This window comes from Channa argus, chromosome 1, assembly GCF_033026475.1.
Source record: "Channa argus isolate prfri chromosome 1, Channa argus male v1.0, whole genome shotgun sequence".
Lineage (NCBI taxonomy): Eukaryota > Metazoa > Chordata > Actinopteri > Anabantiformes > Channidae > Channa > Channa argus.
Window position 1 is genome coordinate 23,065,943 of NC_090197.1, and position 72,089 is coordinate 23,138,031.

General features: G+C 38.5%; 2 protein-coding genes across 10 annotated transcripts in view; one reads left to right on the plus strand and one right to left on the minus strand.

The window, feature by feature from the left end:
* Positions 1–9,140: 9,140 nt before the first annotated feature.
* On the minus strand, positions 9,141–54,997 carry fam135b (family with sequence similarity 135 member B). Of its 7 annotated transcripts, XM_067508095.1 has the most exons (21): positions 54,580–54,997; positions 47,515–47,594; positions 47,314–47,410; positions 45,300–45,379; positions 36,956–37,095; positions 34,316–34,386; positions 33,446–33,619; positions 31,976–32,102; positions 26,798–26,957; positions 26,273–26,322; positions 24,603–24,758; positions 20,424–20,497; positions 20,192–20,346; positions 18,076–20,077; positions 16,646–16,812; positions 16,272–16,363; positions 16,063–16,160; positions 15,040–15,191; positions 14,718–14,828; positions 14,080–14,193; positions 9,141–13,124 (listed from the first exon to the last, which is right to left on the minus strand). In XM_067508095.1, exons 2-21 carry the CDS (start codon positions 47,567–47,569, stop codon positions 12,919–12,921), a joined length of 4,281 nt encoding a protein of 1,426 aa, XP_067364196.1. In that variant the 5' UTR covers positions 47,570–47,594; positions 54,580–54,997; the 3' UTR covers positions 9,141–12,918. The 7 variants fall into 7 exon arrangements, with proteins under 7 accessions (XP_067364196.1, XP_067364204.1, XP_067364212.1 ...); XM_067508103.1 differs by lacking the exon at positions 47,515–47,594; XM_067508111.1 differs by lacking the exons at positions 47,515–47,594; positions 54,580–54,997 and adding an exon at positions 45,480–45,535.
* A 6,143-nt stretch (positions 54,998–61,140) lies between these two features.
* The window catches only part of LOC137129232 (collagen alpha-3(IX) chain-like), a 25,852-nt gene continuing 14,903 nt past the window's right edge, over positions 61,141–72,089 (plus strand). For all 3 annotated transcript variants that reach the window (XM_067508179.1, XM_067508193.1, XM_067508187.1), the window contains exons 1-6: positions 61,141–61,493; positions 65,505–65,590; positions 67,253–67,324; positions 68,193–68,322; positions 70,022–70,418; positions 70,803–70,883. In XM_067508179.1, the coding sequence (XP_067364280.1) occupies positions 61,465–61,493; positions 65,505–65,590; positions 67,253–67,324; positions 68,193–68,322; positions 70,022–70,418; positions 70,803–70,883 (795 nt within the window). In that variant the 5' untranslated portion in view covers positions 61,141–61,464. The remainder of the gene's footprint in view (positions 61,494–65,504; positions 65,591–67,252; positions 67,325–68,192; positions 68,323–70,021; positions 70,419–70,802; positions 70,884–72,089) is intronic.

Genomic DNA, 72,089 nt, shown 5'->3' on the forward strand with positions numbered 1-72,089 from the left:
TTTATTTTCCTGTCTTACTTTTGCATGATGGAGTGGACCTTTGTAAGGATCATCTATCATTACATGGGATTATCATTTCTTTGCATGCTGGGATCTTTTAGGATTACAGGGAGATTACTTCATAGTTTTAAAACCCCAATGCCAGATCTGCCTTTATCTTTTCCATTCGACAGTTTTTGGTAAGACTCTTCACCATCCTGAATGCTCCTCAGAGAATTCATTCTAAAACTTACTTGTCAATGGCTAAATACATTTATTTTTTTAAGACAATAAACTAAACACATATTAAAACTAGAGTAAGACTTATACTGTGGCTTGTTTCATGTGCCAAAGTCTTCTACATGGATATGATAGTTTTGCTCTGTAGGAACACAGGTTTTACAATGCAGCAAGCTTCAACAGGATGATAAATTTTTTAAAGATCTTATTACCAAACAGGCAAATGAGTAAATAATTAAAATATAAGATAATCCATTAGATGCTACTTAAATATTTTGGTAGATGAGCTTACTTTTTCTAAAGATAAGATCAAATCAAATTAATATTCAAGGATAGGTTCACAATTTTTCATGTATCCCTGAAAACAACAGTCAGGTGTCCATATGAATACTGAAAGGGGTGTTTCATGCCATAATCATTCCCCCTGGCCATGCAGAGATTCTCTTCTAAAGCTTTTACAATGGAGGTCAATTAAATCCACAGTTGTTCTGTGAAGAAATGTATTCAGATACAGCAGTCTGAGTCAATCAAATCAAGTGGATGTCTCCCAAAGCTAAAATCTTTTTGTATAAAATATTTGTTTTAGGATAAAATCACGTCTTGATGTCACTGCTATAGACTGTCTTCAGAATTTTATTTAACCTCAAACTCTTCAAAGGATCTCTTGAGGGGGGACTGATTATAGCAAGTACAACCCGTTTGAGTGTTAATATAGGTACCTGACTATTGTTTGGAGAAAGACTTGAAAAATTGTGAACCTATCCTTAAGAAACGAAGTGGATTTGCTAAAGGTTACAGTTCCCAGCTCTGTAGTTAGCTAAAACAAGAGGTTTTCACTTTAGCATTTCTGTTTTTGTAAAAAGGTTCATTTGTGTGAATGTTGGTTAGTATCTTTTAGTCACATCAAAGGCAAACTTTGCTATTTCCCAGAGCCTCAGCTTTACAGTAGGCTAATGTGTACTCAGCTGGAGGCAAGGCAATGTAGATAAAATGAATACCTCTGAAATCCCAAATAGCTGTTTATTATGTGTGTTTTGTACATGCTTGACAATTAGTTTCTGAATTTTAGAGGTATGGCAAGGTGGGTTTCTGTCACACTAAAATTGCTAACTATGGACTGACTCCAGTTTTATTATTTCCACACAAACATGAAATCAATATTTTCTTCTATTCTCTCTACTGAAGAGAAAGCAAATAAGCATTTCTCTCAACAATTCCTTTAAACCGTATCTTTCAAACAATCTATTCTTTCTCTTAGGGTCCCTCCCTGACAGCCTGTCATCCCCCACAGATATATCTGGTGTCTGGATTCACTGACCTACAGTTACAGCTCACCCCAGCTGCGAAATGATATGGATGTAACTGTTGAAAGTGTGTTCACAAGCAATGCTTCAAAATTGGTGGGTATAGTGGAAATCACTTTGAGAAGTTGACTTCCTATTATCCTTCACCTAAAAAGGTTGGTCACCTTCAGGAAAAGTGAAATCAGAAGTTCATTTAACGCTCTCTCACTGTCTTCTGAAATGCTAAGAGATATGGGTTTTGTGTTTTTTTGCCTGTCTACTTTACTTTTGTTAATCAGACTATGTTTTGTGGTCTCTAACCACTTACTGGATAGACAAGGAGGCATCTAGACAATTCATTGCCAGTAGAGATGCTGCAGTAAATGTTAAATGTCTCTGGATCAATGTCCTTGCCCATAGCTCCCCACTGTAGCACGTCTCTCACACTGCTCTGCTCATTAGAGATGTTTCTGACCCAGGGGCTTACATCAACTTACCAGTGTAACCCAGTGATAAATTTCAATATATTAAATATATAAATAAGTGATTTATTTAAATAAGGTTTGTTAAATTAATAAATAAATAAATATATACAAATGCACAGATAAGTAGGCAAAACCGGGTCAAATTATATATTTTATGTCGTAAAATGTTTCAAATGTAAAATGTTAAATTCATGGATTAAAATGTTTTATGTATGTGATATCTTTTTGAGGCGATAATGTAGGATTTTATTTTGTTAAAGGAAGTGGAAGCTGAACATGCTCTGAGAACGTGATCAGGAGAGAACGAGAGGATGTGAACGAGCTAAAGAGTTAATTGTGAAAAAAAAGTTCGAAGCTGTGTATTTACTAACCTCTAGTAACAGTTTTAGATCGTCAACTCGATAATCTACAAGCGTACAGTTGTTTCTGATGGACTAAGAATTTCACATAGAAACACGAAGGGTTTATCAGTAGAAGACCTGCTCGTCAATCCGACGAGGGGTAGTGAGAGAGTCAACCGAGAGAGGCATCTAGCTAACCCCGCTTAACGCGCCATTTTGAACTGTTGCTGATCTGGAGATCAGAGACACCTTTGAACATGTTCTACAGCTCTACAGACTTCTGACTGGGAGACGGAGACAGAGGGAGTAGCAGGATTGATTGGACATATTGCTCACATGTGAGAAAAACTATCACATTTTTATTTTGTTTCTGGCACTTGTTGGAGTTAAAACGGACACTGAGTTTTTGGTCACAACGCCCCCGAGCACCGAATCAGGCCTGCAACTACTTTTTGGTTTTATTAAGGACAGTTAAAGCAGTTGTGACTCAGGTTAAACAGCCCTGAAGGTTAAATGTGTATTTGTTTTGATACCATGCAATATATTTGAAAATATTTTATTTTGGAATAACGAATGTAAACAAAACAAATATAAATTTACTTTTCAATTAAATAGTTATAGTTTAAACTTAAATCCCTGTTTTGTGAAGTTATTGCTTTAATAATTTAAGATACATCACAGTTCTAATAAGTGTTTAAAGGGGGAGTAAAATAGTGTATTTTAAGTTAATATTAATCTGCTTTTACAGGTGTAATAAAATACCCAGCGAAACCAAAGGCTAAAAAATATTCAAGTAATCAAAATTGTGTTTAGAGCTTAGCAAAAGAACTCAGGGCCCCCCATACACCTAAAAGAGAGTAGACGGGCTACACCTGCAATATACACAGGAGTAGCAGTAGCCTACCTGTATTCCCGGTTTCACCACACACACACACACACACACACACAATTATTCTGCAGCTCATCAACCCAGCTCTAAAATTGTGAAAACAGGATCTATCAGTATTTACCAGACATTGTGTTTTTTTTTCCTTTCTCATATTACTGACAAACTCCATATTATTGAGAAAATAGCTTAATCGCTGAACCTTTTAACAACCACAGCTTGTGTCATATAACAGGCAAGAACAGAGAGCAGTAGCACCATCTACTGGAGAGACACATCACTGCCATAGGTGGTGAAGTAATGGGACAAATAATAGAAATCAGAGGAACGTGAGTATATATGGACAACAAGTCTCACAGAATTTGGTCTGAGTCTGACATTTGAAGTAGGATCTTTTCTATTAAATAATTTATAGAAGGAATTTACTTTTTACTTCTCTGCGACAACATTGCTGCTCATTTTTGATGTAAACTAGGCATTAATAGTTGAACATAACCCAACTTCTATTTGTAGGGATAACCCGTGAATAAAAGTAAACTTTTTATTTTAAGCAGCACCAAGGACAGGTTTCAGAACTCTGTCAGATGAAGGACTGAAAGGTATTTTGTGAAATGTGAAAATAAAATTTAATAAAAAATCAAATTACAGTAGTTTATTGTATCATCTAACATCAGCACAAGAAGGACTTGTGAATTAGCATTTCCAGATTTTTAAAAATCAGAATATATTTGCTTAGGCTTTATTGACTATTGTAGCAAAAAAGAAAACTGGATGTTAAGATTTCCATTAATTGTCATATCCTTATAAGTTATTGGAAAACATAATCTAGTTGTAAATACCTTTACTATGAAAACAATTTGAGTTTGCAATTTAAATATAAAGTAAATATTAGTAATATGTAGTAGAACAGGGGAAGGGTACTTCAGATGAAGTCAGCTTTCTTTACTGAGCTCCACCTTCTCCTTCCCACACATCCGACTGCTGTCTCATGATGACCAATCACAAAGTAGCTCGGTCCAGGCTAATTTGCATAGTATTTCCTCTTTTGTGTCATGGAAAAGCTAAAATGGAAAGATTAGAATAAACAGCAAATATAAAGTAGGGAATGCAGCAAGCAAATGCATTTACAAATGGAATAAAAAGTTGCCCAGCCTGTGTTGTTTATCCATGTCAGGGATTAATTAATACTCAACGGCTTTCAGCTTGTCCCTTCAGGGGTCACCACAATGGAGCATTTTTCCCACATTGATTTGGCATGAGTTTTTATGGCAGATGCCCTTCGTCCCACAACCCTCCCATTTCTTTTTTTAATCCGTGCTTGTGACCGGCACCAAGCCCTCCATGGCCCTTGGTGGCTGAATGGGACCACAACTGGTGGGGTGGGATTCAAACCTGCCCTGTGCATCCCAACCCAATGCTCTATCACTGATCCACCAGGGCCCCTATCAGTGAATAATTAATATAATTGAAATATACTGAATCATTTGTTTTTAGACATCACTTTTTGAATGTAACTTTTTATTTTATTGAGTTTTTAATGTTTGTCTTATTTATGTAATTGCTTAATGTTAATTATTAAATCCTTTTGGAATTTAGCCAATTTATTTAGGAATGAAATAAATATTAAGTAAAATAATAAAATAACTGTTGATAGTAAAATTATTCTTTCAAATCTGTTTTTATTGAATAATTATGAATCAGTTAATGAAATCTTGCATTATTATTTCTGTGACCCTTGTGGTTCTCCATAAGATTTGCAACCTTCAAAGTGTATAACTTTCCTGAAGAAGGAAATATTCAGTCTGCTACCCAACAAAAGGGCTTTCTACCCCATTTCTCAGGTTGATGACTGTACTTTACTCCAAATGACATACAATGACATGTCCTTGCTCTTTTTGTAAAATACAGCAAAAATATTAACACATTCTTTTTTGCCAGTTACGTTAGTAGATACTAGTACTGATAATTTTTATCCATGTAACACGTCTCTAGAAATAGTAATGTCAGTCAGTCTGCCAGACCTAACTTTTGGAAGGATTCACACGAAGCTTTGTGCAGACATTCGTGTTTCCCAGAAGATGAATCCTGCTGATTGTGGTGACATCTGTGGTTTTGGGTGAAATAATTGCACTACTATTGAATTGATTCCTGTCAAATCAAATATACACATCTGCGCACATCAAATCAAAACTAAAGATGTTAGTCTACTCCTCTCTGTCTCACACACTTGTTTATGAAATCAAAAGCTTCTCTGCCGGAGTCCTACTGTTCTTAGCTTGACCATCCATTCAAGTTCTCTGAACCAACTGCACTAACATGCAGGAGGATCTGTAGCAATTTGTATTCTTCCACATTTAGAGACAACATTAGACATAGCATTCAAAGTCATCAAAGTCCAGTTCTGCTCCTGCTTTATCTTCCTGATATTTAGGTGTGAAATCTTGCTCATCAGTGTCACAGGAGATAATGAGAACATGTGAGATCTTATTACCTTCCAGCACTGACAGTTTCATGCAGCAATAATTACTCCCAGTGGCGGCTTCCTTATTGATGATGCCTGCCCAAAGTATTACTCTGGGACTAATGGTTCCCCTCCTTCACAAGGCAAACAATGGAATGAAAACCATTTCAATCAACTCCGAGTGATGGATTTAATGACAAAATCATTTTTCCTCCACTTTATGGCTGAGGAGGAGCGACGCATGTAGAATCAGATAGGTCTCTGAGGGGATGTGATTGTGTGAGAGCCAAGCTGTAAACAAGACCGTGACTCTCATTTGCTGTGATTTCATTGCATTCGATGATAAGTGAATGTGACCAACCAATTGCTTTTAACTTGCAGCAAATGAAATGTGCTACTATGTGTTAGCGTGGTTCCCTCATCACTTTTCGGTGACGGAGTGATGTCTTTAGGGTCGGTGTGGAAAAATGAGCATTATTGATTTTAGGAAGTGAAGAGAGAGGACAAAAAAGTAGGCAGAGGGACTCCAACTAGCCTCAGTTGGATCATGAGTTCAGCATGCAGTGACAAATGAACAGTGGAATGAAAAAGAACACCCTGAAATCAAATTGAGTATAGATTGTTTTGGCCTGGATTTATAGCCCTGGGGTATCCCTGACCTGGAAGTCATAAATTGATGCAGTTGAAATGGGGCGTCAGTTGGGGATTGCTGCTATGATTCGTTTACTGCGCGTGTCACCGACGGACAATACAAATGGCGAGTCATTGTTGTCCCACAACAGGGCTCGTTAATAGAATATACACAGACAGAAGTTAAAGGCCGTGACTAATCTGCCTCAGTGGACTGTGTGGGTCGGGAGGCAGGAAACAGCCACATATCTGCACACAGCACAAGCACCACTCAGGGACAGTGACAGGGTGACAGCCAGTGTGAGACCAGTATATTGGTCTACAGGTAAAATATACTGAGCCTGTATTGGTCTTTAAGGGGGGAAATATTAAAATAACTCGGCAAAGAAACAAAACACACAAAACATAAAGAAACAAAGGTAACACAGTAAAAAGAAGATATCTCAATCAGGTATCAAACCATTGGATATAACATTATCTTTTAGTGTTGTTACTACCGTAATGTTCCTAGTTTTGGAACTGTTACCATGAGTAAAAAGTCCCATCTGAGCTCCAGTCTATTCCTCAGAGTACCTGCAGTGGTGCTTGGTACTTGGTTGGGCTTTTAAAATTTCTCTCATTCACTCTATATCATAAATGGGACGAAAAATGTATTAACAAAAACGATTCAGTGTTTTTGAGTGACAAAGGTCTGTAAACCTCTAGGAACATTAGTTCATTTTTAGGTGAAGTTGGAGTCAGACATTTCAATCTATGGGGATGAGAAGGTGCGGGTATGGGAGGCCTTTCTGTATTAGAAGAAAGAAAAAGTTTGATGCAGGGAGCACAGATTTGTCGGAAGTGTTTCATGGCTCCAACAACTGAGTATGGACTTATCCAGTTAACTGTTAGGCAGATCATGTATAAATGGAGAACATTCACCACCACTGTTAAGACTCTCCTAGAAGTAATTAACCAACAGAGATCACACCTAGAGCAAGGTATCTAGAAGGTCAAGGGCTCCCAATCAACCCCAGGGTAACATCTAGGATGCTAGACCACCGTCAGAACACTGGACAGCGATGTGCATGGCGGAGCTGCAAGAAGGAATGTGCTCTTTCCCAAAGCAACATTACACACTTTCTACAACTCAAGGCCATGTGTATAAACCATAAGGCTGTTTGAAGAATGTTCAATGTGGCCAAAGTACAATCAATTCTATAGCAAACCAGAATCTAAGGTATAGTACAGGGGGATGTGTTCCTGCTAATGCAATAGTGTTTTGGACCAGCTGCAGACTAACTGATTCCTGTGTGTAACACAGTGCGGTAATCCAACTGCAGTGAATCAAAGGCATGGGTTATACTTCAGTAAAAGAGAGAAAGTGCAGCCTAAAGATTTTCAGATTTGATATCTGAATTTTGTTAGTTATCATATGGCACACCCAGGTTCTTTGTGTTTGATTCTCAGTAGGGAGCTAGTGGGGAAATGAAGCCCTCAGGACAGCTAGTCAACAGGAATTCAAATAGTCCAATAACGAAAATCAGCTTTCCTTTGATTTAAATTATAAAAAAATCAAGACATTGAGAAGACATTTGAGGTCCTGCAGGCAGTACAATAAGGACTCTATGTAGGGTATCCATCCTAATGTGCCTCTACATCAAAGATAGTCTATGTTACATACTGTGTTTTGCACCTATAAATTGTACTCAAAAATTCACTATGATATACTAACTGAAGCCCTACATGTTCTCCTGTTTGAATAATATTAGTTAATAACTAAAAAGTTTCCAGCTGTTGTCAAAACTGCCTTTTTTTTTTTTTTTTTTAGAAAATGTAACTATATATTTAGAAGCTGCCTTTAAAGCTTTAAGTATTCAGTTAGAACTAATGGCCTTGAATCCATTAACAACAGACAGCCTGAAAAAGCTGTATAACTAATACATTGTTGGTTATGATTTGTGAAAAAAGAAATCAGCCTTTAAAAGTTGATTTCTTTTGAAGCTCTTCTACACTGACAAAACCTTAGAATAACTTTAATATTTAAACCAAACAGAATATTCTATTTGCTTTGTACAATATTTATTATGCCTTCTAATGTCCTTTGTGCCAAAATGTTTCATTGTACTATGTGTACAACTCAATAGTTATTTGATTTACACAAAGTTTATTATACTTTCTACCAAAAGTACGACTGCAAACTCTTACACAATGTCTTCTTTAGCTCTGGGAGGTACTATCAAAAGTTGATGTACGCAATATGAATGGTTAGGATTTAAACTATATATTGAAGAAGCTTTTATTAGCTTATTAACTTTGTCCGTTACCGTAGATGTGAAATAACTTTAGATTAAAATTGCATTAGGAAATTTCATAATTGACATTAATAGTAGCTAATAAAAACTATTTTAGCATGTTGTGAAGCTAACAGGAGAAACACAGTTAACTAAATAATTATGCAAGAGAATCATTTTATTGTAATATCTGTTATAATACTATGTTTTATTTATATATATATATATATATATATATATATGTGTGTGTGTGTGTATATGTGTATATATATATATATATATATATATATGTGTGTGTGTATATATATATATATATATATATATACACACACACATATATATATATATACATATATATATATATATATATATATATATATATATATATACACATATACACACACACACACACACATATATATATATATATATATATATATATATATATATATATATATAATGTGTGTGTGTATTGGTATTTATATTTCTACAGAGAGCACAAGCTACTAAGGAATACATACAGTACAGTGAGCAACATAGAAAAATATTATAGTAGTATTGGCACAGAGTAAGTAATATTTACTGTACTTTACATGTTTTACATTCAGCAAAAGAACTGCAGAATCAAATAAATACATGTTTCTCACAGTGATGTTAAACACTTTTTTACATTCAGTTCAAACACATGAAGAATGTTCCAGAGACAAGAAGACACTGATTACACACCTCCTTTTCATTACACTCCTTTACCTTCCACACACACACTACAGAGTAAAGGGCAATTAAATACAAAAAGTTCAAGTCAGCTAGTTTTGAAGATTGACAGCACTTGCAAGGATCTATTGGGTTTATGAATCACCTCTGAATTTATTCTGGTATGCCAGCAGCATTACCACACACTTTCATTTTAAGTCATAAAAAAACACACACACACACACACACACACATATATATATGTGTGTGTGTGTGTGTGTGTGTGTGTATATATACATATATGATGGTACTGTAATGCAAAAACAGTCTTTCTGATCTTATATACCACACTTTCATGTGAAACATTTAGTTGCCCTTGAAGCTGCCAATATACCAATATAACAAACACCTTTTCCCTCCATTTATTCACATTGACCCTTTTGGATAAACACACACAGTCTTAAACACACATGTGGAGTAAAGCAAACAAGCTAAGACCTCATCCATATACAGCATGTGTTCCAATGTGTGTCTTGAGGGGGAATTGAGAAATGATGCATGATGCATGGCAGTGCCTGCAGATTGCTTACGCGGCTTTGCACAGGGGCTTTTTCGGAACGATCCTTGTGTCCTAAAGGAACCTGTTTGATTAGAGTCAATCACGGTGACACTCTGCTTACCATGCAGTGCCTCAGCAATCGCTTTTGCTCAGAAAAGAGCACTTTCCAATGTCACTGCTTGTGCTCAGAGACAGAACACTTTGAAGACAATACAATGCATGAATGGATGGGATGGACAGCGAAGGTCAGTTTTCGCAACAAAGGCAGGACACGGTCTTCAGGTCTAAAGAAGCAGTGCATGGGTAAACAACAAAAACGAGTAAAAAGTAGCTGTTTAGATTTGTTAAGCTAGTGGAGGATTTGAGGCTGTCAATAAATGTGCTTACCATCAAACCAGTGCAAAGCTTCAACATAATTCTGTGTATGTACATAAGTACATATGCAACAGATGCACATCCATTACGGACAACACTTGTCTAATGTCAGAATGTACACAATATTTGATGGACAGCACAGTAAGAAAGAAGCAGTCCTCACCCATATCCTGGAAAATTACGCCTCTTTGTGTCACACTTGAATGTGACAGGAAAGGGTGTAGAGAAAACTAAAAATAATTTCCAACGCAGAATTCAGCTTTAGCTGATGAGATGAAGAACACATTGCAATAAACAGACAGTGCCTGCTACTATGGTGCTTCCCTGCTGTCATGCATCATATTCAACTTGGTTAATATAAAATGACAGTGTGAGGAAGAATTTTGGCATTGGGTCAGTAGTATGCAAAATCATCCAGTTTTCCAGAAAATAAAAGCGACCCTGATTTTTTTGCTATTTTAAAAATTGTTTAAAATTGCCTTATGGAATCCATCTGTGTAGACGATTTGAATGTACAATTTAAAACATTAAGCAAATGACCATTATAACAAAGGATTGTTGATCATTTGTCACTTCATATGTTTATGTATTTGCTGTTGATTGTATCAACCCACGTCTGTCTCTACCTCAATATTGTTAGACAGCTTTGTCAAAACAATTTACCAATCACAAACCCCTTCGCACATGGAAGGAATTAAATACTCTGTTCATCTGCTCTAATGTAAGCTACAATTGTTAGCATGTTTGGCTAACTACTACTTACAGTAGTAACTAAGCATTACAGTACTGGACGTTCAAGGACAAGTAATGAACTAGGTTACAATTGTGTGTGAGGTTGCGGCCTTACTTTGTAAAAAACATATTCACGACTAGCATATCTTCAGTGTAATGAAGCTGTTGACTCCTTTTGGCTGAAGCTAGTTACAGGTGCTAGAGTAGAGTTTTGGCTAATGTTAGCACCTCCGACTTGCTCCATCATTTTAGTCAATAATGCGAAATACCATTAACATTTGCCTTTTGTAATGTTAAGGTGTAAATATGCTGCTTTAAAATCTGAATGCATACTATACATAAGCGAAGCAGCGCAATATTCAAACTAAATTAGTCGATTTCCATGTATACTGTTGTTAACCACAGATTCAGTTGAGATTTCAATTATCACATTAACCTAAACAACTAGCTAGGTTGTTCACTTTGAAGTTTAATATTTGACTGGTACTGTTCAATTGCAGTGCTGTAGAAATGAATCCTAAAACCTGGACTATACGTAGCATTTTAGCATTCCCTTATTCTAAAGTCTATGGGTTTATTTAATGATGTCTGGTATAAGGGTATAACTCGTGATCACAAGCTTCATTCGGTCCCTAATAGAAGAAAACCTTCTATGGCAAAGATGTTATGCCATTCATGCCACCGCCATGTAGTTAGTTTATAACCTATTATTAGCCTTTTACCTTTGGCAATTCTGTTTAAGCTGGTAACATCATTAAAGTGGTGTTTGTGAAGATTATCTTGCTTGTAAGTATCATAAACTTTTGTTTATCACTGGGTCTATTACTACAAATGGAAAAAAAATCCCATTGATTTTTAGTCGAGGAAACCAGGAATATGCTACTGTAACTTCCTGGTTGACCTATAAAAACATTTCTATTTATTCTATTATGTTAGCTTATTGGTATTAAACCATTTACTGTCGGTACAATGAATTTGCACCGTGTTTGATGATGCAACTTTGACATAACAGTAATTTATGAGGGTGGAGCTTGATGAACAATCAATGTATATATCTGTAGATTATGACTTTAGTAAAGCAACCTTTCAATCAATCAGCAGAATCAATTAGTTAAACAATAAAAGCTAATCTAGATTGTAGGGCCAGTTTGTATTAAAGAAGATTAAATACTCATTGTGTTGTTGACTAATACTTTAAAAAATCAGGGTCAATATGTGCTATATGCTCAAATTATGTGCTATTAAAAATAAATAAATTTATGGGAAGCAGACTATTTAGAGATGGTTAGAATTATTCTAAGTAAGAGGCTACATAACACTTTCACCTGCATTGTATACTTAAACACTTTGATTTTCATTGGATAGTTTTTATGATAATAACACACAAAAGATCGTTTAGGTGGACAACTTACACTGGTAATACACAAGCAGATAAAAAATTAATTGTAAACAATATATTCATTTCTGTATAAAGAAACATCTATCTTTTGTACAACAAAATACTTAATGTACAATCAAGGGGATAAATGCTGCGCATATATTGCCTCAGTTCCAAGGATAGTTTATAATCAGTCTACTCCTTAAGAATTTTATCAAATGGTGCTGAAGGCTTTAAACCAACTCTAAAGGAAAAGTAGATAAATGCTTTAGACCACAATTAGCATCGGTTAGTGTTCTGGCTTAGAGGTTATTCATAAGGCCAACAAAACATCTACAATCAATGCCATTAAAGATGTAAGAAGTTTTGTTTTGAATGGCTACACGTCAAACTCAGAATTCTGAGTCAGCAATTTCAACAGTCACAATATACTGATCAGCTAACAATCCTAAACAAATGGAAAGGTAGAAACTTGCCTCTTGGATTCCAGGGGATATATATATATTACATAATGTACAAAGTGACGGTTAGGGTCTTATCATCCATGTCAGCTCCACCTGCCCCTAACAGGTTCTGTCCCGTAGGCTTGCTGTACTAGCACCTTTATTTAAAATAGTTGAGCCCTGTCACCAAGAAGAACTTCTCCAGAAAAAGCTCAGAGTCCAAGACAGCGATGTGGGCGGCGCGGCCAATCAAGGTGTTGGCTGTGTTGGGCAGAGCATGGAACACATTCTGCCGGATGAGGCGGCACTCTTCAGCTTCCACAACTGGCTGCAGGAGGTTGTTGATCATCTCAGTGTACACAGGTCCTTGAGAACAAAAAGTGAGAAAAAGGAGAGCGAGTTGGACAAATGAGTCATAGCTGTCATATTTTCAAGGGTCATTTTTCTTTGTTCTCTAACTTTTTTGTCTGAATCTTTTAATATTGCAGCAGCTGAAAATGAAATAAGCACAAATATAGGATGACACAGCCAACTTTAATTTACACACTAGGTAAAAGATTTGCAAGAAATGTGTCAATTTCACTCCAAAACTTGTCCAGTGGACTGGATTGACTTGTCCCCCTAACATCAAACTAGTTCGAACAGACACTGTGCATGCTGTGGCACCAACTGGGGACAGCAGTGCTCATCTGTCATGAATTGTTCAACCACAGCTCATGTTAACACCACTGTAGTAGTACCAGCCTTGGCAACTGTGATGTAGTTCCCAATTAACTCTGGCCTGGTACAGAAGGTTTGTGCAAAAGGTACTTAGTACTGCACATCTATCATATTGTTCACTTTGATGTTCTTAGTGCGTGTAGTAACATTTCAGTCACTCAGAATTTGTATATGTACATTATCATAACATATTTTGTCAAATGTTACATAGTTTGCTGAGTGTCTACATAGAACTTGACAAAGTTGTTTTAGTGATGTCAATTACAGCGAAACCTTTGCTAACCCTGGTCATACCAGCAAACATACAATGAAAAGGCACCAGCAAAATCATGACTGTACTAAATAAAGATAGTGTTTTATTATTTATGCATTAGCTTTTAATATGTAAGAGGAACGCTGTTTTATTTGCTTTTCAAAAATTACACAGTGACGTAAAACAAGTCCTGTTCCACATAGTTGTAGTTACTGCTATAAGATCAGTACTCAGTAGTAGCCTGCATATTTGAAGAGAAAATTTGGGATGGTTTATAATCAATAACCCTAAAATACTGGAAGATAGGATAAGGAAATCCAGTAAACGATAAGATGCACTTCTTCAGACCTGTTGTTCTGTCTTTGAGAGCAGTTTTGCACATCTCTATCCTGGCAGAGTGGAAAGGAACATAACGGTCCTGTGGAGATGCCACTAACACCACATTTTTGAAGAACTGGAGCCCTAAGAGGACACAAAACAAATGTGTAAATGATGCTGCAGAGTGTAAAGAAGGGGTTGCAGACAGAGGAAAGGAGTGAATTGGTTGTAAAACGCAAAGTATAATCACAAAGTTAAATGACAGGCTTGATACGATAAAACTGTTTTTTTTTTTCTTTCTCTAGTCTCCTGTCAGTGCTTTTAAGGGAGTGCACTGGTGGGTTTCCAATGACAGGGTTTGGATCATTTTGTCAGCTTGCCACAGCTCTGGAGGGGAAAAAAAAAAGCATTTTCAGGCTTATCTTCTTCAAGCCTGTGTGACAAACGACTGCTTTGTTCCACTCACACAGTGGGGAGGCCTCTCACAGGCCTCTCACCACTTGCTGGCAGGGGTTTGAGTGTTAGCGAGCTGACACATAGAAATTTGACAAAAAAGACAAGACGACAACATTTGCATGAATATTTGCACAGATTGTCTTTCAAGTACTAGTCTATAAAGTGAGATAGTCAATAAAATGTCTCTGTTTCTGAACGCTTCCATGCCATACCTGGTTTCTGACTCAGGAGATAGAGGAATGTTTTCCGTGGATCAACGTGATCTCTGAAGGTGAGCTGCAGCAAGGATCCTGATTTCTTTAACTTCTGCATTAGCCACAGACCTAAGCAACACACGCGCGCACACACATAGACAATAAGGCCTTCTGCTTTTAGAACACCCAGCACAGAATCATAGCAGTATTTATGATATTTTTAGATATAAGACTAGATGATGCTGAGGAGCACAAAACATTATAGTGCAGCACCGTACTGCATTGTTAATACAGCACATCTGCAGTGTGAGTTTTTCCCAGAGCTGAGCAGTGGCCTTACCTGTGCTGACCAATGTGCTGCTGTTGTACAGTGTTCCCAAGTGTGGGCCCGACAGCGAGAGGAAAGTGTGAAGTTTGGGCAAATAGCAGCGGAAGCGAGGCCTCGTCAGCACCGAGCGGATGATGATGTTCCCCAGAGAGTGGCCAATGAAGCTGTTGGCCAGAGACAAGCAACTTTCAGAGACATAAACTTGCAACTTGAGTGGGTGGCTGGAAAAACAGTGCCTCCAACGCTGTCGACCTATGACTCTGTGCAATATCTTATTATAGAATCTTTTCCAACTAGGAACAGATTTCAGCAAATGCTATTTGGACCATTCTTGCTGAACACTGATAATTAAAGAAAATTAATTAACTTGTTAAGCGTTTAAACATTCTCAAAGACAACTTAATGATGCTAACATAGAGGACATACCATAGCATCTTCCCAGCAGAGGGAAATAATAGATTCATGGGGCTATGTCTGTCACTTAGTTTAATTACCGTATTGCTACAGTGCTGCCTAAATTCCCTCATCGGCATGTCTGCTTCTTCTCATCTGTCTCCTACCAAACTAAATATAGAGGAAATGCGGAAAGTACCAGATGCTTTTGTGGCAGTCCATTGGTTTTTTTCTTTGATACTTATGTACTCTCCAGAGAATAAGCCACAGTAAAGGAAAGTTAAAAAACTTGTATAGAAACTTGTAAAAAACAAACAAAAAAAAAGAACGAAAAACTAAATTGGCACATTGAGGGCAATTAAGTGGGAAGATGAATAGCTCTATCAAACAAAAGTCAGAAACTTTTAGGCACTATATGATAATAGTTTTTCATCCTTTTTTTTTACCACTTATCCATTTTTGTGTGTGTACAGTGTATATTTTATGAAACACTGATGCCTTGAGTTAAGGCATTCATGAGGACAGATATAATTACATACTCTGCTGCCATCTACTGACCAAAACAATGCTGCTCTTGCTTCCCTCATATAATTCTATCACAAATGTTTGTTGCACGTTGTTTGTTAAAAGTCAGCAGCTGACCTTATCCTCCCTATAGTGAGGTTGTACAGCCGGATATGCTGTATGATCTCATCAAGCAATCTGTCTGTCATGGTGTCGAAATCTGCAAATGTGTCGCTCTGCAGGGATAGAGCAGAAGAAAAGCACAGCCATTTGCTTTGAAGCCGTTTCGCAGGATCTTACTGTTCATATTATCAGTTTGCTCTCATTGTCATCTTCTAAAAATTTACCTGGTTCCTTTCAGACATGAGGAAGTCAAGCCTCGATCCTGGTAATCCTAACTCAATAAACGTCTTCACCAGCCGAAGGTCTGCACTGTTTCCTGGAAGCAAAGAGGAAATTATACACTCAGTAGAACACTCATTAATCATTTAAGAGATGCCTGGAATATGTTATAAGGAATTAGTATTCACAGACTATACAGTGCAATGTGATATTTTAATTTAGTAGGACATAATCTTGAGACAGTATTACATTTACAACACTAATAGGACACTGAAATGAAAAAATGTAAAGTGTGCTAATGATGTGTCAGTATAACAATTATTATGTTCTTGTGGTGGATTGCAAGGAAATGAGAACATTCGGCTGTATGCACACTAACCATCAAGTCCGTGGACACACACCACAAGATGTATGCCATCATCAAACTCCTCATCATCCTCCTCAGGAGGGAAGTAGGGCAGATCAGATGCCAGGAGAGGAAGGTCACTATACAAGCTGGCCTGAAAGTTCAGCTCTTTGAACAGTTCCTCTTTGGCTTTGAAGAAACTAGAGAAGAGGGAAATGACATTCAGAAAGAACCCAGAGAGATTCAAACCTGTATGTTAGAAATACATTGAAAACAAGTTTCATAACAGTTGCGCAAAGACAATCAAATAACGTACAAGTATACAGTATACGGTCACAAATCAAATTCACCTTTAAGATGACATTTGGCAAAATATTGTGTAACAGTTAATCTCTTAAGACAAATCACTCCTTCAGTTTGTCCCTTTGGTCCAAAATATAATGTCCTTGTATTTTTGTGTCTGATTATTATTAGTCCACACTACGTGGCTCCAAGAAAAACAAGGCTTATGAACAAAACCTCATAAACTCACAAGTAGCTTCTTTAAGTTTTACTACTCTGTCATCCCGCCAGGTTACAGATTTTAGCCTTAAGGAGTCAACTCAAATCCGATTCCAACTTCGGTACTTTCAGCTAATCATGATGGATTTGTCTGCACACTCTTTGATGTGATTTAATACACTCAGGAGGCATTTCACCTCGTCTTCACTTCCTCGCTACAAATTTGCCCTCACTTCATTTTGTTATGCTCAGCTTTCCAAGCATGAGTAACTGCCAGCTACTGCACCTCTCGTCAAGAGCTGTCTCTGCATACCCATAAAGCCTTGTGTTTTGGACTTGTTTCCAATAGCTGGTGTTGATTGTAATCTCACTTAAATAAAGTTTTCTTGGAAGAAAGCCTCCAGTTTAACGAGCATTACTTGATGACACCCACATGCTTGTGCATTTAAATCCAACTAAATTCAGAAAAGTCATTGCTGTTTGAGGTCAAGAAAAAAAAGCAGCAGGACCAAACTTTTAGCATCAGCAATGGCCCATTTTGACACTTGCAGTTAAGTTTTGAAGCTATTTAAAGTGTCACCTGGTAATGTTAGGCTTTTATTCAGTCTTACTGTCTGTGTGCACAGAAATACTGTGTTATCATGCCTACTAGGAATTTTCAGCTCAATGCTTAGACTTCTATTGTTGTATAAGGCCAGCTGTTGTCTGGCTTTTGGTAAGAGTCAGGGATTGTCTGTGTAGACAGGCATTTTGCCTAGAAGAAAGCTAAAGTAAGTGAGAAAGTTAATTTGCAGTTGATAGTGGCCCTTTTTTGTTTTGGATCTTCAATATGGCTGGTAAACAGTATTGATTTTTTTGTAGAGATAACAGGAGACAACATGTTGAAGCTGAAAATAAAATCCTATGTCATTTCATACAATTCCAATATAATTACAGCACAATGCGTACTTTGCTCCACTTACTTCAGCATCCGTTCGTTGGTCTCATCATCCATGTTTAGGGGATTGAGCGACGATGGGGAAATGATGCCAAAAGAGCCTAGGGGCTGATGGGTGATAGGTGAGGTAGCCTGGCGAGCGGACATTCCACTTATAGACGGAGAGTCTCTCAGAGCAGAGGAAAATGGTAAACATGTTGGGGCACAGGACACTGACATGTTCACCACTTCCACCATCTTCTTATTCATAAAAGCCAAACCCGAGTTAGGGATCTTAGAGGGCTTAGTCTGACAGTCTAAAGGTCCTTTATCACTAATTGATATCCCAGTAAGATCAACAGTTGATGTGATATTATTGGCTGTCAGCCCTGTAAGGTCACTGGGCCTCTTTGTGGGGGTGGCTGTGCTTTCGGAAAGTTCGTTTAAGGGTTGAATCCCTGAAGGTTCCAGAGGTTTTTGAGAGAGACCTAGATCCTCTTCATCCTCAAGACCAAGCAGTTTGATCTGATGTAAAATCTGGCACTCATCTCCAGATCTAATTCTCTCTAAAGCTCCAAAACTTTTATGCATACATGGTTTGTTTCCACAGCTGCAGGGCACTGCTTCCGATTTAACAAAATGCACATTCTCCACTGAAACATTTACTTCATTGATGTGTGTTTGATGGTTGATATTCACCCCTTGGCTGCCAATAACAGCACTTTCCTTCACATGAGCACCTTCTACAGCCTCTGGTAAAAGCAACACTTCAGACACGCCACTTAACACTGACTTGGCTCTGTATGTCTCTGACAGGAACTTAGGAGGATTTGACTTTTCAGAGCTAATGCTTTTCTTGAGGTTTGGCATTGAACTTGTGTCTAATAGAGATGATTCCGATTGCCCTGAATCCAGGTTGCTGTTCAGAGAGGAGCATTCAATTTTACTTGCCACAATCTGGAGTTGCACTAAGTTTTTGGTATCTGCATCCTGATTTAGCAGCACATGGTCTTCCTCAGTGTCTTCTGGACTACTTATTTGTGGCGCAGAGAATGACTTGGTCAGTTTGCTGAGCTGCCTCTGTTGCTGGTCCTCCTCATAGGGCAGGGAGCTAATAGAGGTAAGTGAGGCCTGTATGCCTGCACTGGGAAGACTTCCATTGCTCTCCATTTGTAGGCCTTCCAGAGAGCTGCGATGAACTGGATGTCGACACACTATTCGCTGCGGTATCTCTCGCTCGCTGGAGAAGTCTAAAGGGGGTTGGCTTCGTAGTACAACCTCCAAGGGCCATGCCACTGAGCTAGGCTCGCTCTCAATACCTGAGTCAGAAATAACTGAAGACGAGCGCTTCATGATCTTGGAGCTGACCAGGCCTCCGCGATGAGTCATATCCTTTCTGAGATCAACAGGAAAGGACGGTACAACCGTGTGTCCATAGGCAGTCAGTAGATCACTGAGAGGAACGTCCTCGCTGTCATCATCCACAGAGTGATTTAATGGCATTGCAATGTCAGACTCCTCTTCGGTGTTTTCACACTCTCCTGCATTGGTGTCCTCTGTTCCATTGCATTGTCGGATTGTATTTTTTATGTCATGATGACCAGGAGACTCATCTTTGCTGTTATTAGAGTCAATGGGAAGATTGTGTCTTGAAGAGGAAATGGGGACTTCTCTTCCTTGAAATGCATGCACATCAGATGGCTTATTTGTGTTGTTTCCCAGACCTGAACTGTGGTTCTCAACCTGGCCTTGTTTTCCTGCTGGTTCCTTCATGTTTTCTGCATCTGCTTGAGAGAGCACACATCTGTCCTCAGGAGGAATAGGGCTCTGGATACTTCTGACATTGGTGCAGGTCTTACTCTGCTCTGCTATTAGAGAGACATATGTGGGCAGGTCCATGCAATCATCATTGTCCAAGGGATCCTGGGATGTTGCTGGTGATTTGGATCCCTGGCCACTTTCAAGAATCCTGTTGGCGGCAGTGACGGCAGGGTTGGAGTTGGTCTGCTCATCGGTTGTTGCAAAAATTGGCACATGTGATACCCACTCTGGAAAGGCAAGCATATTGCAGTTCTAGAAAGGTTTTTATCTTCCAAAGTTAAAATCAGTGATAAGTTGTAAATATGACCAAGCTTTCAGAACCATTTCTACTGGTATATTACGTTTTTGAGGAGATTCCACATATCTGTCCTCAAAGATGATGGGCAGGCTGTTCCAGTCTCCATCAATATCCAGGCACTCAACAGGTAAAGGAGGCATCTTGGTCAGGTACTCGGAGCTTCGCACGTCTGCAGCTATCTGGCCATGTCTATTAATTCTGAATTAGAAGAATAATATCATAAATGTATATTTCACAGAACTAATTCTGCTCTTACTGCGAAGGAAAATACTTACAGCTCCTCTTGAAAAGTCAGTGATATCTCTTTGGGATGTTCAGTGAAGAAGTATGCTTCAGAGAACCTCCTGACCTGGTATTTCCAGAAACAAAACAGTTTTAACCTTAGTGGAGCCTCAATCTCACCTAAGATGAAAAAAGCAGTCAGAGTAGTTAGTCAAGTAGGTTTGCACACAAGGAAAATATTCAAATCACAGGTTCCAGCCCGTGAAACAAGCGGAATCCAAAGCCTTCTCCTCATCCAGGTCAATTAGAAATGCATTATCCTCAAAAGTCAGCCAATGTGATAAGCAAATCATCAGGAACACTCTATCTGGTGTATTTTCATGCGACAATAATTACACAATAAGTGTTAATTGAAATCCTAACTCCACCAGTGGGTGTAGGCATGACATTATCCCATCGGGGTAATCTACTACCAAAGAAAACATGTTCATTATTTTCAGACAACTGAGACGAAATAGTGCCACATAAGGGAGCTTTGAGAGCTACTCTACTGTGAAGAACATATTCATATTAAACAGCCCAGTGATTAGATGCATTGGAAATCACATTACCCTGCTCAGCTTGGTTTAAGCTGATAGGAGTGTGGCTTTCAGAGCTTGTATCTAATATTAACAAGTAATATTAACAAATCTGTGTGAGTACACTGCATGAGGAACTTCATGATACAACTTCAACCATTATTACACTTTAGAATCATTTGACCAATGCTGCAATCTTATTGTTGTGACTGGAGAAACATTAATGGGGGTGGCTCACAACTGATCTGAAACACAGAAATAATCAGTACCAAATCATAAAAGCTGAACATTTTCCTAAAATGCTAAAAAAAAACAACAACTAAACTTTGTGTTTGTCAATTTGCTTGAACAGGTTTTTCAGTGTATTTACTGACCAACTTAATTGTATTTTATAAATACAGTATAAGAAGAAGAAAAATGTACAGGTAAATGCTTGAAACATACTGGTAACTGGTAAGGGTATCATGATTGTGCAAAAAAAGAGCCTCCACCAAAGGCTCATCTTTGCAAACAAACATGGGTCCTGACTCATCACTTACTGCCAAACCTTATAAGAGAATTAATAGTTACAAAAAATTTTCTCAACACAAGATTAGAAAAGAATTTAGGTCTTTCACCATCTACAGTGTATTGTATAGATATTCAGGGACTTCTTCTTTTCCTTCCGGCTCTTTCCTTTCACGGGTCACCACAGTGAATCATGTAGCTCCATCTAAGCTTATTCTCTGCATCCTGTTCTTTTACCACAACAAACTTCATGTCCTCTCTCACTATATCAGTAAATCTCTTCTTTCTTCAGTGCCACTGTCTCTAAGCCGAACAACATCGCTGGCGTTACCACCGTCTTGAACACCTTTCCTTTCATTCTCGCTGATACTCTTTTATCACACAACACACGTGACACTTTTCTCCACCCGTTTCAACCTGCTTGCACACGCTCTTTTCCACACTCCATTGCTCTGAACTGTTGACTTTAAGTACTTAAAAGTCCTTCACCTTCTTCACCTCTGCTCCCTGTAACCTCACTGTTCTACTTGGGCCCCTTTCATTGACACACATGTATTCTGTCTTACTGCGGCTAAGCTTCATTCCTCTGTTCATGGAGATTCCTGTCTATCCTCATCCGTCAGCCTGTCCATCACCAGAGCAAACAAGAAGGGGCTTCGAGCTGATCCTTGATGCAGACCCACCTCCACCTTGAACTCCTCTGTCACACCTGCAGCACACCTCACCACGGTCTTGCAGCTCTCATACATGTCCATATTGCTGCTCACAAATGCTCACCTCTGCCCTTAGCCTAGCTTCCACTACTCTTTCCCACAATTTCATTGTGTGGCTCATCAGCTTTATTCCTCTGTAGTTGCCACAGCTCTGCACATCTCCCTTGTTCTTAAAAATTGGCACCAGTACACTTCTCCATTCCTCTGGCATCCTCTCACTCTCCAAGATCTTGTTCAACAAACTAGTCAGAAACTCTACTGCCACCTCTCCTAGACACTTCCATACCTCCACAGGTATGTCATCAGGACCAACTGCCTTTCCACTCTTCATCCTCTTGAACGTCCTCCTCACTTCACTCTTACTAATCTTTGCTACTTCCTGCTCCACACCAGTCACCTCTTCTACTCTCTGTTCTCTTCCATTTTCCTTATTCATCAACTCTTCAAAGTTCTCCTTCCATCTTCCCATCACACTCCTGGCACCTGTCAATACATTTCCATCCTTATCTTTAATCACCCTAACCTGCTGCACATCCTTCCCATCTCTGTCTCTTTGTCTGGCCAACCTGTACAAATCCATCTCTTCATATTACACACCACCATCCTGTGTTGTCTCTCCCCCACCAATACTTTACAGTCAATGATCTCTTTCAGATTACAACATCGACACAAGATGTAGTCCACCTGAGTGCTTCTACCTCCGCTCTTGTACGTCACCCTACGTTCCTGCCTCTTCTGGAAGAAGTGTTCACTACAGCCATTTCCATCCTTTTTGCAAAGTCAACCACCATCTGTCCTTTTGTGTTCCTGTCCTATAGATCAAACCTGCCCATCACATTCTCATCACCTCTGTTCCTTTCACCAACATGTCCATTTAAATCTGCACCAATCACCACTCTCTCACCTCTGGGGATGCTCTGCATCACTTCATCTAGCTCACTCCAGAATTTCTGCTTCTCTTCTAACTCACATCCTACCTGTGGGGCATAACAACTAACAACATTGAACATCAGACTCATCACCCTGTCAGACACGCTTTTCACCTCCAGAACATTCCTCACTAACTCCTTTTTCAGGACTCCATTTCTCTTCCTATCCATCCCATGGTAAAACAACTTAAACCCTGCTCCTAAGCTTCGAGCATTTCTACCTTTACCACTGGTCTCCTGGACACACAATATATCCACCTTCCTATTCTGAGTTATGTCAACCAACCAAATATGTACCAACCTTCCCTGTCATAGTCCCAACATTCAAAGTTCCTACTGTCAGTGCTACACTGTTGGCTTTCCTTTTCTCTCTACGAACTCTTTCCTCCCTATGAACACGCCTTCCTCCTATCTATCTTTAACCCAGAGTAGCACAATTTCCACCGGCACCCTGTAGATAAGCACCGGTGGCGGTCGACCAATCCAATGAAGATATTCAGGGACTAAAACCAAGGGTGAAAAACACTGTTAAACATGCAGGACCATGAGCAACTGTCATGCTACCATGATACTCTTTTGAAGTATTTTGGAAAAGCATTGTCCACCACTGTATCCAGAAAGTCAGCATGAAACTCTGTTACATAAGGAGGAAGCCATATATGACTTCTGTGCAAAAAGGCCATCAATATATCTGGGCCTGAGCTGATGTCATATTTATTTGTTTTACAGACTGTTATAAGCAAAAAATCCATCATAAATGATATTGGCTGCATTGTTGACCCCACATGGGTGACTTGTATATATGTAATAGTAACACTGACACCAAACAAAACATAGTTTTCAGGGAAGTACTGTAAGTGGATATTACAGCAGGCCTCATTCTGCATACAAACACAGTGTTTGTGCTTTAGTAGCCTGTCTATAGAAAATCTATGGAACATCCTAAAAAGGGGAATCAAACAACAGCCACCGCAGGCTGCTGAGCACCAGTCTTTTATACAGTAGGTTTATAAGTTTATACAGCAGGTATAAACTAATTAGCAAACGACAGGTTTTACTTGTTGTTGCATTTTAGGACAAGACCCAACTTTGCTGTAAATGGAGTTTGTACTTGTAAACTACTCTACCCACCTCTGGTCATACTTTTGATTTTTTTACCAATCCAACATGGAGGTTCCAGCTGGTGCAAATGTTTACATTATACATATGAATATTCATCATGATGTTTAAGATTTTAGGACGGTCACAACATGCCCGGATTCAACAAGGAGAAGCTAACAGACCTAAAATGTCCGTTGTTATGAAACCAATTTGATTGTTCTGCAGTATTTTTGTATGTCAGTGTGGGTGGTGCAGACAGAACAGGCTAATTTTAAACGCATCAGCACAAATTGTCATCACAGCATTCTAATGGAGACTGCCTTGACCAGTGCTCAGAGAACATACAGGAAATTATAGTGTTGGAGCATTCTGTAAGCATGTGTTTGATAGCGTGTGACTCTCACCCTGAGTGTGTGGTGCTCCTGGGCCAGATAGGAGAGGATGTGAGGGTTGAGCACAGCTGCCTCCAAGAAGCGGCTCCACAGAGCTGCCAGCTGGGAACAGAGTTGGCTCACATCCCTGCTGATCTGCTCCGCTACCTTCTCATGGCCCTCCTGCAGCTGGTGGGACACAAAGGGAACAAAAAAATATGCTCATACTGCATCAAATGTAATAAATTATTCCTCCCGAAATATATTTTGCATAACTCTACTTTAAGATCCCTGTTTTTTTTCAACAGTAGAGATTTATACCTTACCGGAAATCTATCTGTCTTCCATGTGTTTGGACTTTTAGAAGAAACTCATGTTTAACTTATAAACTGATCGGCCCAAGCAGTTTTGATAGTTATGTAATATCAACTGGGCCACCATACAAGACCACACATGCTTATTTCATGTGTAAGCATCCGCTGTTTTTAGTCAGTTTGACTAACTGAGCTGATCTATTAATCTATTAACTGACTATTAATGTTTTTAGACATTGTTAGTCAGTAAAACAAATACTGCATTCACCATCTTTTATCTTGAACTGGCGTTGCCCACAGTATATTTAAAATAAAAAGAAAACAACTTAATTTTACCAGGATTCATTTTTAGAGGTGTTTAAAAGTTTGAATCCTTCCGAATTTTCTCAGTTTTTGCTAGAAATGCTATTAAAATAGACCATATTCTCCAGTTGTTTTCCTAAAGCTAACTAAAGGGAACCTAATTAAGAAAATGAGCCAAATAAAACTTTACAATTACTATCTATTTTACCATGGAATTTTGTTACTATTGAACAGTGATTTGGGCATTGCCAAACGTAACAAATCCCATTCAAACAAAAAAGCCTACTTTGGTTTCATGTATTTATCCACATGGTCTTGGGCAAACCTCAACTGGGCAGTAATGTTCTTTTTAGAGAGCAGTGTAGCTCTGCCATACACACCATTGTTGTTCAATGTTCTGTGTTCCAATCCTGGGTAGGGTATTAGTAATGTTGAATATGTTCTATTTATACATGATCTGCGTGACAGTGGATTGGTGGAGTTCACAATTTATAAATTTTTTGCTAACGCTTTACAGTCTGGTGAGAAACAACAACTTTTCTTCTTCTTCTTATCTTCTTTACAGTAAATAAGGCAGGATCTCCTAGACCTACACCTGATTTAAATCCTATGGACTCAAAAGACATTTCAATAAAATAAATTGATGGTTCACATACAAATGAGTAGGATCATACCATCATTCCTAATAAATGAATAAAGAGACATTTGTGTTGCCTATTTAATTGGGTTCCTTTGACCTGACTTGACAAATTATATTTTAAGTTTTATTTATGCATAAATAAATAAAATTCCCAAGATTTGAATTGCCAGTATAGGTAGGTGGGATCCCATTTTGACTAACAAGGAAATATGATTTACCACATACTGTACAGAACCACAAGGCTTTGTTTTGTTTAGAATTCTTTTGTTGCTAACACAAAAACATGTCTATGCATGATAAAAACAAATTAAAATGTTTTTATCCACAGCCAGTTCTGTCATGATCTGTGCCTAAACTTAACTGTTGGTACAAAATTAATTAACATCAAGCTGGCAACTTGTCTTGAATGTGGTTTTGTGTTATGTGGGTAACTGGTATGAGCATACCTGTAACTCTATTGTTAGCTGGTTTAGAGTTTCTTCTACAGGCAGCACCTCTGTGGAATAAGAAGATATTTGCAGAGGACAAAGAATGTTAATCCACTGTTTGCACCAAGCAAGAAGATACAGAAGATAGAGAAGGTCACACACCCCATTTGATTTTAAAATCAAATGACAAAAAACTACACATTTATTTGACTAGTTACTACAGTTCTTTATCTCCAACATACAGGACTGTATGTTGCACCACTGCATTATCAAACTACCTATCAATCTATAAAAATAGTTTTAATTAGCTTTACTTTAACAAAATGTTTCATATGTCAGCATTATTAATTCAGCATCATATATTATAATACTCTGAAAGTAAAAAAATGCATAAAGAGTACTTCTGCTTTCAAACACTTTGTAAATAGACATGCTGATTGTAAAGTATAAAATTTGAATTTGTATCATTTACTTAAAAACCTATAAAGTTGATTGAGCCCCCCAAAATAAGAATTTGAACAGAGAGCTTTTATATATGCTCACCTGAGTCCAAAGGCGTCTGCTGGAGCTGTGGGATTTCCTTCATCAGTGCGGTGTAGTAGGAATGCAGGCCTCTGTGAGCCACCAACAGGAGGCGACAGAGCCTTCGGTGCCACGTATAAGCTCTCTGCAGGCAGTTTTCACTGGGCACATAAAAGCTTCCCTGCAGAGACAAAAATGTAGAGGAAATGTCAGCTGCTGTGTAGTTCAACACTCACCTCTCAGAAAATGGCCTGCACTAATAATGGATATGTACACACACTGCATACCTGCCACTGCTACAGCTGTTTACAGGGTTGGTCACTGACCTTGTGTTTAAAAGAAGCTTGTTTCTGTGTTGGTAACTCATGATTGGAAATGGACTAGTTGGAAACTCAAATATATCAAAAAAAAAAATGCAAACAGTTTGCTACTGACTGTAAAAACAGATCAATACATGTATGTGGCAAAGGAGGATGTAGAGTAATACATCTCTGTTTTGACCTTTAAAGGTCTACAATGTGGGAAGATGAATCCAAAATGTCACTACTTGTCTAAGCTTGATAGGTAAGAGAAATACAAAATAGTGTATATACTGTCTAAAATGTTACGGTACTGTAAACTGAAGATGTTTAAACATTAGAAAATAGCTAAAGTGCAAAGCAACTTGTTAATGGAAAAAATTAAGCACTTCCTGTTCTCAGGGAAATCATGGACAAATCTGCTCTGTTTTTGTACAAATCAGCTAAATACGAGCTGTAATATGGACAGTGTTTCCAGTAGATGGCTCTCTAACAATGCAGTAGAAATATCAAGACTCAAGACTGCTTTTATTGTCAATTCACAAAATGAACAGGACAGACTGAAGAATCAAAATACCGTTTTTCTCTCACTGTAGTGTAAGAAAATGCCATGCAACAAATAAGAAAAATGAAAACAAATATGACAGAATATATAAACATTTTAAATCAATCCATATAAATCCACATAAACAGTATACAGCAGTGTTTGCCAGTAAGTGCAATGGGTCTTTATGTGCAAAGAGTCTTTGAGTATAATAGGTGTATTACAGTCCATGGGGAGGTGGGGGTAGTTGGTATAGTTCAGCATGCTGACAGCCTGGTGGAAGAAGCTGTTTCACAGTCTTGCAGAGTGGGCCCGGAGGCTCCGGTACCTTTTCCTTGAAGGCAAGAGGCAGGAACAAAGATTGTAGGGGATCTGATGTGCCGCCAGCGGTGCTGATGGCTCTACGGATGAGATAGGAATAAAAAATGTCTGTGAGGGAGAGCAAGGAGGTGGCAATGATCCTGCTGGCTGTGTTCACTATGTGTTGTAGTTTTTGGGTAGGAGGCAGTGCAGCATCCGTACCACACATTGATACAGCCAGTGAGAATGCTCTAGATGGTGCTGTGGTAGAAAAAGCACATGATGGCTGGTGGGACTCATGCTCCCCTCAGTTTGCAGAGAAAGTAGAGGTGTGTTTAAGCCTTCTATGGCCACCGAGGTGGTGGTGTCCAAGAGAGGTCCTCTGAGATGTGGTCCTCTAGGAACTTGGTGCTGCTCACCCTCTCCACAGCAGCACTGTTAATGGTCAGTGGAAGATGCTACGGCCGTCTTCACCTGAAGTCGACAACAATCTCTTTTGTCTTCTCCTCATTGAGAAAGAGATTGTTACACCACTGAACCAGTTGACTCACTTCATTTCTGTAGTTGGCTTCATAGTTTGTTAGTGATGAGGCTCGACACAGTTGTATCACCTGCAAACTTGATGATGTGGTTGGTGCTGTAGGCTTGCACACAGTCATGGGTAAGCAGGGTGAGGAGCAGTGCACTGAGCTCGCACCCTTGAGGGGGGCCTGTGTTTATTGTGATGGTCTGCGAAGTGTTGCCGCTGACCCGCAACTTCTGTGGCCTCTGTGTTAGAAAGTCCAGCACCCAGTTAGAGAGAGGTTTTGAGTCCCAAGTGATCCAGTTTTTGTGTGAGCTGCTGGGGAATGATTGTATTGAATGCTGAACTAAAATCTAAGAACAGCATTCGCAATATTAACTGTATTTCTCTGTTGCAATTTACCGTCTTTGTCCACACAGCTGCAAATCACCACAAACTTTATGCAGTAATTATGTCTTTCATTTATCCTCCTCAAGAGATAAAAGCTTTCTACTCAAACAACTATCGCTGTACAATCAGCCATCATAATTTGGAGCCAGTGAGCATTGAATGTGACCAGCCACAGTCTTGTTCTCTGGTTCTCTGATGTGAAAAAGTTTTGGTAATGCCAGAGGCACCCAAAGTTTTGAAAGGCATGCAGCGCCTGAGTATCTGGGGATGTACTGTAATTTGCCCCGAGCCAGTAAAGTCACCGGCCCTATCATCATAACTGCGTGCTCTGTAATTGCAGCAGAGTAGTATACCTGAACCAGGAAGGAACATCTGTATGTTTACTTTCATAATTCTCTTTAGCTTTATAGAGGGCTGCCAGGCTCAGTCTGTGAGCAAAGACCAAAAAAAGCCCATTTTGTAAAAACTAGTCATTATACTTAAACCATAGTTTCTTTCTGTCCTAACAAGGCCTAGGAAGTGCACAGGTTCACCTCACATGAGATTTCCTGCTTTTGTCAGAACCATTTTAGTCTTTTGGAAGCAAACATCATTCTGACAACAAAAAATAGTTTGAGGTGTCAACATAGCCTGAGGTGTCTCGGTTCTCACAACATTGTTTTTCTCTCAGATATCCTTTTATTCACTTTTCTGAATCCTTCTGAGATGCAGCAGCTGATATGAGTGGAAATCTACAACATGTGAATGTTTGTCGTGCTGAAATAACAACACTTTGAGGAAATGCTGTCATGATAAGGGGTAAGTGCTGTAAACAAAGTGCAGCCACAGGTAAAACTCTCTAAATAAGAGAAGGTGAGTAGAAGGCAGCATAGTGTGCAGATTCCACCTGCAGCTATGTGGTACGTGGCGCTTGTGAGCAGAACTCATTACTGTGATCAAACGAAACCCCCTGCCTGAGCTTATTAAAGAGCCCAGCCAGGAGTGCGAGTAAAAACCAGGAGCAGGAGGGTGTGGGGTGGGGTTGTGGGGTAGGGGTGGGGGGTTACCAGGGCGCTCATTAAGATTTACAGTGCAGACTGTGACGTCTGCAGAGACATAACAGATGCGTGTTATAAAAAGACAGGAAAAAATGCAGTGCTTTAAAATTATTGACACACACATAGAAGTGGGTATGCTGATAAAATAAGATTATAGCTACAAAACAGTCTTGAAAATAATTCAAATAAAAGGTTTTATCACAAAGATCCTAATTGTGTCAGAGGGGCTTCCTACACATTAATTTCAAGCACATTTCAGTATATTACATTATGTCTGGAAAGATGAAAACTAAATTACATCAGTATTTACACCAAATCTGCTTAATTTGAAATGTGTTTTGATGCACACTGTAGGCATCTATACATTATGAGTTACATTCTAATTGTCATAGTAAATCATTTCACCAAAGGAATTATTAATTTATACCACCAGTGAATGATCATTTGATTTTAATCAAACTGGGACTGTGGAATGTGCTTCACTTGTAGAAAAAACATTTCTTAAGACTTCATTGCTTCTAAATTTCCCTTCTTGTGGCGGGACAGTGCATGTCAACTGCATCAACTATACCAGCATAGGCTTGGTAACTTGATAATAACTAATACCTGATAGACTATGCAGCAAATGCCAGAGAGTAGCAGACTGTAGAAGAGCATAGCATTGCAGAGAATCGGGTGGTGGGGGGTGGGAGGAGTCAGACAGTGAATTAACTTTGAGTCTCAAGCTAGCACTGTGTTAAGTTTATTGTCTTTATTGTCTAATTTTTTACAATAAATTTGGACAATAAAGTTGAATGAATACAATTTAATGTTTCTAAAAAGACAAAGTATTATATCTTTAGAAAGACTTACTTTCATTACCATTATTAAAGTCTAGTTAGTTGTGCTTTTATTAATTTCTGAAGGAAAAATAAAAAAGGTTACTTTAGAAAATATGTTTATTTGCATTCTGAGAGTGATATTATACCATTTCTGCTTGCTAAACATGTAAATAGTCAGGAAACTGTTAACGGAGCATAAAAACAGGAAGCGTGGAAAGCAGCTGGCGTTCTTCTGTCTGTTCTATATTGTGTGCTTACCCACTGCAATTCATCCAAATAATTACAAAAAGACAATAATCTAGAATAAATGCAGTGATTTAATGAAGTATTTCTGTAGAACTCTACTCCAAAAAGTACTCTTACTACAGTAGCTTTTACTTAAAGTTATTTATAAGATTTATTATATACAGTGTAGTAGTGTATTTAGTATACTGTAAGAATCAAGTACATCCTAAATACTTCTGTATAGTATAAAATAATGGGTAAACGTTAGACGTCAGTATAAGACTGATCAATGCAAACAAGAGGTAAAAGCAATTAAGCTTAAAATGTTTTACATATGAACAATAAAAAATTACATGGTTTACCAGCTGCTGCTGTACTGGAAAATGTTTAACCGATGATAAAAGTGTAATAGTAAAAATCCTGTGAAGTAAAACCTACAAACTATAAAAATATATGTAGTGTATAATTATGATAACTGCGATTGGATGGACACTTCTGTCTCTATGTAATTCAGCTGTTTAACTTCAGCTTCATGAGCACAGAGGCATGAGAGAGAGAGGACAAGACTACACCATCGTTTCCAGTGAGAGCTGTCATCACTTCCAGATGCTAAGTCTGAAAACTACATGCCTGGGCAGGTGGGTTAATCAAATATTACGAAAAGCCACTGTTCAGCACAGCAACAATCTCTGTGTTGCATTTGGGTCTTTAAGCCTCAGAGACTCCACTAACAAATGAATCTATGAGACGGACAGATACCGGAGCTCTAATTCAGACTAGAACGATTCTCTGCTCTTGAGCTGAAATCCTGTTGCCTGTAGTTGACATGCCAAAACAAATCACAGCTAAATCCCTCGGCCTCTGTCCTCAAACTGACATCATGTTTATGTCACCACTTGGCATTTAGCTGCTTGCTTCCAAAATCATAGGACCAACCAGCTGAGCAGGGACAATGCACCGCTTGTTTTGAGCTATTTTCAACTTTGTGAAGCAAAATGGGCTTTGACTTTCTTTGACTCATTGCATTTGAACACCGCTGAGCTGCTAAAGGTTAACATACCTCAGAGATGACAGGCTTGCAGTAGCCAGCTCCAAACACCAGGTTCTCTACAGACATAGCGGATGGGTCGCCTGTGCTCTCTGGTGAGCCCTTCCCCAGCCAGGAGCCCTTCCCTGTACGTGTAAAGCTGGAGAACAGGGAGGACACGTTCAGGGTCAAACCATGACTGTGTGTGTGTGTGTGTGTGTGTGTGTGCGTGTGTGTGTGTGTGTGTGTGTGTGTGTGTGTGTGAAGGAAGGAAGATCAGATAAGCTGAAAGATGGGAGCTGCTGTTCTTTCAAATGAACCCAGTGCTGCAGTAATCTATATAATGCATGGCTAAAGACTAAGTTTATGATATTGACAGCTGAATTCATCAGGTAAGTGTTTGGAAATCTATCAATCAAAGCAGTTAATGGGTGCATGCTGTCAGAACAAGTACAAGGAGGAACAAGCTGTGACAGCAGTTTATTCTCTTGAGTTCTTCTCTGTTATTGATGTTTATATGCATACGTTACTGTAGTTTTCAATTATAAACTTGAAATCCTGCCAGTGTAAACAGTTTAAATTACCAACAAGTCATGCATTCTTGCAAAATCCTTTCTCTGAAAGATATTTGGTACAGCTTTGGTTTTCTAGAAATCTCAAGTTGGGGATGGAGGTAGTAAGAGCTAAATTCTAGAAATGTTTTTTCCTTAAAAAAAAAAAAGACCAGTGGCACATCATTAATTAGGCTACATCAGTATTGGAGGTTAAGAAGACAAACACTTTTTTTAAAATTTCATTTGCATATTCTCTTTGTACATTTTCCCTACAATGTGGGGGTAATTTTTTGGGTGGATACCAGCACCTGATTATGTGCATCAAAGATATCTTAGATAATGCTACACATATTGATGTAGTCAACAGTCAAGAGCTGAGAATCAAGCGGATAATTAATTTTATGATGTTCATACATCGGAGCCTGCATGTCACAGAGTAGTGGCCATTCAAAAGGTTAATGTTTTACATAGACTTGATTAGATCCGCCTTCACTAACTGAATTCAATTCCACTTTCTGACATTTATATAAAAAAAAAAAAAAACTTCATATGAAATGGTTGAGAATCTATGAGGTTACATTTACTACACGCTTCAGTTGCCCAACAATTAGACTATATTATTTAAAACAAAAAGATGTACTTTACTGTAATACAAGAAAAAATTCTCTGGTGTTGTTTCCATGCCATCCTAAAGGCTCATTAGTCTGAACAGCTTTGGCCTCACAATGTTGCACTAATTACTAAGAGAATGAATGTCACATGGTGAATCTGCTGCTGTTAGGATAAACTACATTATGTGACCTTAATGGATAGAATGACAATCTTTACACTAACAACACTGAGTGCAGAGGTTTAGCTACCCTTTTTTGGATTTCTAGGCGCTTATCCTATCATGGGTAATTATGGTTATATGTCTGTCAAATTATTTTAAAAAGCCTGTTTGTTCTACCTGATTAGTGGCTGATGTAAGGCAACCAGTGAGGCATGTATGGAGACAGAAATGACGGACAGGTGGAAATAGTCGAACATGACTGGAACATGGTGGTGGAGGCCTCTCCTTGGGTGGAAATGGAGGTTTAGGGTCCGACTGCTGATCATCGGGACAGTCGCTATTTCTGCCAACCTAACAAAAGGAAGACAAGAAAGATATTTTACTAATGCACAAATGCTTAATACTTGCATATAAGCCTATATAACTCATAATCTGCAGAAAACATTTTGTTCTTTAATTTTTTGCACAAGCCAAAATTTAATCAATGAATGGTTTTTATTCTGTCTTTTACATCTAACACTGAAGATTATGCTTCTTAGTTGGAGCAGCTCCTTGTTCAGAGAAGAAATCTATCATTGTCTTCTGCCAGACTTATTAAAAGGTATGTGAGAGTGAGGACTGCTGCTCGCCAATAATCTAGTATCACTATTAAGGATTTTGTCCTTGCAGTGTTAAAGAAAGAGTTAAAGAATAGGTCTGCATCTTGACTGGAATATTAATAGAGCTAATTGATATTCTATATTCATATAGGCTCTAAGTAACCGTAGTCCATACTAAGACATGGACAAGAAGTTCCATTAATCAGTCAGGCTAAACTGTGACAAACACAAACTACACTTGATAAAAGCTGCTGGTTGATACAGGACCACAGCCCCATAAAAAGGATATTTTCCTCTGTATGTTGATACAAAGTACCCAGAAGACAAAAGCTCTTATTCATGACCAGTTTTCTTTCTCACTCTTACATAAAAGCTCCACAAGAGGGAAAGTCTAGTACTCTCTCACACACACACACACACACAATTTCCAAACTGCTCAAACACCTACTGCTGCTCATTGTCAGTGAAATGAAGATCCAGCTTCAACTGAAAGTCCACCTCACTCAAGGCTTCTTCCACCTGCAAAACATTGGTACAATACTGTTGGTAATGCCAGAAAAATATAGACAAAAGGTAACGTTGAAATACAATTAAACTTGTGAGACAAGCACTGCTACAGATGTGTAGACAGTTTTAGTTTCAGTGCCAGTTTTCGAGTGTAGCCAACATAGTAGCAAAGACACTGATTTGTTGTCAAGGCATGACGAAAATTAAATAAATACATAAATAAAATAAAATTATTACAAGAAAAACAAATTGTCTGCGTAAAGGTCTCCTTGATGCTGGTGGAGTTGATTCTCCTCTACTCCATGATTCTACATGAGTGATAAACATCAGTCTTCCAATACAAATTCTGCCATTTACTTCTTATTGTCTTGATATTCTTAAAATAAGTTGTGTGATGACTCTAATGAGAAGTGCTACATAGGAATCCACCACACCCTTGTCTTCCATCCACCTATAAAGACACTGCTTTCCAGCACTGGCACTAGAAATTAAAACTTGCATATTTCCTTGGAATACAGGGCTATATGTACCTATAGATACTTTCCAGTGTTATATAGATTATATATGTTCTAAAGGACAGATGATGGAAATAATGGTTAATACAAGTAAATTATTGATTCCATTGACAATTTCAGACCAGTATCATGCAGTCACATCCTCATGATTACTCTTTTTATAGCATGCAAATGTTTATTTGGGAGTTTTCAAGTTGCACTTGAAAAAGCAATCAACTTATGATTTGTTTTTGAAGAATTTTCCCCTTGGAGGTGAGGAGTGTGTAATACGTACATTCCTCTAAAATCTACAGTCATTTCAGTTGAGATGTGGAGATGTGATCTTTCACACTTTTTTTTTTACATTATTTTTTTTATGTAAAAAGCATTAAATGTATACATGTTATAAATGCTATTTGGCAAATGCCTAATGTGATCAATCTTGTTTGCAATGCTGATTTAGTTACTTCAAAGTATTTTTTTCTAAATTATGCCTTTGTGTGGTCTACAAACTGCATTTCTTTTAATCCATTGTAGCCTGTAAAGAGAAGACTACTCTCATGTTCAGGGTATCACAGAATAACATGGTGTATGGAAATACAGAAGACCTACTTCAATTTGAAAAACAAAAGGTGTGAGGACACAAAGAGGGTGCCGACATTAAATGGAATGGAGCCTTTTGGAGACTGAGTTGCAGCGTTGCTGATTATAAAAGAAATTATGCACAGTTCTTCCAATATCTCCTGTAACTTTAGAGTAAAATTTACATACAGATTATGGCTAACACAAAATTTTTCCAATTTTGTTTAATGATTGATGTTTTGGGCAATTAAGCATACACACAGGTGTTCAAGGGCTATTTCTGTCAGTGCTATCTATGGCTGAGAGCAGCAGAAGGTTAATGAGCAGGGAGCCTTTGGGAGAGCTTACAGCTAAAATCTGTTATGCCTTAAAGCTCCTCTGTCTCCTCACCTCCAAGTCTACATTTAATGAAATCTTCTGAAATTAAGAGTCAGGCAGAGTCATGTGGGACAAAATATTGCATTCAAACTGAAGCAGGGATGCTTCCACAGTAATCCAGGCATCTGTGCTGTAGATGTGTCAGAGAGCAGCTGAGCGATGGTGCCGGCTCGTGTCCATGTGTGAGCCATGGTTATCATGGGGATGATTGGCTCCAAGCGGAGCCATCTTAACTCCCACACCTCCCAGCCTCTGACCTGTCTCATCGCTGTCACCGCTGATCAATTTGAGCTCCAGTGGCTCCAAACAACAAAAACAGGCAGAGTGGATTCTCGGGGTCGCGCCCACTGCGAAACCATAAAGGATGGTACATCAATAACTGTCTGGCAGGTTTACATGCCTGATCATTTGAGCTGACCACGGGCAGTCTGGGGCACAGTTACATTTACATTTGTCTGTCAATTAAAAAACATTATTTCTCAGAGGCGAGTCGGTGAAGTCAATAAACCTCACACTGACATGGGTTAGAACAGATTATTTTATAAAAGAACCAAGTGTGCTTTTCCATGGGGGCTAAGACTTCATCCAATCATTTCTTTTCTGTGGTCTATGCCAGAGACAGGTCCTGCTGATGGATTCAATCATTCCTAGTGATTTTAAACATATTGTGTATTTTACTAGAATTTCATCCATACAAGAATCACTTTAAAGACAAAGACCACAAAGACTAACTAATCTTCACTAACCACATCTCCTCTAATCCTTGAGCATTCAGCCCTCTACAACATCATCGACAAATGCTAGTCTACTCCTTGTGTGGGCACTAGCCATCTCTTCACTTAACTCCTGCAATGCCCTATCGACAGGACTACAAGTATGTGCAATCAAACATTTTGAGATGATCCCAAACTTTTAATGGTCAAAAAAGCCACATGTCACACCAATGTTTATGTCTCTGCAGAGGCTTGCAGTGCACTTCACTCTGTTATGAACTTTTATCTATCATGCATTTTACAGCCATGCAGCTGATAAAATGCAAGCACCCAAATGGCATTACCTATTCCCTCTGTTTTTTCTTTACCTCAACAGGGAGTGTGTGTACTGGAAATGTCACCAACATGACTCACCCTTTCTCCGTCCAATAGCAGGTGGACTTTGAAGATCATGCAGTCATTCACCGCAATCTCCTCATTTCTGTAAAGGATCTGAAATATCCGGCTGAGCACAATGCCGTCATTGACCCCCGCAGAGCTGAAGCTGGATTCACCTGATGTGGGACACGTGAAAAATGGCTTCAGAGACACAAAATCCACCTTTTAGAGTAGCCCAGACTTCAACCCTTCTACAGATGGTGAGTAAGAGAGACATTCACATTAGATGTCGTGAAAATATGACTGAGCTGAAGCAGTTCTGTAAGGAAGAATGGTCCAAAATTCCTCTTGAACATTGTGCAGATCTATAATGAAATATTCAAATATCCTATTCAAGTACTGTATCTAGTATTGTTTCCATTTTAACATATTGGACTTTTTTTAATGAATGTTACTGATCTCATCCGAGGGTCTGATCAAACTGGTTTTTAAAATTGTGAAATTTTGCTGTGGTTTGTTCATCGGTACAAAGAAAATCAGCATCATTTGCATTAAATTCAGCTCTGAATTTGGCCAATATCAAACCATCTTGAAAGTGCCAACCTCTGAGGGAATGGATCGTCCAAAACACTACTAAACATATGCTTTCCCACATGGGAAGAAGTTGATGAATTGGATTTTATGTGCAGATTTTGTGCCAACACATTTACTCTAAAAATTGTGAGTATCATTTGATGAAAGACGGTGTTTCATTTTTCATCATCTGCCATCTGCATCTTATGGTCCTTGTATGTGATGTAATAGCTGTTTAGTCCTAATAGCACCTTCTCCCAGGCAGAGCTACAGTCACTGTAGCACAGCTGATGTCCAGCTGTGAGCTGTAAGAGGTCCCCGAAATCCCCTGCTGAGGTTGAGCTCTTTTCTGTTTCATTCTTACTCACCCTTTCTCCAAAGGCCTCCCCCTGACAACACTGTCACTACTTGCAGCATCAAGCACCCCCAACCAAGGTGATGAATGAGTGGGAGCGTAACTGTTGTCAAAGACTTGGTGAATGTGTGAAAGCGGCAGTAAAGTCCCTCTGGGGATGCACTTTATACGGAAGGAGTGATTGCCCTGGGTTGGGACTGTTGCCTCACTGTCAGACAAATGTGACTGTAATTGCATGTTTTCTGCATTTTTACTTATGTTCAGATGTTTTATTTCCACCCACTGTTTAATGATATCTAAGTGAGATCCATTGTTCTTTTAACACAGGGTGCAGAAATTAACCTACATTAATCTCTAGAAGTGTCTGACCTGTGAAGGACTCATCATCTCCCTCAGGTGCTTCCATGCCCTGTCTCCTGCACTGGATGACCCTTCAGTGTAGCCAAAGTCGCTAAATCAATGAACCTTAGCTGTTGTACTTCCTGCTACATTCACACACTCACATACTGCACTTTGAAAGGTTTGTTTTGAAAGATTGACTAAATGTTGCATTGTACCGAGGGAGGAGAAGGGAGAAGACCTTCATAAGAAAACTGTGTGCTGAGATATTTGACATTGATAGCACTGATATTTGCATACAACGGGAAACAAAATCTTAGTTCAGACAGAATTCATTCTTATTTTTGAGTCCATGAATATAATATACAGTATATTATACAGTATTCCTACTGTATACCCAATGTTTTGATGTTACCTAATTGTCTGTAAAAGTGCGTGTTTTTTCAGAGCTACGCTTGTGGCAACAAGTGACATTCATAGCATATTAGTAAATGCTAAACTAGTAGAAGTGAAGTGTCGTTTTATTCAAAGAGCAGAGTCACCTACAAATCAATCACTATCAGTCTCAATGCTTTGAGGGCACAAGGACATAAAGGATTATAATTATCTCTGTGTGTATTATTGCTTAGAAACTCAAACTTTCATTTGTAACAGGGGCAAACATTATATATGCTATTCCTATCATTGCCTACTGCATGGCCTATCTATGTATGTAGGCCATAATATTTCTGCCTATAGCCCATTTCTGCCACAAAATTTAATAAATGAACAATAGTTAGCTATGGAGAGAGTACTGGGTGAATGTACTGTATAGAAAAATAAAAATAAATAACTTTGAAATTATGATTGTGAAAAAGTAAGTCACCGTTAGGGATAGTTAAATAAATGTATAAAAATATAACAAAGCACAAGTCGGTGAAGATTCTCAGTCATCCAGGTTTGGTTATCTGAAGATTGAATCATGTCAACCAAACTTCTTTATTCTTGGTTAGAAACGTTTTGCTACTTGTCCAAGCAGCTTCGTCGGTTGGCATAAAGTGGCTGGGGAACCCAGTTATATCCTCCAGAGTACACCTTTGTTCCACCCTGGCCTGAATAGGCTTGCTAAGGTGGGATGAGGGAACAGGGTGGAGTCATCAAGATGTAATGATTACGGCCCTACCTCCCTAAACTCCTAAAATGGGGGTTGTTATGTGTGGCCCTCTTGGTGGATATGTGAATTGGTCTTAATCTTCTTAATCTGGATGAAAGGGCAACATGAAAAATGGGAGACAATTTGTGCCTCCTCCTCTGTTGAGACAAGGGTTCTCCATGTGAACATAAATGCCTTCACATACTCCTCTCTCATACCACCTGTCTTCTCCAGGCCAGGGTAGAACAAAGGCCTACTCTGGAGTATATAACTGGGTTCCCCAGCCACTTTATTCAGATTGAAGAAGCTGCTTGGACAAGTACTGAAACATTTCTACCCAAGAAGAAAGAAGTGCTGTTGATATGATTCAATATTCTGAGAATAAAGTAAGAAGTGTAACTTGCCAAAAACATCTGTGATTTTGAGCTTCTGAATTAACCATAATAACATCATAACAATTACATATTTCAATTTACTGTCAACATACTATTGCTCCAAAATATCCTTTGGTATGTTTGAATTGTTAATCCTTAGTTTTAAGTGATTAATCTCTTTTTATATATTTATCTGCACTGCGCCATATATAAACATGATATTGTTTGCACTGTATCTTCTTAATTTATTTATTGCTGCTTGGTGATTTCAGTTGTGTCTTGCTATCATATTTCTTCTGATGATTAATAATAATCATCATCTGATTATTAATATAATTTTTGAATTAGAAATTTAAAGAAGTTTAATTATTAAGTAATAATCCAGAATTCATCATGTGAAGTCATTATTGTTAACTGAATTGTATGTGAATACTCCCATTAACGTCTGACACCAAATAAGCTTACACTATAAAAACTGTTGCAAGGTTTATAATTATTGTAACTGTATAAAGATACTAACTGTATAGTTCTGATAATTTATGTTCAAAGTGAATAAGACCAACACATATGGATCAGATCCACCCAGTTCTCACACTGTGTTATACTGCAGCTCTCAAACGTGTTGGGACATTATCACATCCTGCACACAAAATGGTGAAATACCTCTAAGCCTTAGCCACAGTGATTCTGTGCTCAAAATAATCTGCTTACAGTCTCTGGTGCTCTACATCTGCTGTGTTGGAGAGAGAAAGAGAGAGAAAGAGAGAGAGAGAGAGAGAGAGAGAGAGAGACTGTGTGTGCTAGTCACTATCAGTAAAGCACACAATACTCCACACAGAATTGCTCTTCGTGATATTAATATGAGGGAGTATCTCAGTTGGTGCAGTAGGAGATGCTGGAAACAGCAATTCAGTTCTCAGTTAACATTCTAACTTGAAAATCACTGTTATTGTGCATGAATCACAGTCATTAAATACTCCAGCAGAGTGTGTTGCACAGTCCCTTACACACAATTCATTTGTCTGAAGGGCACAGACAATTGAAATGTCAAGCATACACTTTTAAAGAGAATAAGGGATTATATCCTGTGTCTGTGTATGGTGAATGTATTTACTGTTGCTGGCCACAGTGCTGGCTGGTGCAGTTATGCTCAGGATCCAGTCAGTGAGGTGTATTAGCTTAATACATGACCTTGTGGAAAGAACTGCAAAGGGGAGGGAAGGGGAGGTCTGCAGCCTTCTAATTACAATATGGGTATGAGCCTCACTTCAATGTACACTGTGTGGCTTGTTTGCCATATAAACTGGTTTTTCTCAAAATAAAAGATTTTATTCTATATATAAGATATATGGGGACCTGGTGGCTTAGTGGTAGGGCATTGGGTTGGGATGCAGAAGGCATCTTCCAGCTTCTGATTGACTAAACACACCTGATCCATGTAATACACAGTGGGTAGTGCCTGGATACTTAGAAAACAACGAGGGCAGGTGTCCCTGACAAACCCCCCCAAAACACCAACACATTTTACATTTCTCCTTATGTTTATGCTGAACAAAAGACATACAGTGTTTGCTTTCAGTAGTTTCCTCCTGCTTCAGCATCAGATTTATGTTTAGCTAAGCTAACCATGTCCTAATATTTTTAATTCCCTTGGCTACTTGGGGGTGTCTGAACAAATAAATTACAAATGGACAGATTACCACATTTATGGGGGCATTACACACTAGGAAACAATTGCCCTTTTATACAAGCAGATATGGAGCAACAAAAACAACAACAGGGACTATCAGGTTAGCAGGTAAATACGCCACTATGTTCACAAGCTAACTGCTAACTTTGTCTTTTTGCCAATTGGTGCAAGAAAGTGTTTTTTGATGACTGCTATGTCCATAAAACAACATAAATTGGCGCTAAAAGTCAAACTAAAGAGCTGAAATGTTCCACAGAGCTGCAGGGAACAGCAAAATTTGTCACTACAGGTGACTCACCTGGTGAGTCACATGCAAGTAATATATCTACTTTAACCCAAGTCATCCATCTTCAAAACTCAGTTTACTGCTACTTTATTTTAAGTATTTATGATGTATTTAGCTAAAAAAAAAAAAAACATGGCACATGCTTGAGCCTTCTAAAAACATTCCGTTTTTAATAAATGGCTTTAATATTCTATGTTGGCTGAAGCACATTTGTCTGGATTTACACATGCTGCATTGAGGGATTTTACAATTACAAATTTAGTGAGGCCTTCTCCATTAGGACTATGCTCACTGCCTTCTTCTCCTCACCTGTTCTCATACGAAGCTGCACCTCCAGTATTTAGCACCCTAAAAATAGACTATTGAGAGCATGACTATTTTTATCATTTCCATTGCAATCTATTAATATTTCGACTGCTTAGGACTTCTCTCCATCCATAACGAGATAAGGAAATAGCCTTCCTAGCTGGTATTCCTGTCTCTGTGCCTCTGGAGAAAATACTCGACATGACATGAATCACTGAATCACAATTTAGAGTGATAACACGAGGCTTTCACAATCACATCCTTGCCACAAAAAGGAGGAGCTACATGCCTAAAATTGATATCACCCAAAGGTGAGCCTGAAGTCAAAATCCAGTCCTAAATATCTTCTCGATCCAAAATGTTCTCACAACAACAGAGGGCTGCACTGTCCTCACACATACAGCTAGATTAGACCATGCATACACACACACACGCAGTGCTCCAGCCATGACGAGCTAAAAATAGCCATTATTACAGCAAATCAGTATTGCCAGTGAAACCGCTCCCTGCTTTGCCAGAGATCCAGATTTTAGCGCTCAGTTGGATTCATAAACAATGTGTCAAAACCTATGAGTACAAAAAAAGACAAGACATGAGGACTTGGTTATAACAGAACCAATACAATTATATTTAGTGAATGAAAGATGCAAAGAGCAAAATAATTGTTTTACTACTGTTTACCCTTTTGGTTGCTGTTTGTCAGTATTTTTAATTAGCAAGCAAATTAATAAATGTACTTTATGTAGAGAACACTTTAGGATTAGTTATTCTATTATGCTCTGTGCTTTGCTGTAGAAAACATGTACAGCCTGTTCAGTTATTTTTGGTCTTAAATCCTTTGTAATAAGAGGAGACAAGTTGTTCCGCCTGGATTACAGATATTCTAGTCGAGCTTTATTAGTTTTAAAAAAAATGCAAATACCTTCAGGTAACGCAGGAAAAAAATGTATCAAAAATGACATTGAGATTGAGAAAACAGAAATTGGTTTACATTTTAAACAAGTTAAATCTTGTTCTCAAGGGTGCTGGAAGACTATAATTTTAGAAATGTATTTTCTGCAGCGTGACGGCCCAAGGACGGCCAAATATAGTAAATCACTGAGACAAGGTGGGGCCAAAAAATTCCCAGGCACCATTTTCATTCTCTCATGTATAACTGTGATTGCTGGGACAGTGTCGAAAACACACTTAGACTCAACTAAATGTTGTTGTTTTTTTTTTAAACATTAGGTTATATTGTCCTCTGGCTCTTACACTTCATTTAACTGAGAGATCCTGGTGCATTATTAGGTAAATCCATGTATCAATAATTGGATGTTGAAATATTTGCTTGTTCTGTTTTCCTCTGGTATCTGTGTCATGTTTGAATCTACAGATGTCAGAAATATGAAACTATGACCAAGAGAACTCTAAAAAACATGTTGATATTCCACACCCATATGACGCTGCAGACTTGAGAACATTTTTTACCAGACAGACATGTACCGTACAATGTGGACTATTGTGGATGGAGGCTAACCTGTTCAAACATGATCCAAACCACAAGAACTTCATTTGAGTTTGCTTACTACTTTGTTTAAATACAGCTTATCACTGCAAGCTGGATTGTTTCAGCTTCCCTCTAGTACTGGTACTTTACATGTTGTTTTCTTTAAATCATATCTTTAAAAATATTTAAATTGTATATTTAACTAATCTCGGGCAGCACGGTGGTGGAGTGGTTTGCGCTGCTGCCTCACAGCCACAAATTTGTGGCTGTGAGGTTTGAATCTACCTGCCTGCCGTTCCCTTTCTGTGGGGAGATGGCATGTTGTCCCCATGTTTGCGTGGGATTTCTCTACTTCAGTTTTCTCCCACAGTCCAAAAATGCGTGGTAGGTTAATTGTTGACTCTAAACTGCTCGTAGCTATGAATGTGAGTGTGAATGGTTGTCTCTCCACTATGTCTCTGTGTTGGCCCAGACATAAACTGGATGTACCGTGTCTCTTTCCCAAAGACAGCTGGGATAGGCTCCAGCCCCCCGTGACTCTGAACAGGAGAAGCAGTTAAAGATAATGGATGGATTAACTCATCTTGTCAGAAAGTAAACAATAGGCTACCCTGTATTAAGCCTAACAGCATCTAAGTTCATTTAATCTAACTTCTATAGTCAATGCGTTTTGCTCTCACCTGAACCTCAACTGCCTGAGATTCCTCAGAATCTAACTCTAATTTCAAAATCTTTTGAACAGTAGACTGTTTTGGAGTGGTGTTTTATGAATAGTTAGAATTTAAACACTGTAATAAAGAAAAAATGCAATTACATTTAACAATAACAAAGGACAGGTAAGTTTAAACAATGAGAGTCAGTTCCTGGTCATTTTGGGAACATTTAAATGGTCTGCACACGGTAATGTCAAGTTTTCTTGAAAAAGAGACTTTTCAACACTTTCAGACCAAATTTAACCTACAGCTTCGGTCTATAATCTGCAGTCTGCTGCTGCTGCCCTCTCCCTGGAAATTGCTTACTGTGCCTTTCAACTAACCGTGCCTTTCAACTGACATTGCTAAGCAACCACTCCTTTTCTTCTCAGTTACTATTATTAATATATTTCGACCCTTGTAATTATCTATTGTAATTTCCCACTCTAGTTACTTACTACCTCACAGTAAATGGTCTGCACTTATTTGGAGGTTTTCTACCCATTCGTACTCACAATCCCACACCAACTCACACACCGGTGGGGGAGCTGCTATGAGGCTGGCCAACGGCTGGCCAATCGGGAGAAACTAAGTTGGGGTTCAGTGTCTTGGTCAAGGACTTCGCCATGTGACTGGAGGAGCCAGGGATCAACCCAACAACTGGGGGATTGGTGTATGACCGCTCTACCTGTTGTTCTACATTTGCCCCTACAGCTAATGCACACTTCTTTCAGGTTGCTGATTGGTTAGCCACTGAAATGTCTTCACTGTACTGTCCCTGTTGCCTATTTATTTATATAATGGGGAAACTTCTATTTAAATTAAATATTTAGAATGGATATACACAGAAAGGTTGTGTTTTGACAACATTGTTTTTTTGTCTTGTTTGCAGGGGCCAACTGTCTCATTTTACATTCAAGAGTGAATGTGAGTTCTTGCCTGTGAAACTAAATATCCTCAGCCTTGATGGTCAGGTGATCAACTTCAAGGTTTGTTAGTAGAGAGAGAGACAGAGAACCAATAGAGTGAATTTGGAGCTTGTCCACAGATAATAATAATGCTTTCAAACAAGTAAAGTCTATGTGATGTCGGAAAACAATACATGTGGGCGTGTTTATGTAAAGATATACGCACTTCCTCTTACCTGTATTGTCTCGTGTTGTCACTATCAACCTGTGGGGCACGCGAGGTGAGACCTTCAGCCCTGCTCGTACCTGGTAAAACCTGACGGACATATACAAACATACCAGTCACACTTCATTCATTTACGTAGTAAAGTCTCTATTGTTTTGCAGATATTTTCTATTTCATTTTTAAATTTCACCTGCTGTAGGTGCGTGTTGTTCATCGCTGACCATACTTGTTGAACCGCTGACATCACTAGTGTACAAGTGAGGCGAGTTTAGGGTTTACTAAAATTATTCTCTCTGGAATTCTTCTCTTGAGGTCAGAATAACTCCAAACACCATTCATCTAGATGATGCTTTTGTTCCAAGTTTAAAATCTTTACATAATAATCATGATAAGTGCAGAAGTGCTCTTTATATCATTGATGACGTTTATGACGTTTATAATGTCATGTAACAAAATCATAACGTAATCCCTTATGACTTTAGATGTGGCTGCACTATTAAAGGCTAATGGCTATAAAAATGACAAGAATGCATCTAAACTCAAAAGCTGTGAAGTATACTGTACAGTATCAGATGAGCACAGGTGCTACTATTCTACAAAAGTAAATAGAATTAAAACAAAGACAATGACAGAAAACAGAAAGGAACAGTCTCCATGATTACTGACATGACACGCCACAGTAGGCATGGGCAGCAATGGAAAACATGTCCTTTAAAAGGTCACTTTGACTGTTCAAGTCAATGCGGCTTTGTGTGAAAACACATCTCATCTCTCTGGAAACACATTGGAAATCCCAAAGCAGGACCAATGGATCACATGGTGCTCCTGTCCTGTCCTAGTGACAGTGTTCCAAGAATCCTAAGCTTGACAGAGAAAAGGAGCTTGAAGGTCAATATAAATGTAGAGACTTATAAAATCAAATTGGTGTAAAGCAGACTTGTACTCTAGTAGGTGTAAGATAACCTTATCAGTGCTTTACATTTTGTTTATATAATTTATCTATAGAATAAATTACATTAAGAAAATTCAGCTGGGTTTGTAATTTGAGTATCAGAAGTACAGACTTAGCCTCCATTAGTGGAAACTAAAACTGCAGATCTCATCACCAAAGCCTTCTTTGCAAATCAAATTTAGATTTAATCAGTATTTTTAATGCAATCAGTGTACAACTGGGCCCTAAAGTGTACAGCTGCATGGTGCTCCAATCTTGTGGAGGGATTAGTATTGATTTCAGCAATTACACTACATTTTACTGTGGGACATATGTGCAGGAGCTGGTAACTTAACTATTCGTATTCTACAGCAACTTACGTTTACAGCATGATCCAATTCTCTTTAGTGTTTGCATCAGATTTCTATTGCTATGTGAAGCAACATGGCAACTTGCAAAAAACAAAGACATTAGTGCAGTCAGATGAAGGGATTAGCGCGGCAAAGCTTTTGCCCTTCCCATTTGGAGTGGGAAAATCATTTTGATAGGAGATTCAGTGAGCTGGAGGCAGATCAGATGAGAGGTTTTAATCTTACTCCAGATGCATAACAGCAGGATCAACAAGGCCTTTTTTGTGTCACAGAATATCATAAAACTATATACAACCCCAATTCTAAAAAAGTTGGGACATTTTACCATTTCGTGGAAAATAGCTAATTTTTAATTTGATAGCACTACTAGAAAAGTTGAAATTTAGGTTTAACTTGTTATTCTTCTTACTTGTGCAGCATTTAACCTGATCAAACCTAAGCATAGAACATAAGATATATGCCAACATTTAGGTTTTAAAAGTAAAGAACAATAAAAACACAAAATCTATATTAATTCCAGAAACTGATACAAATACAGAGTTACGATAAACTCCTTGTAGAAAACAGTAAAATTAATAAAACTGCTATATATTAAAATGTGTTGCTACTTCCTCAGCAATAAATATGTTTAGTCAGTTTGCTGAGTTGCCAGTTGTGAAATCAGGTAATAACCAAATATCTTGGGTTTGTAAATGTGATTTCACCCGAGATAAAGTCCTTACCCCCTTTGAAAGAGATCCACATTGTGAAACCTAAGCAGCTCTACAGAAAACTCCAGTGTTCCCTGTACTTCAGACATGATATAATCCCAGTCATCACCTGCCAAAGGAGAAGACAGTCAGTAAATATGACATATGAGACAAATACGCAACAACAAGATAAACTCTACAATGAAAACAAGGGCATTTCAAAAGGTGGCTCACGCTGTTCTTTCTTCTTTCTGCTGAGGTGAGGTGACTGAAGAACAGACTTGTACATCTTGGTCTGAATTTTCACTGTTGCACTGTTTAGGTAAATGTTGGAAAAATTAGCACTATCCTGGAATAATCTGAGATTAAATTATTATTATTAAATTGTTATATTATAAAGTGTGCAGCTGAACCTGCTCTCTTTGTTGTATACTTTCTTTTTCTCTTACAATACATTATTATGACCTGTTGTATTCAATTCAATTCAACTTCAAGGCACTTTACAGAATAAAGTCAAGACTATAAAGTATTATCTATATATATATATAATATATCTATACTTCTGCTGTTTAAATAAGTACCGCCCTTTAATTAGAAACCCCAAACCCCCAAATTTGACTATTATAAAACTGTAAATTTTATGTTATTTTATGTTATTTAGAGTCATGATGTGTTTTTCTAGCTTGAAACAAAACAAATACCTCTTTCAGCCATTTGTGTAACTCTGCTCAAACCAGCTCTCCCTCCCCTTAATGTACTACATTTGCCTCTGTCCAACCCTTAAATAATCATTGCTATGAAAATACAATAAATATGAATGCTCCCAAACTTCCTAATCAAGCAGAAATAATTGAAATGATTTGATTGGTCAAAGGGGCAGGCCTCATACAAAAACAGCAACAAGTCACCTACTGTAGCTTTATGTTAAGGTGGAACACTTCAGTTGAAGTTAAAACCAGAATAAACCTTTAAAATCCTGCTGTATTTTCACTTTTTGTACTTTTAGTACTACTGGCTTTAGCTGTAAAGACCTTTTGAGAACAGCTTTGCTCACTGAACTTACTGAACACATTGAAAGCCACAATCTTGTTGAACTAAACAAACTTCTGTGCATCTCTACATCTTAACACTGTGACCACCTCAGCTGCTGAAATATTGAGTTTCTGCCCTAAGGTTAGGGAGTTAGCATTCATTATTATCTTTAGTGTCTCAAACATGCAAGTCCATGTAAACATTCCCTCATTAGCTCATTAAGACAAATGCAGACAAATACTTAGGGTATCTAAATGCACCTGACTGTTTAAAATATACCATAGGTCTCTTCAAAGAACCTGGGATCAACACCCCAGGCTTGTTGAAGTGCAGTGCAACTCCCATATGAAGTGTTTTCCATCAACAGTAGTTAAAGCTCATCGTTTCCCAAACACGTTCGAACATAAAGCATTTATTTAAATCCCCAATGTCTGAAACCCTTAGGGGAAACCATAGCTGTGGACGTTTTACTACACCACATTTAGCAAACTAAGCTGCCACCAACCCACAGGAGATAAAAACAGTGTGCACAGTAAAGTGTATCAAATAACCCTTCACTGAAGGCTTTGAATTATAACTCTTGTTATGTGTACGCTGTTCAGTGAGTGCTCCATTAAGTGTTGTAAAAACTGATATGGGGAGTCATCAAAAGAAAATCCACACATGCTGTCGTAAGAGAGACACATTGTGGTGAAACATCTTTCAGAAGTGCAGACTCACTTGTGCATTTCAACCACCCCTCAACTTAACTGGATTAAAAGCATATTAGTGTTTCAGGCTACTTTCTTTGAGGAGTGAAGATTTATCTAGACAGGTTGGTTTTATTACACCACAAAGTTAATTTACTGTTATGAAAGACAATGCAAATGTTAGTGTTAATTAGGTAACTCATGCTTACAGACATCCCGTCTTTTAAAGGGGAGAGCATTAATCTTTACAATACTTCATTAGCAAATGATCCTTCGCTAAGAGCTGCACCCTTAGCCTAGCTGATGCTACACCTGTTATCCATTCTTGCATAACATTGGCAGATTAATCACTATAACTGAAGAGCAATCTGTTACAATTGTCTTTAATTTGAGAAGAAACCTCTTACTCATAGTTTTTTCAGCTGTTGCTGAGTGTTGGGGGTAGGGCATAATATGCGTATATATTTAATTGCACTCTCAAATCTAGGTATAGTATTTCTTTTTCTTTAAACAAAGAAATCCAATTATATTATTATATTTTTGTTGACTTATTTGAAGTGTAATTTCAATACTTTTTTTTTCCTCAACATTTTTTAAATGAAAGCTCCTAAGACTGCAGCAGGAAGTAGAGGTGGGTGCTGCAGCATTCTTATATAAATCCTAAATTTATAAAATAAAGTTAATCGGTTTTAAATTATTTCAGACGCATTATGTCCTTATGATGTATGTCCCCATCAACCTTACTCATGTAGCTACTGACCTCAGACTGTTTGTGATAGTGAACAGCCAAATGGGGAAGTGGGGATAAAAAGCATTTTGGATTTGTGTACAAAACATCCGCTTAAAAGACGTTGTTGTAGCATCGTCCCAGTGACAGACCCTCAAACCATGGCTGCATTTCACTGATAAAGATGTTTGTGTAGTTTCTTTAGCCGTGTGTTAAAGCTGGGAAAAATGTGTTAGTAACAAAGAAAATAACATAGTCTGAGTTGTTGCAGTGTTTCAGCACAACAGACAGCGGCGTCCTGCTCCCCCAGGTATGAGGACGTTCTCATGGCTTTTCTTCCTGGGTGAAGTCCATCTCAAATGCCAGCCGGATTTGGCTTATGGAGCATGCTGCATTGTCTGTTATGATGTAGGATGATGTTTATGTCCCACATGCATCAGTTTACAGTTAAAGTTATGGCCAGCATAGGTGCTTGTTGTGGGCACAGATGCCAACCAGGGCAGACCTTGTCCCTAAATGCTCCATCCATAAAGTGAGGTCTGCGTAATTAGCTAGCTAATAAAGATACTGTAGCTTTAGCTCCAAATGAGTTGAAACGCTGCCTCTATGGCTCTGCACTTTGTGGTAGTTTAAGAGTTACAACAATTCTACTATGCTGTACCGTTATTACAAAGACACTGTAAAAAATGAATTACTAAGTTGCAGGATGTTGTCACAACTGCCTATAAACAGTCTTATAATAAATAATAATGATCAGTTTTTGTTTTATTATTTTAAATAATGAGATGAGTTATACTTACACGTCACTATAAGAGAAACACCTGCTGGTTTATTTTCTGCAGATAGTTTAAATCACTTTGTTGATGGGCTTTGTACCATTTGTTTTTGTGCAGGATTAACTCTGTTCAATGTAAATTATCCTGATACACCAATACTAATTTAAATTTTTCACTTCCTATGAGCGAAGAAATTTGGGGTCCTTTTCCAACAGAATTTCATTTGTGCATGTTTGCTCTAAGTTGCCTTTTTAGTTGACAGTGAAACACTACCGTTCTTTTGCTGAAGAAATACGTTGGAGAGTCTTGTCAAGTATGGGACAGTAAGGGCCACTAAATCCTACAGAAAACATGAACATGAATCTTTAAAAACCAGCAGTATAGGTGATGGAATAGAGGTGACCATGCTTTAAAAAGCAAAAGCCATGAAAGCCGCAGTAAAGTCGAGCAGTCTTAAGAAAAGCAGTAGCCTTCTTTTTTGTAGTAAAATTGGCTGCATGGCCACTGCTGTAAATGACCTGAAGAAACAAGAAGTGACACAACTGCTTTTCTCTTCTTGCTGACTCTGCATGTCATGTCACGTTGACACACACTGACTTGCAGCTCCATAAAAGTGAAGCTTTGCGTGTGCCACGGTGAACACAACAGCCAGTATTATAATGCCATGAGTCAGGACTGTGAGATAGTGGAGCACATACACTTTGTGATTTCTTCATCTCTCATTAGCCCAAGCTGCTTCACTGCTTCTTTAATTCGCTGAGCTGTAAGCTATTGTCCCAGTTATTCTTCCTGCTGTCTAAGACATTCACTTCTCTATCCGTGTGCTAGTTAAGGAAGAAAATGAGCGCTGTTTACTATATGTATTGTGCTGTATTAAATGGCGGCTCACTGTCCAGTGACTTGGGGAAATGCTCCACCAAAACAACCTCTGCTGTATGTACAGTAAATGGCAAGAGCCCAAAGACACTGCATGCACTGATTATGAGCTTTTGCTGAAACTTCATCGATAAGTTAATCAAATAATGGGCACACAGACCAAAGCACCCACACTGACAGCATGAAAGGCACACAGCTGTCAGCCAAGCAGGGTACATTGTGTTTCCTCTGATGTGATGTTGACAGTGATGATCATGGTGGTGATGATGAAACACACTGAGACTCGAGACAGCAAAACTGGAACAGCAGCTTAAGATAATATCTTTAAAATGAAAAGTACCCGTATTACCAATATTTCACAAAATGTTATAATTCTCAAGATTTTTGTTAAAGTAAAACACTTTAATACTAGTTACTGTTTTTCTGCAATGCTATTTCAATGTGTTATACATTTTTTACTATGTGCACATTCTTCTGGTACCTTTTTACTACCAGTAGGTTAGTGGTATAATAGGTAGTACTGTGGCATGTGGTATATTGTATTTAATATTAGATTTTATTGTTACTTGTTATTTATTGTTATTTGTTATTGCGGGCCTGGCCTTTAAATTGTGTATGTATGTTTGCCTATGATGTGTCTTTGTTTATCTGCACTGAAAGAAGATTCAGCAGTTACTCTTTTGTTATATTGCAGACAAAATAACTGCTAAATGAAAGTCTGTTCCCCTCAGGAAAACAAAACCTGTACTAATAATCTGCATTTTAATATAACTTTGCATCTACTGTATTTCACAATCCCTGTATCTATTTTTTTTTTAGTCCAACTTTCAGCTATACGTGTCTCTGTCTCTCTTTGAAGTTTGTAGCATGAGAGAATCTTAAGCATGTTCATGAAAAACATACTAACTGCAATAGTAATAACGTCCTGGACTTTTGCAAGATTAAATTTTAGATCATCGTTAAACCCACTGACCATACTACAGCAAACCAAGCAAGCAAGCAAACTAGCTAAATTTTAGGAGCAGAGCAGCTACTGTTTCCAGGTCAAGACTGACACTTTATGTTTTGATTGGCAGGCAAATAAAAATGGCAAATAAGATTTTAATAAGTTACACTCACTATAATTTATACTTCATAACAATGCACATAACAGCATTTTTTAAATGCATTTTACCTAATCTTCCCTCTTTGCTGTGGCCCCCTTTGCGCCCCCTGGAGACCTCTATTTTACCTGATAAAGCTGTGCACAAAAACTATGTTACTTACTAAAAATCAGTTACCAGTCAAGTTTCTGGTCCTCCTTCTTTTTGTTGCATGGATCCGAGTTATATTGCTTGCTGTGCTCTGACAGCTGTAGTTTAGCTTTAAAATGGGCTGTTTGTGCACTTTACAAACTATCTCTTACTGATTTTCCACTTGCTGCAAATGATTAAACAGTAATCATTACAAAACAGCCATCTGTTGTCTGATTACTATTTAATGCTGCCCAGACACACACACAAACACACACACACAGGGCTTCTTAGATGATTAGAGTTTGCAGTCCCAGTTATTTCTCCACCTATAAAGAAAACTAAAACTTTAGCTGCCCTTAAGCTGCCCTCCTCCCATCCCTGCTGCTCCTGTTGGTGTCAGCTCAGCTGGGAGCACTGACTGGCATCTCCAGCCTCAAATTGAGGAGGATGAACCACAGTTATTGAATGTGGAATGACTGGATTTTGCAGAGGAGTCACTGTAACACCAGAGTCATTGTGTGATACGACTTGAAGGTGCTGTATGTGTGCACAGCTCGAAGGGCCCGAAATAAATCTTGAGAATTATTCCATTCATTAACAACTCTGCAGAACACAAAGACCTATCACCAAATACAGTACATTGATAAATGACAAAGGCCTTCTCCAAGCATGAATATTAATGTCACATCACAAGTTTCTATAACTGTACTTCTCTTTGACTATTGATGGTTTTGACATAACCTGCATATGTGCTGACAAAATAGACTTAACAGGAATCCATTGAGGCAGCCCAGCAGTCATGTGATGGTATAATCTAATACTTGCTAAAACTCCCTATGATGCTGTATTATGCTCTTTGTTGTCAGAAGTACAATGCCATATCCCTGCCAAGGCAAAAAAAAGGAAGCGGTGCTCTGAGTTATCCAGTTAGATGAGTCAGACTATGACTTTGAGGGGATGTGACTGGCATCCTTGCTATCTCCACATAAGCTTCTCTTGTCTCTTGAGACTTTCTCCTTCTTATAGGCCCATATAAGGCAAAATAGGCTGGAAAACCCTACTTCCACCACCTTCAAAATCTCTTGCGGTGTTCATGATGACCCGCAAAGTGCAGTCCTCATCAAAGACTCAAACAAAGCCTCACCATTTGTATTCAAAGCCCAACACTAATGTGTACGTGTGCATGCATTCTTGGATCAGATGGTCGGAAAGTATTGGGGTTGGACATTAGGCTGAAGTACTTTTACCAAGTTAACTGTGGTCTTGTGGGTTTCTGCTCTAATGAAATGTTTACATCAGGCACATGAGTGCTGGAACAGCATTATTAACTGTAATCTATTTTCCCTTAACTGTCTATTCTAATTTTATTGTTGTGCAACCTACTGTGACAACTCCGCATTGTTTCATTGTGAAGTGAGAGCTTTGCTTTGTTCACTTTGGACACGGTGTAGGACTACTCCAGGCTCCAGCATCTATTGGAAGACTGCTAATATACAGCACACACTGTACTGTTGAGCTGCTTTGACAAACACCATTTGCAGAACGGCACAGCACAGGTTGCCATTTAATTGACATGCTATTAACACTGTATTTCATTTATATAATTCATCTGCAAACATGTACATGAGCTTTGTTACATTTTGACTAATTTTGACTAGGCTAATTTGATTTACATTGTCCCTTTTGCATTGTTAACTGTCCTTAAGTGTGTTTACACATACCCATTGTTGAGCACAATAGGTCAGACAGCACTGGCACAAATAGACTCCTTGCTTCCTGTTACATCCATCAACATAGAGCCTGACCGCGCTCTATCCAAGCACCAGCCTACAACAGCAGCCTTCTCTGCTGCAATGTACAACAACGAGCGTCCCAATGCGCTCATGCTCCACACATGTAGACAGCCATCCCACCTAAAGCGGAGGAAGGGAGAAGAGGACGTATATGGAATAAAACAGTCTCACCTTAGCAGTGATGAAGACTAATATCCGCAGGAGGTTCGGGTCCAACCTGTACTGAGCCTAAATTGCTGCTTGCGGATAAATACGCGGTGTGCAATGTTTATATCACCGCTTCTGTTGCTGCTGCTGCTGTTGCCATGGTTATTCCTCCAGACCCCGTGTCATCTGCAGTCCCCCCCTCTCTTTATTTCTCTCTCTCTTACTCCCTCTCCCCGTATTCCCTCTCTGTGTCACTCTCCTGACGAGGATTTGTCAGTTAAGGAAAGTGCAGCAGTGTCTGTCGCGGAATGTGGCTACGCGTTTCTCCTCCCAGTCCTCCGCGCGTTCTGCTCACACTTAACACAGTACCGCCTGGAGATAGTTTCATAAGGGGAATATTAATAATCAGCACCCAGTCAGTGTGTGTATGTGTATGTGTGTGTTGCTGCTACTGCTCCTCTATAGTGTGTGCGTCTGACGTCAGAGCCTGCCCCCTAAAAGCTGAAGGGAAGCGTACAGTCGGAAATGACCGTGCTAAGAAACAGCGGATTAACGTTATTGTGAAAAAATGAGGAACCATATGGGATGAGAAAGGGCTAAAATGATTTCTGTGATTATCATACCAACAGAAAAGCAACATATTTTAGTGCTGAGCCACTAAATGACCTAATACGTGGTATTATTGCAACAGACATTTCCAACAGACAGCAACTTGAACAAGATCATTGCCTGGCCATTGTTTAACCAACTTCTACTGTTGATTAAATCAATGCAAATTCTATTTGGACTAATACATTACACTAACAGAAGTCCAAAAGTATTTAGACATTATGTGTTTTTTTGTTTTTGTTTTTTTTTTAACTTCAAACCAAACTGGCTTTAAGTCACATGATGCTGCTGGAAACCATTTTGATAAATTTCTTAGCCACAACACCAAAACAATGAGCTGAAAGAGGCTAATATAAAGCTTAGTAAAATTCTCTGTGGGGTCAGTGTCACCACATCAATAATATAGAAACGCTGCATTTTTAATTTAAATCCTTCTTTATTAACAGATCATAAAACCCTGTCTTCAAAAGGTTCACTGGGTCACCTAGATTTACATTTTGAGCCTCTATGTCGAATACTCTCAAATTTGGTTTTGTCAACTTGAATAACATCACAGCATCAACATTCATCATCATATCGCTAATAGGAAAAAGTTGCATTAAAACTCTTCCTTTACTAAGACATTTGCAGTAAAATTTCTATATAAAAGAAAAGACATTTCCAAAAAGCAAATGCACTATGATGCTTCGGCACTGAAAGGATTTTTTGTGTGCTGTTTTCGCTGAAATAGCTGAAACAAAATGTCGCTTCCCTATATGCTTGTTAGGCAAACTTCAAAGCCGGTCAGCCTTAAAAACTATGTGAAATTGTAAAAAAATCTTAAAAAGTATCAAAGTAAATGTAAAAAATAATGATAATAAAGATAAGAATATCATTACTTTTAATGAATGAATGCTTCAGCCACTGAATTTATTACTGAAGAAACAGTAAATCAGCAAAGTAACAAAAGATGGACGACCACTAACCAACACCGTCTCATTTGTTCCTGGCAGGCAGGTACTGCAATTAAAATACCATCTGTCCTGGTCAAACAACTCCTCACAGACTAATCACTTTCCAGATAAAGGGGAGGAGAAGCTTATGTAACAAACGAATAAAAATGTCTATGGCCAGTAAGCGGTTGTCTATGGTAACTGTGTGTTTAGCAGTTGTCAACAGTAGGAAATGAGTTTCCTCTATCAGGTTGTTTGGTCCTTCTCTCTTCCCAGCTTCACCTTTCGCCTAAAAATCCCAAAGTCAGTTGCTGCTTTTCTGTAGTGGCGTTCTGCCATAAGCTACGAGCGCTCTTAATTAAGATTGGAGCACTATCGATTTTTTTTTTTTTTTTTGGCAGATGATTGCCAGAGCCCAAATGACCATAGAGTCAGAAAAATTATTTTAGAAACTACACAGCAAGGACACCAATTTTCATACAATCCAATCACAGACTTAGATGGCAAAGCGCTATAGTTTAGATAAAACTGATTACTGTGGTTGTATTGCATTTTACTGCACTTGGATTTTAATTGGATTTTGCATTTGGATGATCTCAGATTCATCTACTTTAACATCAACTTCTCAGTGACAACTGTGCCAAACTAACATGGCAAATGGAAATATGCTGATATTTAGTATGAAATTAATGTGACTCTTGGTAAAAGTTAACAGATGTAAAACAAATTAGCAGTAATTGCTCTCATTTCTACAGTAACATTTTACAATAACGTCTTGTCATTTTACAAAATGTAACTGTATATTGCAATGCATCATGGTTAAAAAAAAACATTACAGTTGCTAACAGGATTTTTCCACAATAACATAACTGTGGATAACGCACATTACAGCTAAATACTGTTTTTTTTTTCACACTTGAATTTGAACGAGGAATAAGAGCATTTGATGACTTAAGCAGCGGAGCAACACTCTTTGTCTTTGTCAACAAGCAAATTGTCTTACTCTGTGACTGTAATTTCCTATTATTTTAACTAAGCTGTTATGACCCCATTAACATTGCAGAGAGAAGCTGCTGGTTGGTCAGTAACAGGGCAAAGACAGCGTAATGCTGTTGGTAAATCCATACCTTTGCATCATTTCAAAGTAATACTACCTGGTTTAGGCCTTATTGCAATTTCCAGAAGTTAACTACATGTGTACGTTTATAATTTCTACTCATTCCATGCAGTATATGCTAATTAGATGCTACAGTCCGACCTGCAGACACCAGCCAGAGATCCGAGTCCCCCACACCACCCCCTCCTTTCCTCCACCATTGTGTTTGTGCTGGGCTCCATGGACTGATGAGTACACAACAACTCCATGTGTTATTTCTGTAGCTTTTAGCAGATGAAGCAGCCATTACCTCTCAGGTTCTGACTCAGGCCTGTATGTCGAAAACTATTTTTATTTCAGTGACAGTAAACTGTTTAGTGTCACACTGTCGCTGCTTTAGTTAACATGACAGTGACTCTACAGCTGCTGACCTGTGTTCACACTGCACATTAAAGTGCGGCTTTATGCTCTGTCATATGTTTAAAACAGAGATTTCATATCTCAGAGGGAAGAGACAGGAGTAAAGTTCAGGGCAAATTTACTCATTAAAGAAACAATGTAAATCAAAAGCTGAAATGGAACCAGCTAAAAAATAAGTGACAAATATTTTAAAATGGAGCTAAACATAAAAATCATTAATGTTAATGTTAACTCATTAAAACCCATTTAGGCAGTCAAAATAGGTAAATTAGGACTTAGTCATACAAATACTTCCACACAAATACCTGATACAATACTTCCTTATATTACAATGGCATGGCAGAACTTTTGTAAGTAGTTCTGCAGAAACACAGGTCAATCTGAGCTATTAGGTGAATTAACTACCTAAAAGGTTTTGAACTGGCCTGAAATTGACTCGTTTTACATTCGTATAAGGTTTGCAGTAACATTTATATATTAGTGGGCGTGTCCAAGGAGACTTAGACCAGTTTTAAAGAAGTAATTTTGTTCGAGAGTTCCCAATATCTCCACATTAACAACAACAGCAGCAGCAAAGGTCAACTGCTGAAGGACATTTACAACTTGACAACAATATTTTTAGTAATGAGTACTAAAAATGGTATGCTGGTGTTGGTGGGGCTGGTTGAGAAATATCCAACCACAGTTTAGCTTATAACTACATTACTATTGGTTACTAACTCATACAATCTTATGACAAGAAATTCATATTAACCCTTTACCTGTTAATAACAGCACATTTTCATTGTCACATAGTCATTGTATTGCAGTGCTTGTTCACAGCCTAGTTTCCATTTTGTAAGGGCAAATGACTAGTTTGTCTTGCATAACCATATGGATTTTGCTCTCGTGTAGAATGTCATTAACTTTCTTTTTATGTAATTTTGTGATTTTCAGATATTTCCATGGAGCCAGTGCAAATAGTGGCTCCAAGATGGCAAAGTGGGTCAGGACAGGAAGTGGGAAAGTGCATAAAAAGAAAACAACAGTCAATCTTTGAGTCTATTTTCTCTTCAGGGAAGTGGACTTTAATGGCTTTGAGCATAAGTCATATACTGTACATAAGATGAGGACTGTTTCATCTCAGGTTCTTAAACCTATGTTAAACTATTGACATTTAATAAAAGTTGTTTTTTTTGTTTTGTACAGTGCAAAAATTACCTAAAAACATCTAACAACAACAAACTACACTTTTTTGTTTGTTTTTTCTTCCTTCGGCTTGTCCCGTGAATTCAGGGTCGCCACAGCGGATCATTGTCCACATGTTGATTTGGCACAGTTTTTACGCCTGATGCCCTTCCTGATGCAACCCTCCTCAATTTCTACCAGGCTTGGAAAATTTTTTCTGTGAGTTTTTACAGTAATTAAGAGCAAATTTTACAAGACTTTGTTGGCAACTTTTTTGCCAGGTAATTACTATAAATTGTACATACCATTCGTTACAGTGTATGATTTGTAGGCCCAGCATGGAAGACAGCAGTCTTCACCATTGTGAACATTAAATGAGTGATAATGTTACCTTTAAAACAAAAAACAAGGTCTATTTCTTGCATAGCTGATATCAAACATATGTTATTAATACAAGTTTATTTGAATATTGTGGGGGTGATATTTAACATGTTAAACTTAAACCACCAACTGATTTTTACAGACTGCTGTAAAACGACTATCAAATAGGTGAATCAAATAGGATCTTTTCTGGGGGAACAGATGCACTTCCTGTCATCTACAGCTCCATATTAATAATGTTCTCCTTGTTATCCTTTTATTACAGAATCACTGTAAGTAAACCCATATTTCTCTCATTGGTGCTCTTTAAGAATAAAGCCATTTTGTTTGTATAAACTTCATACTGGGAGTCATCACTACCCAGACCCAACCTGAGGCTCTCAGCCATTCTGTGTGAGCCCCTCATCGAGGGCGACAGACTGACCTGCACAAAGTTCAAGAGGAATCTACCTCTAGTTACTCTATGACAGGTTATAATGGGCCCTGGTGGCTCAGTGGTACAGCATTGGGATGGGATGCAGAAGGCCGCAGGTACAAATTCTACCCCACCAGGTTTGGCCCTGCCTAGCCACAAGGGACCACCTTGGTGTCAGTCCGGAGCCCAAATAAAATGGCAGGAATGGCATCCAGCATAAAAACTCATGCCAGAATGTACGGAACACATTCTGCTGTGGTTGTTTATCCAAAACCTACAATGGTCCAAAGGTGCCATTTTTACACACCAAAAATATTCATTGTATACAGCTTGATATTGGCACTCCTGTTTTTCAATTGACACAACAGTATCAAGCTGTAATCTAACTGCAGGGCCCTGGCTTGTGTGACTCTGGGTCACCAGTGTGCTAGTCATGGGGCTGAGCCTCGTGGATGAATAATCACAAAATGTTTTCTCTGTCCCTCTACCCGCTCTGTTTCCGCCTGCTCTCTCATTGAGAGCATGAACTCTCAATTACCCAGGCTGGACTCATGATTTCTCTGCCAGATCTCTGAGGAGGCCCAGTCACTGCGTTAGCTTCCCCTTACAGCTCTCCTGAACAAGCATTGTGCTGTAGTTACAAAAACAATCAATTCGTGCAATAAGATACAGTAACAAATTCTTTATTCCTGACCTTTTTATAATGAGTTGTAGTAAATTGCAGCATATCAGGTGACCAATAACATATTGTATATCAGGGAATCCAACTTCTAAGATCAATAAACCAATAATCAGGATTTAAATACAGAAAAATAGTCTTAGTGAATAAAAATAGAGATGAGATACTTATTTTCTATGTCATGGCATGCACCCTCGTAAATAAGTAAAAACTGTCATTATTCTGCTGGACTGCAGTGGTTATTGTCATTTTTGCATTAAGATTACCTTTCCTGTAAAGCAGGTGTTGCAAAAATTTGTAGTACATTCATGCTTTGTAAGCACAAATGACATTTGCTTCAAAGAGATCTGTACCCGCAGGCAATGCATGATGTCTCACTTCAGTAGAGTTGTGCACTGAGGAGCTGACAAATCTTTTGGGGGATGAGACAGTGCTACGTGTAAGAAATGTCAAAATGTCTGTACAAACGAAATAACACAAGAGCAAAGGAAATGTCACGGACTATTTTTTGATTTGAGTTAATGTGATATCAGTTTTAGGTTCTTGGATATGCAGCTCATGTCGCACATCAAATGCAATACAAACACTTACATACGGTAACATGCAGGAGAAGTAAACAGCATGTCTGCCTGAGGCCCTGTCAGGTAATAACAAGGTGTTCTTCATGTCAACACCACAGGCTGACATGCATTCTTCAGCTACACTGATGAGTACACATGATTATGAAATCCACATTTTATCACTTGCTGCTTCTCCTCTATCTTGACAATAATTATTAAGAGAGTTACACACAGGCAACACATGTCATTAGGAGGCATCGTAAAGCAAAAAAAGGCAGAATGGCAGTGTGAGTGTGTGTGTTTGTGTGTGTGTGTGTGTGTGTGGGTGTGGGTGTGGGTGTGTGCATGTGTGTGGGTGTGTGTGTGGAGGCCCATGGGTTTCTTCATCTTTTGAAGTGTTTGCAATAAAACATAGTCACCACCTCCTGAACACCTCCGAACCAATGGGAAACCATCGACCAAACTTTTATGTGTCCTCAGAAAATGCTTGAGCATCCCCTGCCCTGTTGGCTCACTCAGTCCTCAACATGTGCAGGTAGGACTGGCTTCAAGGAGGGAATTTCATGTCTGTGGCATCTTCTGCTCTTGCCTCTCACCACTGTGCCTCATCACTGAATCCGTCAGTCTCCCGTCACCGAGGAGAGTGAAACATGGCCTTCCACAGCTCTGATCTGACAAGGTAAATATCTCATGTTGACTGTCTGTTGGGGTTATTCCTCAGCAGCCTTTGTCTCTGTTCTTTTTGTGCCATAATGAAGACTCATTTCACACTACTTCTCTATCTACATTTGCCTCAGAGAGCATGTACAGTTTACATTAAAGAAACTGACCGTTTTGACTTTGCACCATGTGCCTACCTACAGCAAACAAGCTTCTACTGCAACATTTTTAAAAAAAAGTACAAAGCTAATAAATGGTAAACACCTAGCTCTTGGTCTTTAGCCTTTTTTATTTTATCTTACTTTGTCTGGAAATAGCCTAATGATTAATACATTTATATTTGATTACACCATCATCACCTCTAAATTACCACGCATCTGTTCCTCCGAACTTTTGTCCGCACATTTTCTGCAACACTCAGCCCTTGCGTAACTGAATTGTGCGACTGATTGCTTCCTGTTCAGCAGTGATTCGTTTTGGGGGTAATCAAGACAAATGAGAGAGCAGAAATGGTGTTGGACTGTTGGCTCAGTCTCAGCAATCTGGGAGCACCTCAGGCACAACATGGATGGCAGTAAAGGGAAAGTCCCATAAAATGTTGATGAATGACATGTCATTAACTAATTGACATGACTGAGTGATTACATGAGAGAACATTTACTGGAATATATCCGGATTTTTTTTTTTCCTGTGATGTTTAATTTTATTTTCTTCTCTTTTGATCTGTCACTAAACATAGTGTAACACAGCTCAGTAACACCTTAAATGTGGGAGGATGCACCTTAGCTTATACACTTAGCTTACAGTAAATTTAATATCAATGCATGTTTGACAGCATTTCATGCCAGTATAAAGGCCACAAACAATTAATGAACATGTCTATACTGATGCTCAAAAGCACATATTAAGAAAGTTGCCAACAAATCCCTCAGATGGCCTTTGTGTCCTTACTTACAGTGAGAAATGTGGACGTCTTTGTGTAATACTCAAAGGACTTAAAGCTGCAGCTCTTTTTGCAATTCACTGCTGCATCAGCTTTAATGTGAGGGCAAATGGGGTGAGGATAAAGAGGTCGACAATCGTTTCATGTCAAATGAAATAAGCAAATATCTTATTCCACTTTATCAAACTGTTAAGTACAGAACTGTAGAAGCAGCTTAATTCACATTGGAAACACATGCAATGTTGATGGTATAATTATGTAACGGGGAGTCTTAAAGAAAATAAATCCAAATCACAATTGCTTTTTTGCAGAGTTTCAGATCAAATGATGAATAGAAATTTTGTGTCTGTTTATGCTGCAGCTCCATCTGTTGCCCAAATGCTAAAGTTCTTGATCGTGGTTTGCAGGACCGATATGAGAATTTGTTATGAACTGTTTGGTAAATTAAAACCTCTCCAACATGGCAAGCACCTTTGTTTGCTCCATGAGAAAAGGTCTGAAGTCACACTAATAAGAACATTTTACAGATGAAATTTAGCAAAGAGTAAAAAAACTGATTTACCAGTGTAGCATAGGTCTTAGGACAGAGTTAGTGTGGGCATAGCATGAAGCTTCAAATTAGGCAACTCTGCAGACCTGTCTAAAATAAAACACAGGGAGCTTTGCTTTACTTAAATGCTGACAACAAGGAGGGGAAGGAAAGTTAGCCTGTCTCTGTCCAAAGGTTAAATAAACTCTGCTTCTCAGCTTCTTTGAAGTCTCTGCAATTAGCATATTATATCTTGTTCATTTAATTCACTCAAAAACGGAAATGAAAAACACCACATACTTTTATCTCTTCTAATTTAAGCTGCTGGCACCAGTTTCGTTTGTAATGGACAGGTACAGTAAGTACGTAGGTACCAGGCTTGTCTAAATCTCAGCAAAAAAGTATTGTTTTCTCAAAATGTCAAAGTAAAAACTATTCTGTATATTTGTAGATTTGAACTGTGGAAGCTTTTCTCATGTCACATTCCATCATTGGCGAGTGTAAATTGTAGACTGAGCAGCATGGAAGGCAGACAGCGAGTCCCTCTGGGCTCTGAAGATGCTCTTTTTATGTAAAGGGCATAAAAGTTAGAGCCTAACGCCTCCACTGAGGAGACCTTGCTAACTTAGCCATTAGTCATTTGACTGACAGTAGACTCACACACGCACATGCATGTCTGTGTGTGCAAAGCAAACAGAGAGAGAGAGAGAGAGAGAGAGAGAGAGAGACACACACGCATACATTTTCTAGAGAGTTCCCTACTGGAGATGGACCACACCCTCAGAAACACCATTCGTTTTTCAGATCGATGAGCTACAGCCTTTGCCTTTGGAAAAGCGGTCTCACTGTGCTGATGTGGGGATAGCTGTGGAAAGCTGTCACAACTCAGCTCACAAAAGGAAGCAGAAGAAGGAGTAAAAGTGTGGACACAGTGTAGCTCTGCTCAGACACAGCTGTCTAAAATCCACTTAACTGATACTGTCATTCATCCTCCACGAGTACACAAAGACATTGGCTACTTGAAATGAAAAATCGCCACTTATTTTTCAGGAAAAGCTTAATAACATCCCTGTGTTTATTTATGTGTTCAGTCAGTGTCTGTGTCTGTGAATCAGAAGGCTTCCAGGGAGTCATCCTCAGCTACAAAGCTTTCCAGAAAACAAAGGGGAGTGTGAAAGATCATGTTCAACTTTGGCTGCTACAAAAGTAGAAAGGATGTTGTTGGTTGAGCTAGACCTAAATGGACATATGGAACCTCAGCATGTCTGGCTGAGAACCATGAGATAACAGCCAGTGAACGGCACAATGTCAAGAGGATGATAACTCAACTGTAGATAACAGCCTCAGACCAGCCTTACTAGGTTTTAGCTACAGTATCTGCGGCATGTGACTTGTGTTATGAATGCTGTACAGTTGCTAGACATAGCTGGAGTAGAAAGAGATTGTTTTACCATTTGTATTTTTTATAGAACAATCCCATTTCCACTTATGCCTTTTGTTTTTTTATGCTTAGCTGTTGATTATATATAGGGTTAAAATGGAAAGCTTCTGTATTGTTCCTGACATGCTTGAATGCTCTACAAAAAGCTAAAAACAGACCTTCACTTTATTTTATCAAATGCCTTTTTCAAGATAAATATTGAACTGTTACACATTACTGAGCTTTTGTTGCATGCACTGACGCATTCATAGTTCAAACAGCACAAACGATCCCAGAGCAATGTTAACTTTAATTTAGGTGCAAATTCCCTGTTCTTCTGTCGTGGTCTCACCCAACTCCTGAAATGAATCTTTTTCTGTGACTGTGGCACAATACGGTCACATGTCAAAGTGTCCTTGAGCAAGACACTGAACCCCAACTTAGTTAATTGAGATTCTGGACACTTACTAACCGTTCTGACATTGTGTCATCACTAATAGCTTTTTGAGCCACGCAACAGTAATTTTCTTATTTCTAAAACAGGGAGCATTACCATGTAAACTACTTTTGAGTGCAGTATATAGATTTACACACTCAGACACTATACAACAATTCAGATACACTATATAGTGGTTTTGGACACAGCATCAGTATATATACAGCAGAGTTGTCTAAAGGTTAAACCTTTCCGTACAAACTGTCACTTAATCTAATGTTAACATTTTAAAAATATGATGGCTTTGATATGTTAACCATAGTTCATTTGAGGTTAATAATCAGGTATGTTATGAAATGGGATTTTCTTATTAATGATTTGGTACATTTTTCGCTGATGTCAAACAGTACCATTTATAAATAGGTGGGTTGTTTCTGCTCAAATATACAGTATTTATTGTTTCATTTATAAAAATGTAGTTTATCTAACAGGAATTTTCTGTCACACAACATTCATTGTAATATTTCTTTCTATAGTGTTGTCCAAAAGCTACTTTTTCTTTCTCTTCATGTGCTCAGGATGGTCACAATTAACCTGCTTCATTTCTTCTCTGTGATGTTTCTTTGATTCAAATGCAACAAAACTGTCAGAGAGAATTAGACAAATGACTGAATGTTGATTTTCTCTGTCATTCCTAAACAGAAAGCAACTGAGGCACCCATCGATGTCAACTTTCTTCCTTGGTTGTATGGCTCTGCTGTCCCTACTTCTTGCTCCAGTACTTGGACGTAAGTCACCTGCAGCACAACAGAGTCACTGGCACGTGACAATAATCATTGCATGAAAGGCACTAATACTGTGAACCTATTTGTCTTGTAAACATAGGCAAAGAGGACTCAGCTTAGTGTTATTGCCTGTGTGTTGACCGTTGCTAGGTCATTCTCTTTATCAGAACTTTATCAGCAACACTGTGCTGGTCTGTGTCATAGGATTAAATCAGATTAAATGTCCCCTCTGATAATCACAGCAAGCCTATTCTCTATTGTTGTCTGCTGACAAAATATGTCTAACATGGATTTGCAGTGGGTGCCGCATGCTGTAGTTGCACTGCAATTCATTGTAATTCACCTCATTGTCCCAACACACACATGCAACTACATGTGACATCTTAATTGTGGTTCATCTCCTGCTCATTGCACTAATGACTGCCTTTCTGAGTGTAATGTTGCGGCAGGCAGTAACTTTAATAACTTGATGCCCACATTCGCAGTCAGATAAGTGTTTAGTGGTAGTAAATATGGGATTATAAATACCATCTCACCATTCTCAGCAGTTATGTGGGATGTAGAAACAGCTTACAGATGTTTTGTGTTCATGTTGTTCACTGTAAATGAGCTGACTCAGGTTATGGACTGGGGAGCCCCTCTGGCGTTCACAATCATTGTTTTTAATGGAGTTTTCTGACAGGCGTTTCCCCTTCACAACTCCACTGTTGGCTCTCAAAGATAGCACCCTCTTCTAACCCGTCCCAGGCACAGATTTTCCACAGTATACAAACCCCCATTTTTTGTAAAGTCAAGTATAGTTTGCCAATAATTTAAGTCATGTCCTTTTGAGGAAATGTCTTTTGTTTTGTAGGTTTTTTAAACAACAATAAATATGCAAGCAAAGTGAATTATACACATAAATACGAAGAAAATTGACTCACCTGCCATACGACCTTCTGTTTCTGATAGATAAATAAATAAGCTATCAAAGGGAAAGTTTTGTGTGGCAGTTGCCATTACATAATAATACAGTATACAAAAACATAATAGAATATCAATAAAGTTAAAGTAATAAATAAATAAATAATTGGCACAGGGCTTTGATTGTACTAATGCAGCACTGAATTAGAAGAACAATCTTTATTAGCACATCTACATTTTCAAAGTACTCAGTCTCTGCTTGTAACCCATCCCTCTGGGAGGAGCGGTGGGCCACTACAGGCGCCACCTGGGGAGCTACCGCTGAGTACCTCACTCAAGGACACATCTGATGGGCAGACCGGGATTTTATCTCGAAGACTCCAGCATCACAGCCTGATGCTCATTAGTGCAATGAGCAGGAGATGAACGACAATTAAGATGTCACATGTTATGTTTCCATCTCGGATGACATATTAGGATCACAGAGGGTTGTCTCAGAAGCCTGCACTGTAGGTTTCAGCCATTGTGTTGATTTGTCTGTGTACAATGTTACAAGTGAACCTGTAAAAGAGATTCACATTAAAATGTACCACAGTGCAAACTGATGTTAATTCACTCTGACAATAAAAACCTTGTTTTTTTCTTATATTTGTCTCCCAAAATGTGCGGAACTGAATTTAATTGACTGTAATGTATTGCAGTGGTAAAATTTAGCAAATGACAGGGGTAACAAGATTATTCTCCTTTGCTTTGTCCTGTCAGAGCTAGACCTCAACCGACTGGATGGAGATACTGTCTGCCCTCCAATGAGAAGTGGACAGGATGACCTTCCAGGTAAAAGAGTTTTCAGGTCAGGTTGTCTTTTAAATTAAAGTAAAATCTGAAGCAGTTTAAAATCGGGGCCAAGGCTAAGAAAATCTCTAAAGGAGAGAAGAGACTGGTGGTAGTAAAGAAGGTGGTAAGTTTAATTAGCTTAACAGGGTGGGCCGCCTAATGCCTCAAGCTACCTCTACATTTCAAATGAGGCAAATAAAATGTTCCACTTGAGTTTTACAGTTGTTTTTTCTTGAAACAATTCAAGCTCAGCAAGATTTTAATTGTTTACCACTGCTCTGCTTACTCCTTCAACCTTCAACACATCTCGGCACCTTCTGCTCTGTGGTTCAAGAAAATGCCCTTATTATTAAATAGGGGTTGATATCCAAGTCAGAAATTTGTAATTATTTACCTGTTTTCTCATTCTGTAACTGTAAATTAAGCTTTGTCATACTTTGCATGTGATCAGAAAATAATATGATGCTGCCAAGTTCAGAAATAACAAGTTAATAATTCCATGAAGAATATATTATTATTTATGACACACATAGTGCAATTACAGTGGCAATTACAGAACATTTTTCAATAACCAAAATATTGCAAAATCTTTAATTTTTATTAAGATTATAAATACCATGATGAAATAACAGCTTCTTCTAAAACATGAAAATGATCATGATCAATTCTAATTGTCATAATGCTAATTCATTTACTGCTAATCTTAATGATTTTATTATACTACAATTATTGCAGTACTGTAACTAGTTATTGTAAATATATATATATATATATATATATATATATATTTTTTTTTTTTTTTTTTTTTTTTTTTGCATTTTTTTTTGCATTTTTATTACTATCTCACACACACATTATCCTCCTGTAGGGTTTGATCTGATCACCCAGTTCCAGCTGGATGTGATCCCTCTAAAAGGTGTGAGGAAGGTGGATGGCTCCACTTCTCTTCAGGTGGCCTATCGCCTTGACAAGGAGGCTAACTTCCAAATACCAACCATGTAAGTACAGTAAAGAGGGTTTAAAAAGACATTTAAACACACATAAACGTTGGGGAGGCAGCAGTGGTCTCCTGATGCAGGTGTTGTATTATTACAGGTCTGGCACAGATGGTGAGAAGCATGTAATAGGTGGAGAAAAGCATGTCTGAACCTATTTGGCATCTCTTAGACACTACGGCAGAGTAGAAAGACATTTTTGTGAGCGTAAGAGCAGTTGCAAAAGCATATTTTGATCCATACATGAAGCCCTGTGTATCTTTGTGAAATGTAAGGAGACAAATCTTAGTTTATTATTTGCTTCATGCACAGATTTAAAAGGTTAGAATAAAAAAAGACAGGTGCTAGAAACCAATGGTAGATGTTCTTTAGCTTGTTATTAAAGATTTGTTTTTACAACACAAAAGCATTACTTTGGTAAGAAAACTAGAGCAAAAATAAATGGTGGGCCACTCAGTGAGACACTCTAATCCTTTAGGGCAATTTTGTAGTTAACCTAGTAGTCCAGTAGTCAGAACAATAAACTGCCAACTATATTGAATATTGTCCCTTTACCATTTAAAAAGATTACTTGATTGATGAAGGAGCTTAAGGAACAATTAAGCATTTCACTTTTATAAAGTTAAATGGCATCAATCAGATTCTAAAAACAATAAAAATTCACTTCAAAGAAGAGGAGGTCGGGTGTTAGTCTGAATCCTGCACATTCTTTTCACGAAACACTCAATGTACACCAGTGTGGTTCCACACCTCTAGTTTTTAAAGTGGGCTTTAAATTATGAATTTGTACCCTGCAGCCTAATGAAAGTACATCCTATTATATGACCCTATTAATGGCCCAAATAACATCATCAGGGTTATTTCCTCAAACATCCGGAGATATTCCATTCTTAGCAACACAACTAAACCATTTTAGTGCAAATTATGTGTCACACAGTGAACTGGGAGATTTCAGTGATCTTGGAGGTTCAGGGCCTCAGATAGCATAATACTTTGCTCACTTTGCAGATAGTAAGAAATCTGACAGTGGGAAATATTTTGATCTATGCATTTAGCCCCTATGAGTAAAGACAGAGTGTGCAGGTTCTAGGGTTTACTGCTTTACACAACCAAAGAGATCTCCTGGTGCTTCCTGCCCCAGTCTGTTTTGGGTGCTCTTTTACTGCAGGCCAGCTTTCCTCTGAAGCTGTTATGTAATTTGCTGGCACCCAGAGTCCCCAGTCCTCAGTCTCTCACAGTGAATGTGAATACATGTTTATGTCCTTCATGAGTCTGCACACAGTGTGCTTTGAAGTCAGTCTTTACTTCAGGTGGACTCCCGCTCTGTTCTCCTACAGGGCAAAAGCAGACATTAGAGTTCCTCACCTTAGGCAAAGCTAGAGAGGGGTCTATATTTGTTTTACTGCCTTCCACGAAACTCTTTTATTTTTACCTTGATCATTTACAAGGACGTAAAAGTGGCCCATCTATGAGTGCACCACCAACTGAGACTCTGGCTTGTTAAGAACATAGAAAGCAGCAGATTGAGTGATGTTAACCAGGACCGCGTGTTGTAATTGAAGCAGTGATTTATACACTGAGGCAGCCTCTTTCACAGAATCTCTTTTGTTATACGATAGCATGCCTTAAAACATACAAGAACATTCAAGAGTCTACCCTAGTATCTCATGATCTGAATCCCTATTTTCCATTTCCCTGTTAGGCTGAACTTCCCCCGTGGTTTCCCTGATGAGTACTCCTTCATGACAACTTTTCGCATGATCAAGAACACGGTAAACAAGGTGTGGAATGTCTGGCAAATAGTGGATGAAGACGGCAACAAACAAGCCGGTCTAAGGCTGAATGGTGACCAGCAGTCTCTGGAGTACTTCCTGATGGGTGCTGATGGCAACCTTCAGACCGTCACCTTCCCTGGCCTTTCTGTGCTCTTCAACACCAAGTGGCACAAGGTGATGATCGGTGTGGAACGCAGCCAGGTCACTCTGTATGTGGACTGCCAGCCTGTGGATCAGAAACCCATAAAGGGTAAAGGCCCCATCAACACAGAGGGAGACACTCTTATTGGCAGGCTGGATGCTGATCCTGACGCCTCGGTCGTGGTAAGCGAGGATGGAGAGTTGCCTGCTGCATTTAATCAAGTTCACTGACTCTCCCTACAAGCACTGTCAGTGAAATGGTACTCTCTGCAAACAACTGCGGTTAGGTTTATATGTATGCTGAGCTCTGCTGTGGTTTTAAAGTGCTGCTGTCACAGCAAAGCTGCTCAGCTGGGTTCCAGCGGGAAAAAAGGAATTTAATCCTTGCAGAAATTCGCATTGGTGGAAAATTAAGCTAAAAAAAATTTAGAGGCCACTGATTCAGAACTACAAAGAAAAAAATTAACCATGATGAAGCATTTCGAGCTTCTTTTTAATGTTAACATTAAAACATTAATGCATAGCCTAGTATGATATTGTTTCTGTTACATTATCTTCTTTTTTTAGTTTGAGCTCCAGTGGATGTTGATTCACTGTGACCCAAAGAGAGCCCAGAGAGAGAGCTGCAATGAGCTGCCAGCCACCGAGGTACAGTAACGAGGACTTGGATCTGCTCAGCATCTGTTGTGGTTTGTGGTTTTATTCAGGTTGATAGGGCTTCCAGCATGCTGAAAGGAAAAAGGGGCAGAAATGCTGAGGTGGAGCTGCACAAGTGTAACAAATGCCCAGCAAAGCAATTTCCTTTAGTACATCCAGAGTTTGCACTTTTATCAAAGCAATTTGCAGGCTGGACAATTAGGATTTGGTTTAATTGTCACAAAGCAGATTGTTATATTGTTCAAACATTTCTTGGATCCAGCCAGACATGATCTCATTAGCTGTGCTAAACCTCAGTATGTGGAGCCAAAATCCCAGCTAACTGGCAAAATTTAACAAAGAGGAAGTGTGATCAAATTAAAAGAGTATGACCAGAAACCCAACATGGAGTGTGCTCACTGGCTTGCTGTAGTGCCAGATTTTTGTGGTTACGGTTTTGTTTATATTCAGCACAGAATACAGCATGTACTGTACCATTTGTGTCATTGTCAGTTGGCAGCTTCTGCATCATAAAAAAACACGAGCATTAAGTTTCACATGTGGGCTACTGACAAGAACATGTTTCCACCTAAAATGAAAAGTCATTTACTGGCTTTGCCCACTCAAATATTGGAAATAAATGAGTTCATAGTTTTATAAAAGTTATTCATTTAAAGTTTTAGTTGATGGATACAAATAATATAATTTACCGGTTATGTATGCAGCCCCACCTGAAATAACCATCCCTAGGACAGGCACATTACCTGCTGCAACTTCAGTATCAGTTGACAGGAATGCAATACAGCACCTGCCACCTGCTATTACAACCATTGAAAAAGGTTTTCTCCATTGCAAAGAGACACCCAGCAAACAGAGAGGAGTCTAATAATAAAAAAAAAACATAAGATGAAATAGGAGGTTAGGTTGAGTTAGGTTGAACTAACTATGCAACCAATACTAAATTAAATACACTGTGCATGTGAAACCTTGCATCACATGCACAGATTTGATTGTGACTGTTGAGTCATTTTACAATTGACAAGATTAGTTTATGAATTTCTTTACCATAATTACCTGCACCAATAGCTAACTTGTTGGTATTGAGAAGTATAGGTATAGAAAGGTATGGGAAAGTTTATATTAAAGAAAGGTGGTCCTCATGCTACATTCTATTTACCATTCTTGGAGAGTGTGTGTGCAACTTTTTTGATCCAAGAA

Coding starts and splice junctions, on each gene's coding strand:
- fam135b (XM_067508095.1), bottom strand. CDS start 47,569: ATGTACAAGTCTGTTCTTCAGTCACCTCACCTCAGCAGAAAGAAGAAA. Junction 32,103..33,445: donor TTACATCAGCCACTAATCAG/GTAGAACAAACA, acceptor CCTGTTCTCCAG/CTTTACACGTACAGGGAAGG. Junction 13,125..14,079: donor TCTCAAAGACAGAACAACAG/GTCTGAAGAAGT, acceptor TTTGTTCTCAAG/GACCTGTGTACACTGAGATG.